Consider the following 72,089-nt stretch of genomic DNA (forward strand, 5'->3'; position numbering starts at 1 on the left):
ACGTAATTTCAAACTGAGAATACGTGCAGAGAGTCAGAATTTGGCTCCAAAATATGGCTCAAGCGTGAAATTTGGGAAGTTTGTGATATTTTGAAAACTGCAGGGGGGTTTGAGCAAAATGTGACCCATCGCTGCTCTCAGTAATTGGCATATTTTCGGTATAAAATCGTAGTTTCAAATTGCGAATACGTGCTGAGAGCCAGAATTTGGCTCCAAAATATGGCTCAAGCGTTGAATTTGGGATGTTTGCGATGTTTTCAAAACTGCAGGGAAATGTTGGGTCAAAATGTGATTTATCGCCTCTTTCAGTATTTGGCATATTTTCGGTATAAAAAGTCGTGATTTCAAACTGCGAATACGTGCAGAAAGCCGGAATTTGGCTTCAAAATATGGCTCAAGCGTCGAATTAGGGATGTTAGAGATATTTTGAAAACTGCAGGGAGGGGTTGGGCAAAATGTGATCCATCGCTGCTTTCAGTAATTGGCTTATTTTCGGTATAAAAGTCGTGATTTCAAACTGCGAATTCGTGCAGAGCGCCAGAATTTGGCTCCAAAATATGGCTCAAGGATCGAGTTTGGGATGTTTTGGATATATTGAAAACTGAATGGGGAGGGGTTGGGGAAAATTTGACATATCGCTGCTCTCAGTAATTGGCATATTTTCGGTGTAAAAATTCGTAATTTCATATTGCAAATACGTGCAGGGAGCTAGAATTTGGGTCAAAAATTTAGCTCGAGCGTTGAATTTGGGATGTTTAGGATATTTTGAAAACTGCAGGAAGATTTGAGAAAAATGTGACCCATCGCTGCTCTCAGTAATTGGCATATTTTCGGTGTAAAAATCGTAATTTCAAACTGCGAATACGTGCAAAGAGCCTGAATTTGGCTCTAAAATATGGCTCAAGGGTCGAATTTGGGATGTTTTTGATATTTTGAAAACTGCAGGGGGGTTTGGGCAAAATGTGACCTATCGCCGGTATCATAAATTGGCATATTTTCGGTATAAAAATCGTAATTTCAAACTGCGAATACGTGCAGAGAGCCAGAATTTGGCTCCTAAATATGGTTCAAGCATCGAAATTGGGATGTTTGGAATATTTTGAAAATTGCAGGGGGGGTTTGGGCAAAATGTGACCCATCGCTGTTCTCAGAAATCTGCATTTCTCCGGTATAAAAATCGTAATTTCAAACAGCGAACATGTGCAGAGAGCCAGAATTTGGCTCCAAAATATGGCTCTAGCGTTGAATTTGGGATGTTTGGGATATTTTGAGAACTGCAGGATGGGTTTGGGCAAAATGTGATCCATCGCTGCTTTAAGTAATGGATTTATTTTTGATATAAAAATTCGTAATTTCAAACTGCAAATACGTGCAGAGAGCTAGAATTTGGCTCCAAAATATGGCTCAAAAGTTGAATTTGGGATGTCTGGGATATTTTGAAAACTGCAGGGAGGGTTTGGTCAAAATGTGATCCATCGCTTCTCTCCGAAATTTGCATATTTCCGGTATAAAAAATCGCAGTTTCAAACGGCGAATACGTTCAGAGAGCCAGAATTTAGCTCCAAAATTATCTCAAGGGTCGAATTTGGGATGTTTGAGATATTTTGAAAATTGCAGGGGGAGAGGTTGGGCAAAATGTGACCAATCGTTGCTCTCAGTAACTGGCATATTTTCGGTTTAAAAATAGTAATTTCAAACTGCGAATACGTGCAGGGATCCAGAATTTGGGTCCAAAATATGGCTCGAGCGTCGAATTTGGGATGTTTGAGATATTTTGAAAAGTGCAGGGATGGTTTGGGCAAAATGTGATACATCGCAGCTTTCAGTAATTGGCATATTTTCGGTATAAAAGTCGTAATTTCAAACTGCGAATACGTGCTGAGAGCCAGAATTTGGCTCAAAAACATGGCTCAAGGGTAGAATTTGGGATGTATGGAATATATTGAAAACTGCAGTGGAGGGTTTGGGCAAAATGTGACCCATCGCTGCTCAGAGTAATTGGCATATTTTCAGTATAAAAAGTCGTGATTTCAAACTGCGAATACGTGCAGAAAGCCAGAATTTGGCTCCAAAATATGGCTCAAGCGTCGAATTTGGGATGTTTGAGATATTTTGAAAACTGCAGGGAGGGTTTGGGCAGTATGTGATCCATCGCTGCTCTAAGTATTTGGCATATTTTCGGTATAAAAAATCGTAATTTCAAACTGCAAATTCGTGCAGAGCGCCAGAAATTGGCTCCAAAATATAACTCAAGGGACGAATTTGGGATGTCTAGTATATTTTGAAAACTGCATGGAGGGTTTGGGCAAAATGTGATCTATCGCCGCTTTCAGTAATTAGCTTATTTTCGGTATAAAAGTCGTTATTTCAAACTGCGAATACGGGCAGAAAGCCAGAATTTTGCTCCAAAATATGACTCAAGGGTCGAATTTGGGATGTTTGGGATATTTTGAAAACTGTAGGGGGGCTCTTGCAAAATGTGACCCAATCGCTTCTCTCGGAAATTTGTATATTTCCGGTATAGAAAAGTCGCAATTTCAAACGGCGAATACGTGCAGAGAACCAGAATTTGGCTCCAAAATATAGCTCAAGGGTCGATTTTGGAATGTTTTGGATGTTTTGAAAACTGCAGGGGGGTTTGGGCAAAATGTGACCCATCGCTGCCCTCAGTAATTGGCATATTTTCGGTGTAAAAATTCGTAATTTCAAACTGCGAATTCGTGCAGAGAGCTAGAATTTGGCACCAAAATATGGCTCAAGCGTTGAATTTGCTATGTTTGGGATATTTTAAAAAACTGCAGGGAGAGTTTATGCAAAATTTGATTCATCGCCACTTTCAGTAATTGGCGTATTTTCGGTATAAAGAGTCGTATTTTCAAACTGCGAATACGTGCAGAGAGCCAGAACTTGGCTCCTAAATATAGCTCAAGCGTCGAATTTGGGATGTTTGGATATTTTGAAAAGTGCGGGGATGGTTTGTCTAAAATGTGACCCATCGCTGCTCTCAGTAATTGGCTTATTTTTGGTTTAAAAAGTCGTAATTTCAAACGGCGAATACGTGCAGAGAGCTAGAATTTGGCTCCAAAATATGGATCAAGCGTTGAATTTGGGATGTTTGGGATATTTAAAAACTGCAGGGAGGGTTTGGGCAAAATGTGATCCATCGCCGCTTTCAGTAATTGGCATATTTTCGGTATAAAATTCGTAATTTCAAACTGCGAATACGTGCAGAAAGCCAGAATTTGGCTCCAAAATATGGCTCAAGCGTCGAATTTGGGATGTTTGAGATATTTTGAAAACTGCAGGGAGGGTTTGGGCACTATGTGATCCATCGCTGCTCTAAGTATTTGGCATATTTTCGGTATAAAAAATCGTAATTTCAAACTGCAAATTCGTGCAGAGCACCAGAAATTGGCTCCAAAATATAACTCAAGGGACGAATTTCGGATGTCTAGTATATTTTGAAAACTGCATGGAGGGTTTGGGCAAAATGTGATCCATCGCCGCTTTCAGTAATTAGCTTATTTTCGGTATAAAAGTCGTTATTTCAAACTGCGAATACGGGCAGAAAGCCAGAATTTTGCTCCAAAATATGACTCAAGGGTCGAATTTGGGATGTTTGGGATATTTTGAAAACTGTAGGGGGGCTCTTGCAAAATGTGACCCATCGCTTCTCTCGGAAATTTGCATATTTCCGGTATAGAAAATTCGCAATTTCAAATGGCGAATACGTGCAGTGAATCAGAATTTGGCTCCAAAATATACCTCAAGGGTCGATTTTGGAATGTTTTGAATGTTTTGAAAACTGCAGGGGGGTTTGGGCAAAATGTGACCCATCGCTGCCCTCAGTAATTGGCATATTTTCGGTGTAAAAATTCGTAATTTCAAACTGCGAATACGTGCAGGGATCCAGAATTTGGGTCCAAAATATGGCTCGAGCGTCGAATTTGGGATGTTTGAGATATTTTGAAAAGTGCAGGGATGGTTTGGGCAAAATGTGATACATCGCAGCTTTCAGTAATTGGCATATTTTCGGTATAAAAGTCGTAATTTCAAACTGCGAATACGTGCTGAGAGCCAGAATTTGGCTCAAAAACATGGCTCAAGGGTAGAATTTGGGATGTATGGAATATATTGAAAACTGCAGTGGAGGGTTTGGGCAAAATGTGATCCATCGCTGCTCAGAGTAATTGGCATATTTTCAGTATAAAAAGTCGTGATTTCAAACTGCGAATACGTGCAGAAAGCCAGAATTTGGCTCCAAAATATGGCTCAAGCGTTGAATTTGGGATGTTTGAGATATTTTGAAAACTGCAGGGAGGGTTTGGGCACTATGTGATCCATCGCTGCTCTAAGTATTTGGCATATTTTCGGTATAAAAAATCGTAATTTCAAACTGCAAATTCGTGCAGAGCGCCAGAAATTGGCTCCAAAATATAACTCAAGGGACGAATTTGGGATGTCTAGTATATTTTGAAAACTGCATGGAGGGTTTGGGCAAAATGTGATCTATCGCCGCTTTCAGTAATTAGCTTATTTTCGGTATAAAAGTCGTTATTTCAAACTGCGTATACGGGCAGAAAGCCAGAATTTTGCTCCAAAATATGACTCAAGGGTCGAATTTGGGATGTTTGGGATATTTTGAAAACTGTAGGGGGGCTCTTGCAAAATGTGACCCAATCGCTTCTCTCGGAAATTTGTATATTTCCGGTATAGAAAAGTCGCAATTTCAAACGGCGAATACGTGCAGAGAACCAGAATTTGGCTCCAAAATATAGCTCAAGGGTCGATTTTGGAATGTTTTGGATGTTTTGAAAACTGCAGGGGGGTTTGGGCAAAATGTGACCCATCGCTGCCCTCAGTAATTGGCATATTTTCGGTGTAAAAATTCGTAATTTCAAACTGCGAATTCGTGCAGAGAGCTAGAATTTGGCACCAAAATATGGCTCAAGCGTTGAATTTGATATGTTTGGGATATTTTAAAAAACTGCAGGGAGAGTTTATGCAAAATTTGATTCATCGCCACTTTCAGTAATTGGCGTATTTTCGGTATAAAGAGTCGTATTTTCAAACTGCGAATACGTGCAGAGAGCCAGAACTTGGCTCCTAAATATAGCTCAAGCGTCGAATTTGGGATGTTTGGATATTTTGAAAAGTGCGGGGATGGTTTGTCTAAAATGTGACCCATCGCTGCTCTCAGTAATTGGCTTATTTTTGGTTTAAAAAGTCGTAATTTCAAACGGCGAATACGTGCAGAGAGCTAGAATTTGGCTCCAAAATATGGATCAAGCGTTGAATTTGGGATGTTTGGGATATTTAAAAACTGCAGGGAGGGTTTGGGCAAAATGTGATCCATCGCCGCTTTCAGTAATTGGCATATTTTCGGTATAAAATTCGTAATTTCAAACTGCGAATACGTGCAGAAAGCCAGAATTTGGCTCCAAAATATGGCTCAAGCGTCGAATTTGGGATGTTTGAGATATTTTGAAAACTGCAGGGAGGGTTTGGGCACTATGTGATCCATCGCTGCTCTAAGTATTTGGCATATTTTCGGTATAAAAAATCGTAATTTCAAACTGCAAATTCGTGCAGAGCACCAGAAATTGGCTCCAAAATATAACTCAAGGGACGAATTTCGGATGTCTAGTATATTTTGAAAACTGCATGGAGGGTTTGGGCAAAATGTGATCCATCGCCGCTTTCAGTAATTAGCATATTTTCGGTATAAAAGTCGTTATTTCAAACTGCGAATACGGGCAGAAAGGCAGAATTTTGCTCCAAAATATGACTCAAGGGTCGAATTTGGGATGTTTGGGATATTTTGAAAACTGTAGGGGGGCTCTTGCAAAATGTGACCCATCGCTTCTCTCGGAAATTTGTATATTTCCGGTATAGAAAAGTCGCAATTTCAAACGGCGAATACGTGCAGAGAACCAGAATTTGGCTCCAAAATATAGCTCAACGGTCGATTTTGGAATGTTTTGGATGTTTCGAAAACTGCAGGGGGGTTTGGGCAAAATGTGACCCATCGCTGCCCTCAGTAATTGGCATATTTTCGGTGTAAAAATTCGTAATTTCAAACTGCGAATTCGTGCAGAGAGCTAGAATTTGGCACCAAAATATGGCTCAAGCGTTGAATTTGATATGTTTGGGATATTTTAAAAAACTGCAGGGAGAGTTTATGCAAAATTTGATTCATCGCCACTTTCAGTAATTGGCGTATTTTCGGTATAAAGAGTCGTATTTTCAAACTGCGAATACGTGCAGAGAGCCAGAACTTGGCTCCTAAATATAGCTCAAGCGTCGAATTTGGGATGTTTGGATATTTTGAAAAGTGCGGGGATGGTTTGTCTAAAATGTGACCCATCGCTGCTCTCAGTAATTGGCTTATTTTTGGTTTAAAAAGTCGTAATTTCAAACGGCGAATACGTGCAGAGAGCTAGAATTTGGCTCCAAAATATGGATCAAGCGTTGAATTTGGGATGTTTGGGATATTTAAAAACTGCAGGGAGGGTTTGGGCAAAATGTGATCCATCGCCGCTTTCAGTAATTGGCATATTTTCGGTATAAAATTCGTAATTTCAAACTGCGAATACGTGCAGAAAGCCAGAATTTGGCTCCAAAATATGGCTCAAGCGTCGAATTTGGGATGTTTGAGATATTTTGAAAACTGCAGGGAGGGTTTGGGCACTATGTGATCCATCGCTGCTCTAAGTATTTGGCATATTTTCGGTAGAAAAAATCGTAATTTCAAACTGCAAATTCGTGCAGAGCACCAGAAATTGGCTCCAAAATATAACTCAAGGGACGAATTTCGGATGTCTAGTATATTTTGAAAACTGCAGAGGGGTTTAGTCAAAATGTGACCCATCGCCGCTGTCAGTAATTGGCATATTTTCGGTATAAAAAGACGTAATTTCAAACTGAGAATACGTGCAGAGAGTCAGAATTTGGCTCCAAAATATGGCTCAAGCGTGAAATTTGGGAAGTTTGTGATATTTTGAAAACTGCAGGGGGGTTTGAGCAAAATGTGACCCATCGCTGCTCTCAGTAATTGGCATATTTTCGGTATAAAATCGTAGTTTCAAATTGCGAATACGTGCTGAGAGCCAGAATTTGGCTCCAAAATATGGCTCAAGCGTTGAATTTGGGATGTTTGCGATGTTTTCAAAACTGCAGGGAAATGTTGGGTCAAAATGTGATTTATCGCCTCTTTCAGTATTTGGCATATTTTCGGTATAAAAAGTCGTGATTTCAAACTGCGAATACGTGCAGAAAGCCGGAATTTGGCTTCAAAATATGGCTCAAGCGTCGAATTAGGGATGTTAGAGATATTTTGAAAACTGCAGGGAGGGGTTGGGCAAAATGTGATCCATCGCTGCTTTCAGTAATTGGCTTATTTTCGGTATAAAAGTCGTGATTTCAAACTGCGAATTCGTGCAGAGCGCCAGAATTTGGCTCCAAAATATGGCTCAAGGATCGAGTTTGGGATGTTTTGGATATATTGAAAACTGAATGGGGAGGGGTTGGGGAAAATTTGACATATCGCTGCTCTCAGTAATTGGCATATTTTCGGTGTAAAAATTCGTAATTTCATATTGCAAATACGTGCAGGGAGCTAGAATTTGGGTCAAAAATTTAGCTCGAGCGTTGAATTTGGGATGTTTAGGATATTTTGAAAACTGCAGGAAGATTTGAGAAAAATGTGACCCATCGCTGCTCTCAGTAATTGGCATATTTTCGGTGTAAAAATCGTAATTTCAAACTGCGAATACGTGCAAAGAGCCTGAATTTGGCTCTAAAATATGGCTCAAGGGTCGAATTTGGGATGTTTTTGATATTTTGAAAACTGCAGGGGGGTTTGGGCAAAATGTGACCTATCGCCGGTATCATAAATTGGCATATTTTCGGTATAAAAATCGTAATTTCAAACTGCGAATACGTGCAGAGAGCCAGAATTTGGCTCCTAAATATGGTTCAAGCATCGAAATTGGGATGTTTGGAATATTTTGAAAATTGCAGGGGGGGTTTGGGCAAAATGTGACCCATCGCTGCTCTCAGAAATCTGCATTTCTCCGGTATAAAAATCGTAATTTCAAACAGCGAACATGTGCAGAGAGCCAGAATTTGGCTCCAAAATATGGCTCTAGCGTTGAATTTGGGATGTTTGGGATATTTTGAGAACTGCAGGATGGGTTTGGGCAAAATGTGATCCATCGCTGCTTTAAGTAATGGATTTATTTTTGATATAAAAATTCGTAATTTCAAACTGCAAATACGTGCAGAGAGCTAGAATTTGGCTCCAAAATATGGCTCAAAAGTTGAATTTGGGATGTCTGGGATATTTTGAAAACTGCAGGGAGGGTTTGGTCAAAATGTGATCCATCGCTTCTCTCAGAAATTTGCATATTTCCGGTATAAAAAATCGCAGTTTCAAACGGCGAATACGTTCAGAGAGCCAGAATTTAGCTCCAAAATTATCTCAAGGGTCGAATTTGGGATGTTTGAGATATTTTGAAAATTGCAGGGGGAGGGGTTGGGCAAAATGTGACCAATCGTTGCTCTCAGTAACTGGCATATTTTCGGTTTAAAAATAGTAATTTCAAACTGCGAATACGTGCAGGGATCCAGAATTTGGGTCCAAAATATGGCTCGAGCGTCGAATTTGGGATGTTTGAGATATTTTGAAAAGTGCAGGGATGGTTTGGGCAAAATGTGATACATCGCAGCTTTCAGTAATTGGCATATTTTCGGTATAAAAGTCGTAATTTCAAACTGCGAATACGTGCTGAGAGCCAGAATTTGGCTCAAAAACATGGCTCAAGGGTAGAATTTGGGATGTATGGAATATATTGAAAACTGCAGTGGAGGGTTTGGGCAAAATGTGACCCATCGCTGCTCAGAGTAATTGGCATATTTTCAGTATAAAAAGTCGTGATTTCAAACTGCGAATACGTGCAGAAAGCCAGAATTTGGCTCCAAAATATGGCTCAAGCGTCGAATTTGGGATGTTTGAGATATTTTGAAAACTGCAGGGAGGGTTTGGGCAGTATGTGATCCATCGCTGCTCTAAGTATTTGGCATATTTTCGGTATAAAAAATCGTAATTTCAAACTGCAAATTCGTGCAGAGCGCCAGAAATTGGCTCCAAAATATAACTCAAGGGACGAATTTGGGATGTCTAGTATATTTTGAAAACTGCATGGAGGGTTTGGGCAAAATGTGATCTATCGCCGCTTTCAGTAATTAGCTTATTTTCGGTATAAAAGTCGTTATTTCAAACTGCGAATACGGGCAGAAAGCCAGAATTTTGCTCCAAAATATGACTCAAGGGTCGAATTTGGGATGTTTGGGATATTTTGAAAACTGTAGGGGGGCTCTTGCAAAATGTGACCCAATCGCTTCTCTCGGAAATTTGTATATTTCCGGTATAGAAAAGTCGCAATTTCAAACGGCGAATACGTGCAGAGAACCAGAATTTGGCTCCAAAATATAGCTCAAGGGTCGATTTTGGAATGTTTTGGATGTTTTGAAAACTGCAGGGGGGTTTGGGCAAAATGTGACCCATCGCTGCCCTCAGTAATTGGCATATTTTCGGTGTAAAAATTCGTAATTTCAAACTGCGAATTCGTGCAGAGAGCTAGAATTTGGCACCAAAATATGGCTCAAGCGTTGAATTTGATATGTTTGGGATATTTTAAAAAACTGCAGGGAGAGTTTATGCAAAATTTGATTCATCGCCACTTTCAGTAATTGGCGTATTTTCGGTATAAAGAGTCGTATTTTCAAACTGCGAATACGTGCAGAGAGCCAGAACTTGGCTCCTAAATATAGCTCAAGCGTCGAATTTGGGATGTTTGGATATTTTGAAAAGTGCGGGGATGGTTTGTCTAAAATGTGACCCATCGCTGCTCTCAGTAATTGGCTTATTTTTGGTTTAAAAAGTCGTAATTTCAAACGGCGAATACGTGCAGAGAGCTAGAATTTGGCTCCAAAATATGGATCAAGCGTTGAATTTGGGATGTTTGGGATATTTAAAAACTGCAGGGAGGGTTTGGGCAAAATGTGATCCATCGCCGCTTTCAGTAATTGGCATATTTTCGGTATAAAATTCGTAATTTCAAACTGCGAATACGTGCAGAAAGCCAGAATTTGGCTCCAAAATATGGCTCAAGCGTCGAATTTGGGATGTTTGAGATATTTTGAAAACTGCAGGGAGGGTTTGGGCACTATGTGATCCATCGCTGCTCTAAGTATTTGGCATATTTTCGGTATAAAAAATCGTAATTTCAAACTGCAAATTCGTGCAGAGCACCAGAAATTGGCTCCAAAATATAACTCAAGGGACGAATTTCGGATGTCTAGTATATTTTGAAAACTGCATGGAGGGTTTGGGCAAAATGTGATCCATCGCCGCTTTCAGTAATTAGCTTATTTTCGGTATAAAAGTCGTTATTTCAAACTGCGAATACGGGCAGAAAGCCAGAATTTTGCTCCAAAATATGACTCAAGGGTCGAATTTGGGATGTTTGGGATATTTTGAAAACTGTAGGGGGGCTCTTGCAAAATGTGACCCATCGCTTCTCTCGGAAATTTGCATATTTCCGGTATAGAAAAGTCGCAATTTCAAATGGCGAATACGTGCAGTGAATCAGAATTTGGCTCCAAAATATACCTCAAGGGTCGATTTTGGAATGTTTTGAATGTTTTGAAAACTGCAGGTTTTGAAAACTGCAAAATGTGATCCATCGCCGCTTTAAGTAATTGGCATATTTTCGGTATAAAATTCGTAATTTCAAACTGCGAATACGTGCAGAGAGCCAGAATTTGGCTCCAAAATTTGGCTCAAGGGTTAAATTTGAGAAGTTTGGGATAATTTTCAAACTGCTGAAGGGTTTGGTCAAAATGTGACCCATCGCCGCTCTCAGAAATTGGCATATTTTCGGTATAAAAAGTCGTAATTTCAAACTGAGAATACGTGCAGAAAGCCAGAATTTGGCTCCAAAATATGGCTCAAGCGTCAAATTTGCGATGTTTGTGATTTTTTTAAAACAGCAGGGGGGGATTTGGGCAAAATGTGACCCATCGCCTAACCCAGTAATTGGCATATATTCGGATTAAAAATTCGTTATTTCATACTGCGAATACGTGCAAAGAGCGAGAATTTGTCTCCAAAATATTGCTCAAGCGCCGAATTTTGAATGTTTGGGATATTTTGTAAACTGCAGGGAGGATTTGGTCAAAATGAGATCCATCGACGCTTTTAGTAATTAGCATATTTTCGGTATAAAAAGTCGTAATTTCAAATTCCGAATACGTGCAGAGAGCCAGAATTTGGCTCCAAAATATCTCTCAAGGTTCGAATTTGGGATATTTGGGATATTTGAAACCTGCAGGGGGGTTTGGAGCAAAATGTGACCCATCGCCGCTCTCAGTAACTGGCATATTTTCGGTATAAAAAGTCGTAATTTCAAACTGCGAATACGTGCAGAGAGCTAGAATTTGGCTCCTAGATATGGTTCAAGCATTGAATTTAGGATGTTTGGAATATTTTGAAAATTGCAGGGAGGGTTTGGGCAAAATGTGACCCATCGCTGCTTTGGGATATTTGGCATATTTGGCATAGTAATTGGCATATTTTCGGTATAAAAAGTCGTAATTTCAAACTGAGAATACGTGCAGAAAGCCAGAATTTGGCTCCAAAATCTGGCTCAAGTGTCAAATTTGCGATGTTTGTGATTTTTTTAAAACAGCAGGGGGGGGGGGGGGTTGGGCAAAATGTGACCCATCGCCTCTCCCAGTAATTGGCATATATTCGGATTAAAAATTCGTAATTTCAAACTGCGAATACGTGCAAAGAGCGAGAATTTGTCTACAAAATATTGCTCAAGCGTCGAATTTGGGATGTTTGGGATATTTTGAAAACTGCAGGGAGGATTTGGTCAAAATGAGACCCATCGCTGCTTTTAGAAATTGCCATATTTTCGGTATAAAAAGTCGTATTTTCAAACTCCGAATACGTGCAGAGAGCCAGAATTTGGCTCCAAAATATCTCTCAAGGTTCGAATTTGGGATATTTGGGATATTTGAAAACTGCAGGGGGGTTTGGAGCAAAATGTGACCAATCGCCGCTTTCAGTAACTGGCATATTTTCGGTATAAAAAGTCGTAATTTCAAACTGCGAATACGTGCAGAGAGCCAGAATTTGGCTCCAAAATTTGGCTCAAGGGTTAAATTTGAGAAGTTTGGTATATTTTTAAAACTGCTGAAGGGTTTGGTCAAAATGTGACCCATCGCCTCTCTCAGAAATTGGCATATTTTCGGTATAAAAAGTCGTAATATCAAACTGAGAATACGTGCAGAAATCCAGAATTTGGCTCCAAAATATGGCTCAAGCGTCAAATTTGCGATGTTTGGGATTTTTTTAAAACAGCAGGGGGGGATTTGGGCAAAATGTGACCCATCGCCTAACCCAGTAAGTGGCATATATTCGGATTAAAAATTCGTAATTTCATACTACGAATACGTGCAAAGAGCGAGAATTTGTCTCCAAAATATTGCTCAAGCGCCGAATTTTGAATGTTTGGGATATTTTGTAAACTGCAGGGAGGATTTGGTCAAAATGAGATCCATCGACGCTTTTAGTAATTGGCATATTTTCGGTATAAAAAGTCGTAATTTCAAATTCCGAATACGTGCAGAGAGCCAGAATTTGGCTCCAAAATATCTCTCAAGGTTCGAATTTGGGATATTTGGGATATTTGAAACCTGCTGGGGTTTTTGTCAAAATGTGACCCATTGCCGCTCTCAGAAATTGGCATATTTTCGGTATAAAAAGTCGTAATTTCAAAGTGAGAATACGTGCAGAGAGCCAGAACTTGGCTCCAAAATATGACTCAACCGTCAAATTAGAGATGCTTGTGATTTTTTTTTAAACTGCAAGGGGGGGGGGGGGGGTTTGGGCAAAATGTGACCCATCGCCTCTCCCAGTAATTGGCATATGTTCGGATTAAAAATTCGTAATTTCAAACTACGAATACGTGCAGAGAGCCAGAGTTTTGCTCCAAAATATGGCTCAAGGGTCGAATTTGGGATGTTTGTGATATTTTGAAAACTGCATGGGGGTTTGGGCAAAATGTGACCCATCGCCGCTCTCAGTAATTGGCATATTTCGGTATAAAATTCGTAATTTCAAACTGCGAATAAGTGCAGAGATCCAGAATTTGGCTCCTAAATATGGTTCAAGCATCGAATTTGGCATTTTTTGAATATTTTGAAAATTGCGGGGAGGGGTTGGGCAAAATGTGGCCCATCGCTGCTCTTAGTAATTGGCATATTTTCGGTATAAAAAGTCGTAATTTTAAACGGCGAATACGTGCAGAGAGCCAGAATTTGGCTCCAAAATATGGATCAAACGTCGAATTTGGGATGTTTGGGATATTTAAAAACTGCAGGGAGGGTTTGGGCAAAATGTGATCCATCGCCGCTTTCAGTAATTAACATATTTTCGGTATGCAGGCGATGAGTCACAATAACGTGACTGAAGTATGTTGACCAGACCACACACTAGAAATTGAAGGGACGACGACGTTTCCAAAATAATCTTTCCTGCCTCTACTCTACACAGACGCCGTCTTGTAGAATCGGCTCTTATAAACAATGTACCCAACATGAACTTGAGTCCTGGCTTTGTTGCTGTGGACTCTTCCCTTTCACAGTATATACTCAAATGCTCTAATCTTTCTAACAAACGTGACTTAACATAAGCTTTCCCCCTTCCATTTATTTATTTCTCTTTCCTTTTCTTTCTCTCTTCTCCCTTTTTCTGTTCATTGTCTTCTCCTACGCTCCCTTGCTATCCTCTTCTTTTTCCTATTACTATCTCCTTCGGTGGTTATAATAGGAGCTGCCTCGTATGGGCCAATAGGCCTGCTGCAGTTCTCATTACTACTATCCCCTACACCTGACTTTCCTCCTCAGCTCTCTCTTGCCTATTTATTGCCTGTCCCTACCTCCTCATCACAATCGTCTTGAGAATGGTCCTGGACGGACCGAAACGTCGTCGTCCCTTCAATTTCTAGTGTGTGGTCTGGTCAACATACTTCAGCCACGTTATTGTGACTCATCGCCTACATATGGATACCACACGTACGCGTCTTACTCTGTTTAATTTCTTTGATGCTCTACCTTCCTTCAAACGGCCTTTTCGCGCCTTTGAATCTTCCCATCTTGCCGCCAAGCGTCGAAAGATCCAGCTCAGGTTTCTTAAAGACTGTCTTGCTGAGCAAGTTCTCCCTCATTCTTTATCTCACTTTCTCCAGTTCATCACTTCGGGATCTCCTTTCCCTGAACATGCCCGCCTTCTTCTTCAAGAACTTATTCATGCCACCTCCTTGCAAGTTGACGAGGCTTTTCTTGCTGTTCGTCAACAGCAACGCTTTCTGTCCTCTTCTCTTCCCAGTGATCTATGCAATATCATTTTTCCAATTGCATTTGGCACTGCTCACGTCTCCTCTTCCCACCACTCCTCCACACTACACAACAAACTTCAACGCCTGATCTCCAACAGTCCTTGGGCCAAATACTCTCTCTCTGACTGTGTTACCAACCTTTCGTCCTACTCTCTTTCTAAGCACCAGCAAGAACTTCTTGGTCTTGGTCTGTCTTTTGCTACTTCCCCTGGCCCACGCTGTGGCATTGATCTCATTAGTTCCTTTGACAGGTTTGTCAATTCTAACTCTAGTACTCTTTCGGACCTGTCTGCCTTTAGAGGGGCCATTATCCCCGTTCTTGACAGCTTGTTTTCTAAAAATAACCACTTTCCTCGTCGCTTCCAGCTTGCCCTTGCCTCCCTGAAATCTAACAACTCTATTCTTATCCTTCCTTCCGACAAAAGCAATTCGGTGGTTGTCCTTGACCGTGAGGACTACCTCCGAAAAGCAGATGTCTTGCTCTCTGACTCTCACACTTATGCTCCTCTGACTTCTAACCCTTTGGATCGCCTCAAAACTTCCTTTAACCGCAAACTAAGACAGCTCTCTAGTCTTTGCCCTCCTGACTTTGATTTCATTACACGTTTCCGTGTCATCTGCCCTTCTCTTCCTTATTTCTATGGTCTTCCTAAGACTCATTAACCTGGTGTTCCTCTTCGTCCTATCATTTCTTCACGGGGCTCTGTCAGCTATCCTCTTGCCTCCTGGCTCGCTAAAACCCTGACACCTTACCTTGGCACTTTTTCCCCTGCCCACCTTCGTCACTCTCAGGACTTCATAGAAAGACTGCGCCTGCAACCCTCTTGTAAGATGCTTAGTCTTGATGTCGACTCTTTGTTCACTAATGTTCCGCTCGATGACGTTCTCTCTTTCCTCAGACAGAAGGCGTCAGAGGGCCTCCTTCCTCTCCCACTTCCCACTGACGTTTTCCTCGATCTCATTAGACTCTGTGTTGAATCTAACTCTTTCTCTTTCAACGGTAAATATTACACTCAAACTTTCGGCGTCGCTATGGGTTCCCCTCTCTCCCCTGTTCTTGCTAATTTCTACATGGAATACTTCGAAACTGTTCTTCTTCCTTCTATTGATACTCGTCCCTCTCTCTGGCTTCGATATGTTGATGACATTTTTGCTTTATGGCCTCATGACCTTAATCTTTTCCAGCCTTTCCTCGCCTCTCTTAACAATCTGGCTCCTTCTATCCATTTCAAAGTTGAATGGGAATCTAATTCCCTCCTTCCTTTTCTTGATGTTCATGTTCACAGCTCTGTGTCTGGGTTCTCTTTCTCTGTCTACCGTAAACCCATGCATAGTGGCATGTACATTGACTTCTTTTCCTACCATCCTCCTTCTGGTAAGAAAAGTGTCCTCGTCTCTCTCTTCCTCCGCGCTCTACGCATCAGCGACCCTCAGTTTCTTGATTCTGAAATTGCCTTTATCTACAAATCATTCTCTCGCCTTGGTTATCCTTTGCATTTCATCAACTGTGCCCACTCTCAAGCTAAACGAAATTTCTTTCATCCTAAACCTGCTTCCAACACTAGTAGCACTGTACTATGCCTTCCCTTCATATCTGAACTCAAAACTTTTACCAATACCTTTCGTCCTCTTGACATTAAACTCGCCTTTCGACAAACTAACACACTTCGTAGCAATCTAGTTCACACTGCTCCTCCTGCTTCTAATGCTGCTGGTGTCTACTCTATTTCCTGTTCATCTTGTCCTCTCCAATACTTTGGCGAAACTGACCGTACACTGAATGACAGACTTAAAGAACACAAGAGAAGTGTTAAGTCTGCAGACACTAACAATGCTCTCTTCTGCCATGTGAGGGATTCTAATCATCCCATTGATTGGTCTTCCTCCAAAATAATCTTTCCTGCCTCTACTCTACACAGACGCCGTCTTGTAGAATCGGCTCTTATAAACAATGTACCCAACATGAACTTGAGTCCTGGCTTTGTTGCTGTGGACTCTTCCCTTTCACAGTATATACTCAAATGCTCTAATCTTTCTAACAAACGTGACTTAACATAAGCTTTCCCCCTTCCATTTCTTTCTTTATCTTTCCTTTTCTTTCTCTCTTCTCCCTTTTTCTGTTCATTGTCTTCTCCTACGCTCCCTTGCTATCCTCTTCTTTTTCCTATTACTATCTCCTTCGGTGGTTATAATAGGAGCTGCCTCGTATGGGCCAATAGGCCTGCTGCAGTTCTCATTACTACTATCCCCTACACCTGACTTTCCTCCTCAGCTCTCTCTTGCCTATTTATTGCCTGCCCCTACCTCCTCATCACAATCGACTTGAGAATGGTCCAGGACGGACCGAAACGTCAACGTCCCTTCAATTTCTAGTGTGTGGTCTGGTCAACATATTTTCGGTATAAAATTCGTAATTTCAAATTGCGAATACGTGCAGAGATCCCGAATTTGGCTCCAAAATTTGGCTCAAGGGTTGAATTTGAGATATTTTTAAAACTGCTGAGTGGTTTAGTCAAAATTTGACCCATCGCCGCTTTCAGTAATTGGCATATTTTCTTTATAAAAAGTCGTAATTTTAATTTGAAAATACATGCAGAGAGCCAGAATTTGGCTGCAAAAGCATCAAGCATCAAGCAATTTGATGCTCAAGCATCAAATTTGGGATGTTTGTGATATTTTGAAAACTGCAGGGGGGGTTTGGGCAAAATGTGATCCATCGCCGCTTTATGTACTTGGTATACTTTATGTACCAGAATTTGGCTCCTAAATATGGTTCAAGCATTGAATTTGGGATGTTTTGAATATTTTGAAAATTGCAGGGAGGGTTTGGGCAAAATGTGATCCATCGCTGCTTTAAGTAATTGATTTATTTTCGGTATAAAGATTCGTAATTTCAAACTGCAAATACGTGCAGAGAACCAAAATTTGGCTGCAAAATATGGCTCAAGGTTCGAATTTGGGATGTTTGGGATATTTTGAAAACTGTAGGGAGGGTTCTTGCAAAATGTGACCCATCGCTTCTCTCATAAATTTGCATATTTCCGGTAAAAAAAATCGTAATTTCAAACGGCGAATACGTGCAGAGAGCCAGAATTTGGCTCCAAAATTAGCTCAAGGGTCGAATTTGGGATGTTTGGGATATTTTGAAAATTGCAGGGGGAGGGGTAGGGCAAAATGTGACCCATCGCTGCTCTCAATAATTGGCATATTTTCGGTTTAAAAAGTCGTAATTTCAAACTGCGAATACGTGAAAGGAGCCAGAATTTGGGCCCTAAATATGGCTCGAGCGTTGAATTTGGGATGTTTGGGATATTTTGAAAACTGCAGGGAGGTTTGGGAAAAATGTGACCCATCGCTGCTCTCAGTAATTGGCATATTTTCGGTGTAAAATTCGTAATTTCACACTGCAAATACGTGCAGACAACCAGAATTTGGCTCCAAAATATGGCTCAAGGGTCGAATTTGGGATGTTTGGGATATTTTGAAAACTGCAGGGGAGTTCTTGCAAAATGTGGCCCATCGCTTCCCTCATAAATTTGCATATTTATGGTATAAAAAATCGTAATTTCAAACGGCGAATACGTGTAGGGAGCCAGACGTTGGGTTTAAAATATGGCTCGAGCGTTGAATTTGGGATGTTTGGGATATTTTGAAAATTACAGAGGGAGTGGTTGGGCAAAATGTGACCCATCGCTGCTCTCAGTAATTGGCATATTTTCGGTGTAAAAAGTCGTAATTTCAAACTGCGAATACGTGTAGGGAGCCAGAATTTGGGTCCAAAATATGGCTCAAGGGTCGAATTTGGGATGTTTCGGATATTTTGAAAAGTGCAGGGATGGTTTGGGCAAAATGTGGCCCATCGCTGCTCTCAGTAATTGGCATATTTTCGGTATAAAAAGTCATTATTTCAACCTGCGAATACGTGCAGAGAGCCAGAATTTGACTCCTAAATATAGCCCAAGAGTCGAATTTGGGATATTTTAAAAACTGCAGGGGGGGAGGGGTTTGGGAATATGTGACCCATTGTTGCTCTCAGTAATTGGCATGTTTTCGGTGTAAAAAGTCGTAATTTCAAACTGCGAATACGTGCAGAGAGCCAGAATTTGGCTCCACAATATGGCTCAAGCAATGAATTTGGGATGTTTGGTATATTTTGAAAACTGCAGGGAGGGTTTGGGCAAAATGTGATCCATTGCCGCTTTCAGTAATAGGCATATTTTTGGTATAAAAAGTCGTAATTTCATACTGCGATCACGAGCAGAGAGCCAGGATTTGGCTTCAAAATATGGCTCAAGCGTCGAATCTGGGATGTTTGGAATATTTTGAGAAGTGTATGGGGGGGTTTGTGCAAAATGTGACATATCGCTGCTTCCAGAAATCTGCATATTTCCGGTATAAAAAGTCGTAATTTCAAACAGCGAACACGTGCAGAGAGCCAGAATTTGGCTCCAAAACATGGCTCAAGCGTCGAATTTTGGGATGTTTAGGATATTTTGAAAACTGCAGGGCGGGTTTGGGCAAAATGTGATCCATCGCTGCTTTATGTACTTGGTATACTTTCGGTATAAAAAGTCGTAATTTCAAACTACGAATATGTGCAGAGTGCCAGAGTTTTGCTCCAAAATATGGCTCAAGGGTCGAATTTGGGATGTTTGTGATATTTTGAAAACTGCATGGGGGTTTGGGGAAAATGTGACCCATCGCCGCTCTTAGTAATTGGCATATTTTCGGTATAAAAAGTCGTAATTTCAAACTGCGAATAAGTGCAGAGATCCAGAATTTGGCTCCTAAATATGCTTCAAGCATCGAATTTGGGATGTTTAGAAGATTTTGAAAACTGCAGGGAGGGTTTGGGCAAAATGTGATCCATCGCCGCTTTCAGTAATTGGCATATTTTCGGTATAAAAATTCGTAATTTCAAACTGCGAATACTACAGAGAGCCAGAATTTGGCTCCAAAATATTGCTCAAGCGTTGAATTTGGAATGTTTGGGATATTTTGAAAACTGCAGAGAGTTAGAAACTTTTCTCACGTTTTTCATGTAGTGAGATTTTACGTAAATATATTCGTTTTTAACAATATTTCGATACTACTTAATGTTTCTCACGATACGTGACTTGGCCTTCAAATCTCAGAATTTCGCATAATATTGCATTATTTTTAACAAGATTTCTTGCATTTTGTTTTGTACTAAATATCATCGAATTTAGCAATATTTTAACGTTTATCATCCCATTTTCTTTTATGTGATGCAAACAAAATATCATCGAATTAGGCAATATTTTGCCGTTTATTCACGTTTTTGTGAATTATCAGTTCATTGTTATAATTCTATATATATACGATAAAAATGATGCAAACACATAATTGCTAAGAAATTAACCTTAAATACTTCATTTTCAATCAACTATTTGTTTCTCGTTTGGATACTGTGTAAGATATTGAAAGGGGGAGAATTTCTGCCTATATTGCATATATCGGCGTTTCAGCTGGATTAGAGCGGTTTTACGTGTACATCTTCCATTGGTAATATAAACGGAAAATCAGAAATATTTTTGTTATTTCTAATGAAAACATATTGATTTTTATCATTTGTATTCGAAACAACATTTTAATATGTCTTTTTAAGGATCTAAATAATACGAAACTTCGTTTTATGATTTTAAGTTAAAATTCTCAAATTTGGTAATATAGTGACTTTTCTCGCTTTATCATGAAGTGTGATTTTACGTAAATATATTCGTTTTTACCAACATTTCGATACTACTTAATGTTTCTCACGATATGTGATTTGGCCTTCAAATCTCAGAATTTCGCATAATATTGCATGTTTAGCAATTTTTTCTGCATTTTGTTTTAAACTAAAAATCTTCTAATTTAGCAATATTTTGACGTTTATCATCCCCTTTTCCATTATGTGATTTAAATAAAATATCAACGAATTAGGCAATATTTTGCAGTTTTTTCACGTTTTTGTGAATTTTCAGTTAATTGTTATTATTCATTATATATACCATACAAATGAGGCAAACACATAATTGCTTAGAAATTAACCTTAAATACTTCATTTTCAATCTATTATTTGTTTCTCGTTAAGATACTGTGTAAGATATTGAAAAGGGGAGAAGTTCTGTTTTTATTGCATATATCGACGTTTCAGCCGGATTAGAGCGGTTTTACGTGTACATCTTCCATTGGTAATATAAACGGAAAATCAGGAACATTTTAGTTAATTCTAATGAAAATACATTGATTTTTATTATTTGTATTGGAAACAACATTTTAATATGTCTTTTCTAGGATCTAAGTAATACGAAACTCAGCTTTATGATTTCCAGTTAAAATCCTCAAATTTGGTAATATAGTGACTTTTCTCATGTTTTTCATGTAGTGAGATTTTACGTAAATATATTCGTTTTTAACATTATTTCGATACTAATTAATGTTTCTCACGATATGTGATTTGGCCTTCAAATATCATAATTCCGCATAATATTGCATATTTAGCAAGTTTTCTTTTATTTTTTTTTTGTACTAAAAATCATTGAATTTAGCAATAATTTGACGTTTATCATCCTCTTTTCCTTTATGTCATTTAATAAAAAATATCAACGAATTAGGCAATATTTTGCCGTTTTTCCACGTTTTTGTGAATTTAAAGTTTATTGCTATTAATTCATTAAATATACGATAAAAATGATGCAAACACATAATTGATTAGAAAATAACCCTAAATATTTCATGTCCAATCAACAATTTGTTTCTCGTTAAGATACTGTGTAAGATATTGAAAAGGGGAGAAATTCTGTTTTTATTGCATATATCGACGATTCAGCCGGATTAGAGCGGTTTTTCGTTTGCATCTTCCATTGGTAATATAAACGGAAAATCAGGAACATTTTAGTTAATTCTAATGAAAACACATTGCTTTTTATCATTTGTATTGGAAACAACATTTTAATATGTCTTTTCTAGTATCTAAATAATACGAAACCTCGCATAATGATTTGAAGTTAAAATCCTCAAATTTGGTAATATAGTGACTTTTTTCACGTTTTTTATGTAGTGTGATTTTACGTAAACATATCAATTTTTACCAAAATTTCGATACTATTTCATGTTTTCTCACGATATGTGATTTGGCCTTCAAATCTCAGAATTTCGCAAAATATTGCATTTTTTTAGCAACATTTCTTGCATTTTGTTTTGTACTTAATATCATCGAATTTAGCAATATTTTGACGTTCATCATCCCATTTTCTTTTATGTGATGTAAACAAAATATCATCGAATTAGGCAATATTTTGCCGTTTTTCCACGTTTATGTGAATTTTCAGTTTATTGTTATAATTCTATATATATATACGCTAAAAATGATGCAAACACATAATTGCTTAGAAATTAACCTTAAATACTTCATTTTCAAACAACTATTTGTTTCTCGTTTGGATACTGTGTAAGATATTGAAAAGGGGAGAATTTCTGCATATATTGCATATATCGGCGTTTCAGCTGGATTAGAGCGGTTTACGTGTACATCATCCATTGGTAATATAAACGGAAAATCAGAAATATTTTTGTTAATTCTAATGAAAACACATTAATTTTAATCATTTGTATTGGAAACAACGTTTAATATGTCTTTTCTAGGATCTAAATAATGCGAAACTTCGCTTTATTATTTGAAGTTAACATCCTCATATTTGGTAATATAGTGACTTTTCTCAGGTTTTCATGTAGTTTGATTTTACGTAAATATATTTTTTTTACCACTATTTCGATTCTACTTAATGTTCCTCATGATTTTTGATTTGGCTTTCAAATCTCAGAATTTCGCATAATATTGCATTTTTTAGCAAGTTTTCTTGCATTTTGTTTAGTACTAAAAATCATCGAATTTAGCAATATTTTGACGTTTATCATCCCCTTTTCCATTATGTGATTTAAACAAAATACCATCGAATTAGGCAATATTTTGCAGTTTTTTCACGTTTTTGTGAATTTTCAGTTTATTGTTATTAATTTCTAAACAATTATGTGTTTGCAACATTTGTATCGTATATATAATGAATAATAACAATAAACTGAAAATTCACAAAAACGTGAAAAAACTGCAAAATATTGCCAAATTCGATGATATTTTGTTTAAATCACATAATGGAAAAGGGGATGATAAACGTCAAAATATTGCTAAATTCGATGATTTTTGGTACTAAACAAAATGCAAGAAAACTTTCTAAAAAATGTAATATTATGCGAAATTCTGAGATTTGAAGGCCAAATCACATATCGTGAGAAAACATGAAGTAGTATCGAAATATTGGTAAAAACTAATATGTTTATGTAAAATCACACTACATGAAAAACGTGAAAAAAAGTCACTATATTACCAAATTTGAGGATTTTAACTTCAAATCATTATGCGAGGTTTCGTATTATTTAGATCCTAGAAAAGACATATTAAATGTTGTTTCCAATACAAATGATTAAAATCAATGTGTTTTCATTAGAATTAACAAAAATGTTCCTGATTTTCCGTTTATATTACCAATGGAAGATATACACGTAAAACCTCTCTAATCCAGCTGAAACGCCGATATATGCAATAAAAGCAGAAATTCTCCCCTTTTCAATATCTTGCACAGTATCCAAACGAGAAACAAATAGTTGATTGAAAATGAAGTATTTAAGGTTAATTTCTAAGCATTTATGTGTTTGCATCATTTTCATCGTATATATATAGAATTATAAGAATAAACTGAAAATTCACAAAAACGGGAAAAAACGGCAAAATATTGCCTAATTCGATGATATTTTGTTTACATCACATAAAAGAAAATGGGATGATGAACGTCAAAATATTGCAAAATTCGATGATATTAAGTACAAAACAAAAAGCAAGAAATCTTGCTAAAAAAATGCATTATTATGCGAAATTCTGAGATATGAAGGCCAAATCACATATCGTGAGAAAACATGAAGTAGTATCGAAATATTAGTAAAAACGAATATATTTACGTAAAATCACACTAAATGAAAAACGTAAAAAAAAGTCACTATATTACTAAATTTGAGGATTTCAACTTCAAATCATAATGCGAGGTTTCGTATTATTTAGATCCTAGAAAAGACATATTAAAATGTTGTTTCCAATACAAATGATAAAAATCAATGTGTTTTCATTAGAATTAACTAAAATGTTCCTGATTTTCTGTTTATATTACCAATAGAAGATGTACACGTAAAACCACTCTAATCCGGCTGAAACGTCGATATATGCAATGAAAACTGAACTTCTACCATTCTCAATATCTTACACAGTATCTTAACGAGAAACAAATAGTTGATTGAAAATTAAGTATTTAAGGTTATTTTATAACCAATTATTTGTTTGCATCATTTTTATCGTATATTTATTGAATTAATAACAATAAACAGAAAATTCGCAAAAACCTGGAAAAACGGCAAAATATTGCCTAATTCGATGATATTTTGTTTAAATCACATAAAGGAAAAGGGGATGATAAACGTCAAAATATTGCTAAATTAGATGATTTTTAGTACAAAACAAAATGCAAGAAAACTTGCTAAACATGCTATATTTTGCGAAATTCTAAGATTTGAAGGTTAAATCGTGAGAAACATTAAGTAGTATCGAAATATTGGTAAAAACGAATTTATATACGTAAAATCACACTACATGAAAAAAGCGAGAAAAGTCACTATAGAACCAAATTTGAGAATTTTTACTTCAAATCATAAAGCGAAGTTTCGTATTATTTAGATCCTTGAAAAGACGTATTAAAATGTTGTTTCCAATACAAATGATAAAAATCAATGTGTTTTCATTAGAATTAACTAAAATGTTCCTGATTTTCCGTTTATATTACCAATGGAAGATGTACACGTAAAACCGCTCTAATCTGGCTGAAACGTCGACATATGCAATAAAAACAGAACTTCTCCCCTTTTCAATATCTTACACAGTATCTTAACGAGAAACAAATAGTTGATTGAAAATGAAGTATTTAAGGTTAATTTCTAAGAAATTATGTGTTTGCATCATTTATATCGTATATATATAATGAATAATGACAATAAACTGAAAATTCACAAAAACGTGAAAAAACTGCAAAATATTGCCTAATTCTATGATATTTTCTTTAAATCACATAATGGAAAAGAGGATGGTAAACATCAAAATATTGCTAAATTCGATGATTTTTGGTACAAAACCAAATGCAAGAAAACTTGTTAAAAAAATGTAATATGCGAAATTCTGAGATTTGAAAGCCAAATCACATATCGTGAGAAAACATGAAGTAGTATCGAAATATTGGTAAAAACTAATATGTTTATGTAAAATCACACTACATGAAAAACGTGAGAAAAGTCACTATATTACCAAATTTGAGATTTTTAACTTCAAATCATAAAGCGAAGTTTCGTATTATTTAGATCCTTGAAAAGACCTATTAAAATGTTGTTTCCATTACAAATGGGAAAAATCAATGTGTTTTCATTGGAATTAACTAAAATGTTCCTGATTTTCCGTTTATATTACAAATGGAAGATGTATACGTAAAACCGCTGTAATCCGGCTGAAACGTCGATATATGCAATAAAAACAGAAATTCTCCCCTTTTCTTACACAGTATCTTAACGAGAAACAAATAGTTGATTGAAAATGAAGTATTTAAGATTAATTTCTAACCAATTATGTGTTTGCATCATTTTTATCGTATATTAATTTATTATGTGTGAACTAGATTGCTACGAAGTGTGTTAGTTTGTCGAAAGGCGAGCTTAATATCAAGAGGACGAAAGGTATTGATAAAAGTTTTGAGTTCAGATATAAAGGGAAGGCATAGTACAGTGCTACTAGTGTTGGAAGCAGGTTTAGGATGAAAGAAATTTCGTTTAGCTTGAGAGTAGGCACAGTTGATGAAATGCAAAGGATAACCAAGGTGAGAGAATGATTTGTAGATAAGGGAAATTTATGAATCAAGAAACTGAGGGTCGCTGATGCGTAGAGCGCGGAGGAAGAGAGAGACCAGGACACTTTTCTTAACAGAAGGAGGATGGTAGGAAAAGAAGTGAATGTACATGCCACTATGATTTGCAGTAGGGTTTGCGGTAGACAGAGAAAGAGAACCCGGACACAGAGCTGTGAACATGAACGTCAAGAAAAGGAAGGACGGAATTAGATTCCCACACAATGTTCCACCACCACAACACATATCACACCACTCCAACACATGTCCTACCACTCCAACACATGTCTCACCACCCCAACCCATGTCCCACTACTCCAACCACTACAACACATGTCCCAACACTAGAACACCTGTTTAACCACTCCAACACATGTCCCAACACTTCAACACATGTCCCACCACCCCTACACATGTCACACCACTCCAACACATGTCCCACAATCCCAAGACATGTCCCACAGACCCAACACATGTCCCACCTCCCCAACACATGTCCCACCACTCCAACACATGTCCAACCACTCCAACACATGTCCCACCACCCCAATACATATCACACCACTCCAACACATGTCCCACCACCCCAAAACATATCACACCACTCCAACACATGTCCCACTACTCCATCACATGATCCACCACTCCAACACATGTCCCACCACTCCAACACATGTCCCAACACATATCACACTACTCCAACACATGTCCCACCACTCCAACACATGTCCCACCACCCCAAAACATGTCCCACCACTCCAACACATGTCACACCTCTCCAACACATGTCACACCACTCCAACACATGTCCCACAACCCCAACACATGTCCCACCACCCAAACACATGTCGTACTACTCCAACACATGTCACACCACCACAACACATTTCCCACCACTCCGACACATATCCCACCACACCAACACATGTCCCACCACTCCAACACATGTCCCACAACCCCAAAACATGTCCTACTACTCCAACACATGTCCCACCACTCCTACACATGTCCACCCATTCCAACACATGTCCAACCACTCCAACACACGCTCCACCACTCTAACACATGTCCCAACACTCCAACACATGTCCCACCACCCCAACACTATTCACACCATTCCAATTCATGTCCCACCACCCCAACACTATTCACACCATTCCAACACATGTCTAACCACCCCAAAAGATGTTCCTCCACTCCAACACTTGTCCCACCACTCCATCACATGTCCCACCACTCCATCACATTTCCCTCCATTCCAATACATGTCACACCACTCCAACACATTTCCCTTTATTCCGACACATGTCCCACCATTCCAACACATGTCCCTCCACTCCTACACATGTTACACCACCCCAACACATATCACAACACTCCAACACATGTCTCACCACTCCAACACATGTTCTACCACTCCAACACATGTCCTACTACTCCAACACATGTCCAACCACTCCCACACATGTCCAACCACTCCAACACCTGTTTAACCACTCCAACACATGTCCCAACATTTCAACACATGTCCCACTACCCCAACACATGTCACACCACTCCAACACAGGTCCCACAACCCCAAGACATGTCCCACAGCCCCAACACATGTCCCACCACCCCAACACATGTCCCACCACTCCAACACATGTCCCACCACTCTATCACATGATCCACCACTCCAACACATGTCCCACCACTCCAACACATGTCCCACCACTCCAACTCATGTCCCACCACCCCAAAACATGTCCCACCACTCCAACACATGTCCCACCACCCCAACACATGTCCCACCACTCCAACACATGTTCCACCACTCCATCACATGATCCACCACTCCAACACATGTCCCACCACTCCAACACATGTCCCACCACTCCAACACATGTCCCACCACCCCAAAACATGTTCCACCACTCCAACACATGTCCAACCACTCCAACACATGTCCAATCACTCCACCACATGTCCCACCACCCCAATACATATCACACCACTCCAACACATGTCCAACCACTCCAACACATGTCCAACCACTCCAACACATGTCACACCACCCCAAAACATGTCCCACCACTCCAACAAATGTCCAACCACTCCATCACATGTCCAACCACTCCAACACTTGTCCCAACACTCCAACACATGTTCCACCACCTCAACACATGTCACACTACTCCAACACTTGTCACACCACTCCAACACATGTCCCACAACCCCAACACATGTCCCACCACCCAAACACATGTCGCACCACTCCAACACATGTCCCATCACCCCAACACATTTCCAACCACTCCAACACATATCCCACCACACCAACACATGTCCCACCACTCCAACACATGTCCCACCACCCCAAAACATGTCCCACTACTCCAACACATGTCCTACTACTCCTACACATGTCCAACCACTCCAACACCTTTCCCACCACCCCAACACATGTCATACCATTCCAACATATGTCCCACAACCCCAACACATGTCAAACAACCCCAACACATGTTCCTCCACTCCAACACATGTCCTACCACTCCATCACATGTCCCACCACTCCATCACATTTCCCTCCATTCGAACACATGTCCCACCATTCCAACATATGTCCAACCACTCCAACACATTTCCCCTTTATTCCGACACATGTCCCACCATTCAACACATGTCTTTCCACTCCTACACATGTCCCACAACTCCAACACTTGTCCCGCCACTCCAACACATGTCCCACAACTCCAACACATGTCCAACCACTCCAAGACATGTCCCACCACCCCAACACATATCACACCACTCCAACACATGTCCCACCACTCCAACACATGTCCCACCACCCCAACACATGTCCCACTACTCCAACCCATGTCCCACCACCCCAACACATGTCACACCACTCCAACACATGCCACACAACCCCAACACATGTCCCACCACCCCAACACATGTCCCACCACTCCAACACATGTCCCACCACCCCAACACATGTTCCTCCACTCCAACACATTTCCCACCACTCCATCACATGTCACACCACTCCATCACATTTCCCTCCATTCCAACACATCTCCAACCACTCCAACACATGTCCCACCACTCCAACATATGTCCCTCCACCCCAACACATGTCCCACCACTCCAACACATCTCTCACCACTCCATCTCATGTCGTACAACTCCAACACACGTCCCTTCACTCCATCACATGTTCCACCACTGCAACACATATCCAACCATTCCAAAACATGTCCCTCCACTCCAACACATGTCCCGCCACTCCAACACATGTCCCACTACTCCAACACATGTCCAACCACTCCAACACATGTTCCAAGACCCCAACACATATCACACCACTCCAACACATGCCCCACCACCCCAACACATGTCCCACTACTCCAACACATGTCCAACCACTCCAACACATGTCCAACCACTACAACACCTGTTTAACCACTCAAACACATGTCCCAACACTTCAACACATGTCCCACCACCCCAACACATGTCACACCACTCCAACACATGTCCCACAACCCCAAGACATGTCCCACAGCCCCAACACATGTCCCACCACCCCAACACATGTCCCACCACTCAAACACATGTCCAACCACTCCAACACATGTCCCACCACCCCAATACATATCACACCACTCCAACACATGTCCCACCACCCCAACACATTTCACACCACCCCAAAACATGTCCCACCACTCCAACACATGTCCAACCACTCCAACACATGTCCATCCACCCCAATACATATCACACCACTCCAACACATGGCCCACCACCCCAACACATATCACACCACCCCAACACATGTCCCACCACTCCAACATATGTCCAAACACACCAACACATGTCTAACCACTCCATCACACGCTCCACCACTCCAACACATGTCCCAACACTCCAACACATATCCCTCCACCCCAACACATGTCACACTACTCCAACACATGTCCCACCATTCCAACACACGCTCCACCACTCCAACACATGTCCCACCACCCCAACACATATCACGCCACCCCAAAACATGTCCCACCACTCCAACACATGTCCAACCACTCCAACACACGTTCCACCACTCCAACACATGTCCAACCACTCCAACACACGCTCCACCACTCCAACACATGTCCCACCACCCCAACACATATCACGCCACCCCAAAACATGTCCCACCACTCCAACACATGTCCAACCACTCCAACACACGTTCCACCACTCCAACACATGTCCCAACATTCCAACACATGTCCCACGACTCCAACACATGTCCCACCACCCTAAAACATGTCCCACTACTCCAACACATGTCCCACCACTCCTACACATGTCAAACCACTCCAACACATGTTCAACCACTCTAACACACGCTCCACCACTCCAACACATGTCCCAACACTCCAACACTTGTCCCACCACCCCAACACATGTTCCTCCACTCCAACACATGTCCTACCACTCCATCACATGTCCTACCACTCTATCACATTTCCCTCCATTCAAACACATGTCCCACCATTCCAACATATGTCCCACCACTCCAACACATTTCCCTTTATTCCGACACATGTACCACCATTCCAACATATGTCCCACCACCCCAACATATGTCCCTCCACTCCTACACATGTCCCACAACCCCAACACATGTTCCACCACCCCAACACATGTCACACCACTCCAACACATGTCCCACAACCCCAACACATGTCCCACCACCCCAACACATGTCCCACGACTCCAACACTTGTCCCACCACCCCAACACATGTTCCTCCACTCCAACACATGTCCCACCACTCCAACACATTTCCCTTTATTCCGACACATGTCCTACCACTCCAACACATGTCCCAATACTCCAACATATGTCTCTCCACTCCAACACATGTCCCGCCACTCCAACACATGTCCCACTACTCCAACCACTCCAACACATGTTCCACCACCCCAACACATATCACACCACTCCAACACATGTCCCACCACCTCAACACATGTCTCACTACTCCATCACATGTCCAACCACTCCAACACATGTCCAACCACTACAACACCTGTTTAACCACTCAAACACATGTCCCAATACTTCAACACATGTCCCACCAACCCAACACATGTCACACCACTCCAACACATGTCCCACAACCCCAAGACATGTCCCACAGCCCCAACACATGTCCCACCACCCCAACACATGTCCCACCACTCAAACACATGTCCAACCACTCCAACACATGTCCCACCACCCCAATACATATCACACCACTCCAACACATGTCCCACCACCCCAACTCATATCACAGCACCCCAAAATATGTCCCACCACTCCAACACATGTCCAACCACTCCAACACATGTCCAACTACTCCAACACACGCTACACCACTCCAACACATGTCCCAACACTCCAACACATGTCCCACCACCCCAACACATGTCACACTACTCCAACACATGTCCCACCACTCCAACACATGTCCCACCACCCCAAAACATGTGCCACCACTCCAACACATGTCCAACCACTCCAACACATGTCCAACCACTCCATCACATAATCCACCACTCCAACACATGTCCCACCACTCCAACACATGTCCCACCACCCCAACACATATCACTTACTCCAACACATGTCCCACCACTCCAACACATGTCCCACCACCCCAAAACATATCCCACCACTCCAACACATGCCCAACCACTCCAACACATGTCCCACCACCCCAACACATATCACAGCACCCCAAAACATGTCCCACCACTCCAACACATGTCCAACCACTCCAACACATGTCCAACTACTCCAACACACGCTACACCACTCCAACACATGTCCCAACACTCCAACACATGTCCCACCACCCCAACACATGTCACACTACTCCAACACATGCCCCACCACTCCAACACATGTCCCACCACCCCAAAACATGTCCCACCACTCCAACACATGTCCAACCACTCCAACACATGTCCAACCACTCCATTACATGATCCACCACTCCAACACATGACCCACCACTCCAACACATGTCCCACCACCCCAACACATATTTACTCCAACACATGTCCCACCACTCCAACACATGTCCCACCACTCCAAAACATATCCCACCACTCCAACACATATCCCACCACACCTACACATGTCCAACCACTCCAACACATGTCCAACCACTCCAACATACGCTCCACCACTCCAACACATGTCCCAACACTCCAACACATGTCCCACCACCCCAACACAATTCACACCATTCCATCACATGTCCCACAACCCCAACACATGTCCCACCACCCCAACACATGTTCCTCCATTCCAACACTTGTCCCACCACTCCATCACATGTCCCACCACTCCATCACATTTCCCTCCATTCCAACACATGTCCCACCACTCCTATACATGTTCCACCACCCCAACACATATCACACCACTTCAACACATGTCCCACCACTCGAACACATGTCCCACTACCCCAACACATTTCCCACCACTCCTACACATGTCCAACCACTCCTCTCCTCACCACTCCTCTCTCCTACTCCTCTCTCCACTCCTACATCACTCCTCTCCAACCACTCTCTCCTCTCCCCACCACTCCTACACATGCCCCTCCAACACATGTTCAACCACTCCAACACATGTCCCACCACCCCAACACATGTCACACCACTCCAACACATGTCCCACAACCCCAACACATGTCCCACCATCCCAACACATGTCCCACCACTCCAACACACGTTCCTCCACTCCAACACATGTCCCACCACTCCATCACATGTCCCACCACTCCATCACATTTCCCTCCATTCCAACACATGTCCCACCACTCCAGCACATGTCCCACCACTCCAACATATGTCCGTCCACCTCAACACATGTCCCACCACTCCAACACATGTCCAACCACTCCAACACATGTCCCACCACTCCAACACATGTCCCACCACTCCAACACATGTCCCACTACTCCAACACATGTCCCACCACCCCAACACATATCACACCACTCCAACACATGTCCCACTACTCCAACACATGTCTCACCACTCCAACACATGTCCAACCACTCCAACACACGCTCCACCACTCCAATACATGTCCCAACACTCCAACATATGTCCCACCACCCCAACACATGTCACACCACTCCAACACATGTCCCACCACCCCAACACATGTCACACCACTCCAACACATGTCCCACAACCCCAACACATGTCCCACCACCCCAACACATGTCCCACTACTCCAACACATGTCCCACCACTCCAACACATGGCCCACCACCCCACCACATGTCCCACCACTCCAACACGTGTCCCACCACACCAACACATGTCCCACCACTCCAACACATGTCCAACCACTCCAACACATGTCCAACCACTCCAACACACGCTCCACCACTCCAACACATGTCCCAACACTTCAACACATGTCCCACCACCCCAACACATGTCACACCACTCCAACACATGTCCCACTACCCCAACACATGTCCCACCACCCCAACACATGTCACACCACACTAACACATGTCCCACCACTCCAACAGACATTGGAGCTTGCGTTTTTGCCCAACAGGTGTTCCCACAATAATTGAATATTATCAATTACATCTCTACTCTGCAAGAGGCAGCAATTGAGCTTCCATGACCCTGTCCCCACTCTAAGCTGATCGTTAATAACAAGCTTCACCACAACTAAACACTGACCTGAACAGCTGAACGGAACAGTACTGCAAGAGCTAATTTTATCATGTAATGTGTGCATGTATATTCTATCAAACCTAGAACCATAATTCTGGCGATCATATGTGTACTCAGAGACACCCCCGTTAATGCTACTCGCATCCTTGAGACCAATACATTTCAAAAGTGTAATTAAACCAGAGACACACATGTGTTCGACTGAGTAATACAATCTCTCACAGAAGTTTTTTTTTTACATGCGTACATGCGTATAAATACAATAAAACAAGAACAAAACAAACAGAACACACACACAAATTACAAAATCACAAAGTACAAAAGCACATAAAATTCCGACCTGAAAGGCTAACAACAAAACCCAGACATAATGCAAAATAGTATAAAAAGAACAGTTCAATACATTTTTGTATTGAAGGAACTGTTCAAGAACAGTTTCTTCATTTTTCAGTGTACAGCCAAACATGTGTACAGGAACAACGAGAACTGACAAACAGATTACAAAAGCACAAATTACAAAGTCAAAAATGTACAAATTATCATATACACAAAACACCGGCCTGAAGCGCCGACAGCAAAAATGACATTAAGCACATCAGTACAAGTACAAAAAACCCAAACCCGCACCCAACAACCCAACCACTGAAACACAACACAAAACAAGTCTACTGGCCCCCAGAAACCACACAAAGAGGCACAAATACATAACTACAATAAAAAGAAATAAAACAAAAATAAACACAGAAACAAAGGGAAAATCACTGCGGCAATACATGACAATAAGAACAGAAACAAGCAGGGCCATACAAGCAACCCGAAGGGCTCAACACACTACACAACAAGCACAGATCATGCAAGAACCGGGAAAACAAACCCGGCCCACCCACACTCCGACACACACACGCAACTGCACCCCACATCCACGCACACAAACGGACACAACACCACAACCACATAGCACACACGAAACAAAAATCACTTAAAAGGAGGAAACACCTCAGTGGGAGGCGAATATTTCTCAGGAAACTCATGCAGAGGATATTTCTGCTTATAGGCCTCCCATATTAGATACTCCCTGTTGGTAGCACAACGATCTCCCTGTCTCAGGGGGGGCGTGCATAAACTCAGGAATCATCTGATCAGGCGGAAGCGGCAGCTCCTGGAGCTGGGCGGCAGTAGACACATAACTAGGGAAGGTAGAGCGAACCACCCCCTCCCTGGAAAGCAGAAGAAGCGGATGAAGGCCACCGAGACGGCCTCACCGCCGGATGCACAGGAGAAGACGACGAAGGCTGCCGAGCCGGCAACTCCACAACCAACACTGCAGAAGAGACGGGAGAAGCGGCAAAACCGTCGCCAATGAAACAGGGGACGAAGCTGGGGGCACGGAACCCCCAGAGCGAGCAGGTCACCAACTGTTCGCTCACCACCAGGTCACTACGCTCACCAGCAGGAGGAACACCCCCCCCCCAATGCAGAACTGAAACCATCCGATGCAGGCAACGCATCGGAAGTAAGCACCACAGGCACCTTACCAGAAGAAACACCGACACTGGCAGCCGCAGGCACATGGCCCTCCGCCACCACCGAAGAATGCAACACAACCGGAATCTCACCGCCATCGCTGGAAGACCCACCATTGTCGAATCCTCCCACATCAGCCTAATCAGAAGATCGCCGGGAACACTTGGGCACCGGCCGCACATCATCAGAGCCGGAAGCCGACCCAGAGACTCGGTCAACACAAGCTGGGCGAACCGACGCTCGTCGTAGAACGGCAGCATCCTCAACCACATGGGTTACCAAGCCAGGCACAGGAGGAGGCGCCGTATCCACCCCAGCACCCAGCACAGCCAGGACAGATGACGAGGGTGCAGGGACAGGGACAGATGCAGCACACGAAGAACTGCAAGACGGGGGAGCTGAGCTGAGGGCAGTCGAAAGTTTCACAGGAACGCCAACCGAAGCAGGACGGGCACCAGACGGTGACACAACCAACGAAGGAGAGGCGACAACAACAGGAGGCGCAACAATCGACACGGGGGGTGCAGCATCGACCAAAGAGACGTCCACACCCACCGAAGCCTCCACAGGAAGCGGCGGGAAATCCTCCTCAATGAAGAGATTCACGGGCGCAACGGCAGGCACAGAACATGCCAAGTGACCAATACGCCCACACTTGACTGTTGCCTCCACCTGGCAGGCAGCAGCCAAGTGACCAATACGCCCACACTAGAAACAAGTTTTCAGTTGTCCACTGTAGATAAATTTAGTATATTGACCTGCTACTGACACTGATGGAATATTACGGTGAAGTTCCATTTTCACTGTTCTTGTTCCATTGAAACATCTTTTCCTGTTCCTTAGGTATATTTATTGAAACGACCATTGTCCACTTTCTAATAGTAATAGTGAGTAATAGTGAGTAATAGTCCCATTCGACATTTCAAAGAGCACATCCCTCACAGAAACATATGTAAACGATTAGCTCAAATTAATCACTTTCACCGACCATTTCCCATTAGGCATACTGGTAATGTAAAATACAATAATTGCCCGTTCTAGTAATAACCTGCAGAAATAACAAACAATAATAGCCTGTTGTAATAATAACCCATAGTATTAACACACAAAAAAAAGCTGTTGTATTAATAACCAGTAGAAATTTCGCAATAAAATAATATATTATATATCATTTAAACCGCAGTTATAACTTCTGTTCTTAGTCGCTTCTAATAGTTATTGAAACCAAAGTTCTGGGGTAACTTTATGTTTCATCTGTTTATATCGGTTGCTGAGTTTATTATGTGTTTTGGGAATTCATATTATACTGATGACTTAAGGTAAAAGGAACGTTACAAATTACGTGGGGTCGACCTGAGAACCGACGTGACCCTAGCGGGTGACCCCACACACTGACCTGAGGTATGTAGTGACCCCAATGGGTGACCCCACACACTGATTTGAGGACCGTCGTGACCCCAGTGGGTGACCCTACACACTGCCCTGAGGAACGTCATGACCCCAACGGGTGACCTCACACATTGACCCGTGGACCGTCGTGACCCCAGCAGGTGACTCCACACACTGATCTGAGGACCGTCGTGACCCCGGTGGGTGACACCACACACTGACCTGAGGACCGTCGTGACCCCAGCGGGTGACCCCACACACTGACCTGAGGATCGTCGTGACCCCAGCGGGTGACCCCACACACTGACCATGACGCTTTCTTATTAATAAAGTCGTTGTTGTTGTTGTTGTTGTTTTAGATTTAGCTACTCAGAACGAAATGTCCATGTAGCACGGGCTATAGTGAGTGCGTAATTTAGTTCGGTTATTCACGATAACCTTGTTATTATGATATTTGGGTAACAGTTTTAAATAGAGGTGGGGTTTCCTCCTTTTTCCTGATTCTTTTTTCGCTTCTGTTTTAGCGCCATGGTCTTAGTCTTGTTTTAATAACATTATCTTGGTAGGGGACGTAGATGCGGAATGTTCACTAGTAAGTCCCATTCTTCAACGGTTTTTTAATCATTTTAGTTGCTCTGGAATTTGCATCTAATGCAGCTGCTGTCGTTAGATTAAAGTTGAGTTTGATGCGCAGAGTTTCAGTTACTCACATTCCAGTAAATAATGCAATAGTGGCGCCACTGCATCTATTCCACAGATATGATACTCTTGTGACAAAGTCTGAGTCTGTGTATGGCTACTGAAATGTTTCTGGATACCTTTTTGCCAGGCTTCAAAGAATAGTACCCAGTGGCTTGTTCGTACCACATCGCAGTGGATCTTCCTTCCGCTACTTTTACTTTGTGGCGACTTTTGATAGATGGGAGTATTTTCTTCTTGATATTCTCCTTAATCTATGAAAAACTTAAAGATATTTTAACCTGTACAACATGTAGCTCAGTGGTAGTTTTTGCTAGTGAGTCTGCCTTTTTATTACCATCTATGCCAATGTGACTTGGTATCTAATTTATGGTGATTGACAGCCCTAGATTGTGTGCTTGTTTTCCTATATGTTGCATTTCTGTGATGAGCTATATATTATTTCTGTGCTGGCTGGATAACAATGCCTGGAGCGAAGATTTAGAGTTGGTATGAATGATGACATCATGTAAATTATTCTCAATTGTATAGTTTATTGCCTCCTTCAGGGCATATAATTCTGTTTGCAATGTTGAGCACCCACTATTTATGCTCCAGTAAGCTTCATGGTTGGTAGTGTAAACTGCTGCCCCAGAAGAACATCTTTCATGATCAACTGATCCGTCTAAGAAGATGTGAGTCATTGTAGGTCTTGAGAGGGTTTCGATTTGTTGTTCTATGACTGCTTTGAGCCTCTGAGATTCACATGCTGATTTTTTAACTGGTAATCATTCAATGATTATCTTTAGAATCGATTCTTCCCATGAAGGAGGCTGCCGAAAGTATTGATATTGGCTATCTTCCCCTTTGTTTTTAATGGTCTGTTTCAAGTCCACTTTCCCTAGAATCTTGACCAGATTATCCGTCCATGCACTTGTTCTATATTGAAGGTTTCTGTGAAGCAATCTGTGTATGTTATTTTTGATTGACAGTCTGGCGGTGTATTCATTTTTTTTTTGAGATATATACAAGAGTTGTTACATTCTTGTACAGCCACTGGTACGCGTAGCGTTTCGGGCAGGTCCCTGGAATACGACCCCCACGAAGAATCGTTTTTATAACCAAGTACACATTTTACTGTTAAGTTAAACAGAGGCTACAGTTAAGGATTTGTGCCCAGTAAATCCTTCCCGGCCAGGATACGAACCCATGACAAAGCGCTCGCAGAACGCAAGGCGAGTGTCTTACCACTACACCACCGGGGACTATTCAACAAGTTTTGCTGTTATGGTTGCTATATTTTGTTTGATCCAGCTTTCTAAGTTGGTTTCCATTCTCTGATTCTCTCGACGCGTCCATATAGGTACTCCCAACATTGTTCTGTGGGCATCATTTTGATACACTTCCAGTTTCTACCATTGGTTATCATTGATGGATGTAAGAGCAGGAGCATCATAGTCAATGAGTGACCTAACTGCTTGAACGTAGTACATTTTGAGTACTGGTAGATACGCACCATCTCTAAGACTTGTCAGGGAGCGCAAAGCTAAGTTTCTGGCTTTACAAAGCTGCCGAAGATATTCAATTTCTGGAGTGAATTTCAACTGGTTGTCTATTATGACTCCTAGGTATTGAAAAGAGGTAACCCACTCAATTTCATGTCCTTGTATTGCGAGTCTGATGTCTTGAGTTCTCATTTTAACGGACATTGCTTTGGTTTTATTGATGTTTATTTTCACTGCTATGCGTTCCGCTTCCTTGCTGATGATGTCTAGGCATTTTTGTGCATGTTTCCTGGCGCCTTTGCCATTGATAAGGACCACAACGTCGTCTGCATTGTTAAGCAGTTTGGCTTTTGGTTACTTGAGCTCCATAAATTGTTCCATGAGACAGTTGAAGAGGAAAGGGCTTAGTATTCCTCCCTGTGGGGTCCCATTTTCCAGCCTCCTCCAGCTTCTCGGTTAAGCAGGCTTCCTTTGGCAAAGGCAAGAGCGTGTCCTTTGATTTTCTTATACACAAGGCAGCACAGTGTAGCTGGAGCAATGGATAGCTCGAACGCTTTTTATTGGTCTGGAAAAAAAAAAGATTCCTAGTATGTCATTGAAAATAGTGTCCACAACTCAGTAATTTATACACCTCAGATGAGGTGTATAAATTAAGTGTGTGTTAGGAAATTACATTAATAGTTTGAATAAAGAAAAATAACCAATTCAATTTATCAGCCGTAAGAAAATGCAGTATTATCCTGCTGTAATAACCGTTCGTAGTGATCTCATTTAATAACAAACTGGAAAAATTAGCAGCAATAAATGGAAGTAATAAACTTTTGCATAAGTTTGACATAATAACTCGCTCCTAATAATCTCCAGTAATAACACATCATAATAACCTGACGCAATAACGTGCGTATATAACATCAAAGTTACGTCTGCATGTAATATCTTACAGAACTATTAGAGTACAAAAACATGTTGTAACACCCTGCATATCAACTTCCTCATAAATCCTCGCCCTAGTAACCTGCCTTAATATCCTCGCGTAATAACTTATCCGAATTAACCTTTTCCTAATAACCTGGTGTAATTTCCAGCCACAACAACCAATCTTTGTAAATGATCAGACTTAACAACCAGTTGTTAAAACCTCATATTAACCTGTTAACCTGAGGCGAATTGTTATCAATTCGCCTCAATATTCAGCATCAGTGTTAATAAACAGCAAGCCGGAATAACAACCTGCCCTTATAACCGGCATTAAAACCCTCCAATAATAGCCTGTTTGTGATAATAACTTGCAGGAATAACCTTCAACAAAAGCCTGTTTTTGTAATAATTACCTGCAGTAATAACCTAAAATAATAGCAGGTTGTTATGTTAGCCCTTAGTAATAACCTTCAATAATATGCTGTTGTAATAATACCCAGCAGAAATTTCGAAATAAACTATTATATTAGGTATCTGTTGTTATTTGAGATTCATCTTTTCTGAACAAAAAGTTCCTAATGGCATGGGCTATGGTGAGCCCGTAGTGAACTTTATATATTAAGAATCATTTAAACCCCCAGTTATATCATTTATTCTGAGTCGGTTCTAATTATTATTGAAGCCAAACTTCTGAAGTGACTTTATGTTTCATCTGTTGTTCAGAACTTTATTCAACGTGTTCGGTTGCTGACTTTAATAAGTGTTTTTGGAAATTATATTAAAATATTGACTTAATGTAAATGGAAAAGAAACAGTTTTGTGGGGTCAAACTGAGGACCGTCGTGACCCCACACACTGACCATGACTCTTCCTCATTAGTCAAGACTCACAAACTATTATATAGCAGCCCGTCCTCCTAAGGTGTCCCAACGTCAAGAAATTGTAGTATTAAAATCCCATTATTCTAACCTACCAGAGGACCCAAAACAGAACACGGGAGAGTATGAAAATTCCGCGAGCCACTACCATTTTCTAGTACAACAATTTTTGGCCTTAGGTAGAGTATACGTCAAAATGCGACGTCTATTTGGAGGACGGGTTGTATATAGACCTTCACCACAACACTAAGTGACACTAAGAACTTTTATCTGAAGGAAGTGATAACCATTAAGGAGGGAAAACTGCCAACAAGTACTTATGAGAAAAGTCTTAATACAAGACTCCTGTTATTATAAGAATGAAAACGTTGACTCGTGTCAAGATTGTCATGACCTCTGGGTCATCAGAGGTCACCAGTGTGTTTACTTATGTTGGCATTAATCAACGGTGTCACTGTAGATATCACGAGATCATGTATACTGCTTCTTTGTTGGATCAGGGGTAACTTATCCAACAGGAAGTCATCTGTATTTTTCCAGGGGCATAGGAGTGTAACAAGAGACTACGAACTATGTACTCCTCAGGGAAGTGTGCTGTCCTGTGTGTATTTAATATCATAAATTAATAAACACGCTGTTAAACTATGAACCGAGCAAACCCAACGTCCACATCATTAGCTATGCTGATGATATAATGATACACACCACTGGGTATGCTAACACGAAGAACACTCTTAACTCTGTATTAGACTCATGTCAGGACCTAGATTTAGTCATCTCAGCGGAGAAAACAAAGATACTAAGTCGGCGCTCACCCAGGCAAGAAGGAGTTGTTCGCAAGATGCAACTGTCTGATGGCTCCCAGCTTGACTATGTAAACAGATTCAAATACCTTGACCTTGAGGTGCCACTGTATGGTCCTGTTGTATTCAGACTCTGTCGTCAGTATAAAGAGAGGCTCCGAGCTCTCAAGCCTGTTGCAGGTTATCACTCAGGCTATGGTGCCAATGTCAGAATTGTCAAAATGATGTACCTTACACACACCAGATCTTTAGTGGATTATGCTGCACCTCTGCTTGTTTTGATGCCTGAAAGAAAGCTTGGAGGGCTTGAAAAATTGCAGAACGAAGCCTTGAGGATAATTCTTGGGTGCCCTCGTACCTCAAAGATATTTAACACATGAGAATGAAACTTAATATTCCGAGCGTTGATGATCGTGATACTGAAATTAACTGTCAAATTGCTTAGGCTAACCCTTGCACAGAAGCCCTCCAGAATTTTTTTATTGTAGGTCAGCATTGTTCCAGATGGATAATTAAAACTGGAACTGAACTCAAAATGTATCATGTTTATAATTTGTACCAAGAGAAACAACAACGGCACTTTCCTGCACCGTGCGAGATTACACGCTTTCCAATTTTAATCCCTTCCTTTCCACCCAAGAAAAAAAATTAGAGATCAGCCCAAGCTTCTTCTTGAGGCAAAGCTCCACGCCCTAAGCCATATTGATGCCCTCTCCACAGAGCATTCTCTCTCTCAAATCATACACACTGATGGTTCCCTACACCGCCCCACGGGTGTAGCTGGAAGTGCAGATGTCTTGTCAATGGGTGATGGCTTTTATTTTGAGTAGGGAGTCCGTATAAACAACTGGGCCTCTACCCTTCAGACCGAACTATTTGCCTTTCTTCTTGCACTGAAATGTGTACAAATCTCCAAACTTGATACATTAATTGTAAGTGATTATTTATCCTCCTTAAATGTTCTCAACTCTTTAAGACATAACTGTAACATGCTCGTGTCCGAAGCTCGACACAAATACAACAAAATTATTATTGATGGTTCCTGAGTCCATTTCATGTGGTCTCCATCTCATGTTGGTCTCCGAATGCATGATAGAGCTGATGGGTTAGCCAAAGAATCTGCCTTTAAAGGAGACGTTGATTGTAACCTTGGATTGTCAATGAACAATCTGAGAGCAGCAGTACACCAAGAACTTTAACAAAATCTTGTAGATCTGAGGCAAAGTGAATTCGACACCAGTAATTCCATCTATCATCATACTATCATGCAAGAGGAGCCACACATCTATGGTTCATCCAATAAAATCAGCAGACTTCTAGATGTTACTACTGCTCGGCTTAGACTCGGTTACAAGTATCTCTGGGTATTCTTATTATCTGCTGATATAGACCTGACCAAATGTAAACTGTGTCAACAAAATTATTCGCACACCCTCCGTCTCTATGTGATGGAGTGCGAAATGGTACGTGAATTTAGAGACAATTCTATAATCAATATTCCAACGGTGTGTAAATATTTCATTCAAAATTATCTGTTACCAAAAATTTTAGCCAACTATCCCTAGTTTGCTAACTGTAGGTAGTAACTAAGTGATTGTAATCAATCTTCCGCTGCCCACTGGATGGGGGGCGGTGTTCAGGACAAACATATAAATTGTGACACTAGCTCTCCACATATGTCAGTTGCTTAATTTAGAAACTGTACTTGTGGTAGGTCTCGAACCCATTGTTGATGTGACGACTTATACTGATTTTTGTAACTAGCTCATGAAGACTGTAACTTGCTTAGGTAAATGAATTGTGGGGTTCAGTCCCTGAGCCCATTATGTGCCTCTGTAACCCTTTCCACTACCGCCCACATGATGGATATGGGGTGCATAATAAATGAACTAAACTAACTCACGTATACTTTGTAGCTCGCTTACAGTTATGTATACTGTAAAGCTGACCTGACAGCCACGTAGTCATGTATACTGTAGAGCTGACCTGACAGCCACGTGGTCATGAGAAGCTGCTGGTCTTGCAATCAAAAGATCATATATTTTGTGGAATTGGCTTGTTTGGCAACGAGGTGGTCATGTATACTCTGGAGATGTTAACCTAGTGACGACGTTGCCATGTATACTCTGGGGATGTTAACCTAGTAACGATGTTGTCATGTATACTACAAAGCTGCTTGTCTGAAAACTGCATTGTTTTGTACACAGCGAAGCTGGCATGTCCGGCAACCACGACGTTCTCAATATTGTGGAACTGCTTGTCTGGTAAACCAAGAGGCCAGGAACACTGTGATGTTGGTTTACCTGGCAACCACATGTTCATGTAACCTGTAGAAGTCCTCGTCTGTCAGTCACTGTTACGACCCTGGGTTCCTCAGTCGAAACCCGAGGTCAAAACTGAGCTAAATAAACTGCCTTATAGTAGGGAAACGCATCATGAGGTGCACTTGTTTGTATCTTCCCTGCCAGACGTAAGACGATTCTTGTTTCTCAAAGAGCATTTAAGACTGAGCTTGGGGTTGATTATTAAATAATAAAATAGGCACCAACTATGTTTACTAATACTTTCTAATCAATTGTAGAGTAAATCTGAGTAAACTTGGGATAGGACTGCTGTATGATTAGTTGAGTAGTCTGCTGGCAGCGAGTGAGCTAGTGAAGGAGAAGGAGACGATCTCTCTTCTCTGCTGGCTGGCTGTGGTGAAAGGATCCTCCTCTCCCTCTTCTCGTTTCTATATTTCTGTGTCGCTGATACCCAGCTAAGTATACTGTGTAACGTTCTCATTGTCTGGCATAGGCGTGTTCTAATGTGTAGAGTATTATACTTTGTATGAATTAGGTGTTCCTAGTGTTTGTATTACTAGTTATTCTAAAAGGGGTCCCAGTGGAACCACGTGGTCTCCCTACCCTAAGCTGACTCAAGCTTCTAGCTCTTCACTAGTAGTACTTTACCCTAGCTTGGGGCGGGGCCTCGTAGCCTGGTGGATAGAGCGCAGGACTCGTAATTCTGTGGCGCGGGTTCGATTCCCGCACGAGGCTGAAACAAATGGGCAAAGTTTCTTTCACCCTGAATGTCCCTGTTACCTAGCGGTAAATAGGTACCTGGGAGTTAAGTCAGCTGTCACGGGCTGCTTCCTGGGGGTGGAGGCCTGGTCGAGGACCGGGCCGCGGGGACACTAAAGCCCCGAAATCATCTTAAGATAACCTCAAGATAGCTTGTTCTGAGTGTAAATCTTGTATCCTGCTTATGTGGACCAAGGCTTTAAACATAAGATAGTGTGTTAAAGTAATTATTATTATTGTTATTGGTGTGAATGTATATAGGGGGGTTGTTAAGGGGTTAATAAATAAGTAAGTTAGTAAAGGAGTATCCATTTTTCCTGTGTAGGAGATCCTTGATCAACCTCTTGGCTGACTATTGCTGTAATAAGCCACTACAAGGTTATTTCTATATAGTGGGGGCCGGGCCTTTGAGAGCTCCCATTTTTGTTAACCCTTAATGTTAACTACTGTCCCTACTTCCCTGTAATATTAGGTACCCCATAGCAGCACAACCAATTTTATAACAAGTGGGGGCCTGTCCGGGAGCCCCGGACATACCTGCCTTTCCCTAATGTTGATGTAATAGTTGGTAATGATTTAGCAGGGGATAAGGTAGGGAACTCCAGACTGCCTATTATGTTGCCTACCCCTAAGGTTTGCCTGGATCCACCCGCCGCAGAGGATAATGTTGTGTACCCTGCATGCGCGGTGACCAGGTCTATGGGACTTAAATGTAAGGGCAGCTCTGTGCTTGCCAAGGTGGTAAATCCCGAGGACACGAGGAACTTTCCGAGTGGTGAAAGCCAAGTGGACCTTGCGGACACATTCATGGCCCGATTCAATGACGTGGCCGAGGACATTGTGGAGAGCCTGCCACCGCCACCTACCGAGAGTAGTGGGGAGGTGGAGGAGAACACTGTTGAGCCTCAGTCAATAGCATCTGACCAAGGTCTGGATGCCTCCTTGAGTGAGTTACAGAAAGCTGACCCTAGTCTTGCAGATTGTCATGAGGCAGCCATCTCTATGGAGGAAATTGTAGACGCAGCAACTGGGTACTACTACAATGATCTGATTTTGATGAGAAAATGGAGACCACAGAATGCTCCCTTGTCAAATGAGTGGGAGGTAGTCCACCAGGATATGTTGCCGACCTGCTCTAGAGAGAGAGTTTTGGCAGCTGCTCATGATGATCCTATGGGGGGACATCAAGGTATTAATATTACGTATCACAAAATGTTAAAGTATTTTTTCTGGCCCAAGCTGAAAAGCGATGTGACAAAATTTTGTAATGCATGTATTGCTTGTTAACTTGTTGGGAAACCAAACCAGACTCCACCTAAAGCTCCTCTAAGGCCTATTGTCGTGCCGGAGGAACCATTTTCTCATGTGGTAATGGACTTTGTTGGTCCATTACCTAGAACTAAGTCTGGTAATATTTACCTGATCACGATGATGTGTATCACGACTCGTTACCCAGAGGCTTTTGCTGTACAGAACATCCGAGCAAAGACTGTTGTTGCTTGAATGTTGCAATTTTTTTCCACTTTTGGACTGCCTCGGGTCGAGCAAACTGACAATGGTACTAACTTTAAGTCTGATATTTTTGAACAATTTTGTAAGGACCATGGAATAACTCATAAGGTTTCCAGCCCAAACCATCCACAGAGTCAGGGGGTAATTGAACGTTTCCATCTAACTCTGAAGCAGATGTTGAAGACATCGTGCGAGAGTTCCCACACCTTCTGGGATGAGAATTTACCATATGTTTTGTTTGCGGCTAGAGAGGGATTACAAAGTTCACTGGGTTGTTCTCCTTTTGAGTTAGTCTTTGGCCTTAAAGTTCGTGGACCCTTGCAAATGTTATAGGAGAATCTGTTAGGGAACGTAACGTTGACCGAAGGTTCGGCTTTCTTTGCGCAACACCACCAGAGACTCAAGGACTGCAAGGCAGCGGCACTAAAGTATCTTTTGAAGGCCCAAGAAAAGATGAAAGAACGAAACGATGCTATGGCTAAGTGGCGGGTATTTCAGCCTGGCGACCCTGTCCTGGTATTAAAGCCTCGACTAGGGAACACTATGCCCCACAAGTACGAAGGCTCCTACATTGTAACAGAAAAGACTGGGGACCTCACATACAAAGTGAGGCACTCTGACAAGTGTAACCAGGTAATGCTCGTACACGTAAATCGGCTGAAAAAGTTCCAGGGCCCCAGGCCCATTGCACTAACCAATGTTTCCATTTCCAGTGAGGGAAGGGATGATTGTTCTGGGGACCCAACTAATCTCATTCTCAATAATTCTAGTTCTGTGAATGCTGTGGAGGAGGGACTGTCCCATTTGCAGATGGCCCAACGTGAAGAGGTGCAGTTGTTGGTTGATGAATTCTCCAGTCTGTTCGGGGAGGTCCCGACCCAGACTGATGCCATTTGCCATGATGTCAAGATGACGGACTACTCCCCCATTCGCCTTCAACCCTATCGGATGAGTCCAGAAAAGAAGGCCATCGTACGGAAGGAGGTCGACTTCTTGCTCCAGCACGGCCTCATCCGGCCGAGCCAGGGCGCTTGGTGCTCGCCCTGCCTTTTGGTCCCCAAACCAGACGGCTCCTGGCGATTATGCACCGACTACCGGCAGCTCAACAAGGTGACCATTGTGAATGCCTATCCGTTGCCCCGTCTCGAGGACTGCATCGACGAAATCGGGAACGCCACGTATGTCTCGAAATTCGATCTCTCAAGGGGGTACTATCAAATCCCACTCACTGAATGTGCTAAACAACTAACTGCGTTTGTGACAGGGTGTTTTTGAGTATCAAGTGTTACCGTTCGGCTTGTGTAATGCCCCTGCCACGTTCCAGAGACTCATGAACTCTTTGCTCGCTAATGTGCCAAATTGTCGGGCATATTTACATAATATCGTGCTCTTTGATAGTAATTGGGCTGACCACATAGCTAGGTTATGCCAGTTGTTCGCAATCTTGAAAAAGGCAAATCTTACCTTAAATGCAAAAAAGTGTCATTTTGGCCAAGGCACAGTGACGTACCTCGGTTATGAAGTGGGCCAAGGAAAAGTGTTACCTCAGCAAGATAAAATCAGTGCCATTCTGGAGTACCCCGTGCTTCAGTCTAAAAAGGGCATTCAAAGATTTATCGGTATGTGTGCGTACTATCGACGCTTTTGTCAGAACTTTTCCAGTGTTGCCACTCCTCTCACAGACTTGTTGTGGAAGGCCGTTAAATTTAAGTGGTCATCAGACTGTGCAGAGGCATTTAAAAATTTTAAATTGATCTTAGCTTCCGCCCCAGTGCTTGCTAGTCCAAGGTTCGACCGACCGTTTAAAATTCATGTTGACGCGTCTGACTCGGGTGCTGGTGCAGTGTTGTTGCAAACTGGGGATGATCAGGTGGAACACCCAGTATATTATTACTCTGTGAAATTTGACAAGGCGCAAGACAATTATTCAGTGGTAGAAAAAGAGGCGTTGGCGCTAGTGTTAACATGTAAAAAGTTCGAAGTTTACCTCACAGGTAAACTAGTGGAAGTGTACACGGACCATAACCCACTAGTCTTCCTGACTCAGATGAAGGGGAAGAATAAACGCATCCTCAGGTGGGCATTGCACCTTCAGGACTTCAATCTGTCTATTATCCACCTACCGGGCTGGCTCAACATGATAGCCGACGCTCTATCTCGGTTGCCTGAATAACATTCATCTGGGCCACAGGAAGCCATTTACCAACTGTCATGCTTTAGTTATTTTTTTTTAGGTTCTCCTGTGACATTAAATATTCCGTGTCCAATTTATTTACTTCCCTATTTTTTGTGTATGTTTTTTTTTCAGAGAATTCCTTTGTACTTTTCTTGCAGAGAAATTGTTGTTTTTGATTGAATTTTTTTGTCATAAATTTTCCTTTTTATTCTCTGAATTTTATTTTTATTCTCTTCTTACAAAAAAATATGACTACTATTCTAGTAGTCACATTTTTTTTTCTCTGAAGGGGGGAGGAGTGTTACGACCCTGGGTTCCTAAGTGGAAACCAGAGGTCAAAACTGAGCTAAATAAACTGCCTTATAGTAGGGAAACGCATCACGAGGTGCACTTGTTTGTATCTTCCCTGCCAGATGTAAGACGATTCTTGTTTCTCAAAGAGCATTTAAGACTGAGCTTGGGGTTGATTATTAAATAATAAAATAGGCACCAACTATGTTTACTAATACTTTCTAATCAATTGTAGAGTAAATCTGAGTAAACTTGGGATAGGACTGCGGTACGATTACTTGAGTAGTCTGCTGGCAGCGAGTGAGCTAGTGAAGGAGAAGGAGACGATCTCTCTTCTCTGCTGGCTGGCTGTGGTGAAAGGATCCTCCTCTCCCTCTTCTCGTTTCTTTATTTCTGTGGGCTAATACCCAGCTAAGTATACTGTGTAACGTTCTCATTGTCTGGCATAGGCGTGTTCTAATGTGTAGGGTATTATACTTTATATGAATTAGGTGTTCCTAGTGTTTGTATTACTAGTTATTCTAAAAGGGGTCCCAGTGGAGCCACGTGGTCTCCCTACCCTAAGCTGACTCAAGCTTCTAGCTCTTCACTAGTAGTACTTTACCCTAGCTTGTTCTGAGTGTAAACCTTTTTATCCTGCTTATGTGGATCAAGGCTTTAAACATATGAAAGTGTGTTAAAGTAATTATTATTATTGTTATTGGTGTGAATGAATATGGGGGGGGGGTTGTTAAGGGGTTAATAAATAAGTAAGTTAGTAAAGGAGTATCCATTTTTCCTGTGTAGGAGATCCATGATCAACCTCTAGGCTGACTATTGCTGTAATAAGCCACTACAAGTTTATTTCTATATATTTCTATATAGTGGGGGCCGGGCCTTTGAGATCTCCCATATTTGATAACCCTTAATGCTAACTACTGCCCCTACTTCCATTTAATATTAGATCCCCCATAGTAGCACCACCAATTTTATAACAGTCACATTCTCAGGTATACTGTGGAGTTGTCAGTCTAACAACCTGCGAACATAACCAGACCTTATAACCTGTTTCTATAACATAACTAATAACTAGAAGTTATAACCAGCAGTAATTATCTGCCCAAATAACTTTTGCCTTTGGCAATATTTTACTGTAATAGCCTGAAGAAATTGCTCATTATAATTACTACAATAACAGCCTTTAATTATGGCTCGCATTAATAAGCTCCCGAAATAATCTTTCTCAAAAGAAATATATGTTATTGTAACCCGTTTTTATGTTTTTGAATAAGGAATAATACTCCATGTGCGATATTATAAGTACAAATTGTAACCCGACATTATGTTGAATCATGTTGCAACATGTTGCATCATGATGCAGATCTTTGTATACATTTTAAATTTATTACGTGTGTTAGGAATTTATATTAATAGTTTGAATAAAGAAAATTAATGAATCTTAATTATCAGCCGCAAGAAACTACAGTATTATCCTGCTGTAATAACCGCTCGTAGTGATCTCATGTAATTACCAACTGTAAAGAAAAGCAGCAATAACCGAAAGTAATACCATGCAAAAGTTGTCCATAATAACACATCATAATAATCTGACGCATTAACGTGCACAATAACATGGATAATTCAAGGTATTATATAGCACAAAAGCATGCTGCAACACTCTGTATAACCAGCTTTTGTAATTCCCCGTTCCACTAACCCGTCTTATATAGCCTAATAATCTTTTCATAACAGGCAGACGTAATGACTAACCACAACAATCAGATTGTGTATCAGACCAGTCAATCAGACTGGTCTATCAGTCAGACCAGACGTAACAATCAGTTGTTAAACTATCCCTAGTCACCTGTTATAATAACCCGCCTTAATACTCAATATCCTGAATAAACAGCAAGCTATAATAATGTGCAATTATAACTTGCACTAAGAACCTATGAGAAGAGCCTGTTGTAATAATATCCCGGAGTAATAACCTATATGTTGTTTCTTTTAAACTCCAATTATATCTTTTTTTCTTGGTCGCTTTTAATTGTTATTGAAGCCGAACTTCTGAGGTGACTTTATGTTTCATCTGTTTATGTCAGTTGTTGAGTTTATTACGTGTTTGGGGAATTTATATTAAACTGTTGACTTATGATGAAAGGAAGTTTGAAGATATCATGGGGTCGACCTGAGGACCGTTGTGACCCCCCACACTGACCTGAGGACCGTCGGGAACCCGGCGGGTGACCCCCCAAACTGACATGAGGACCGTCGTGACCCCACACTCTGACCTGAGAACCGTCGTAACCCCAGCAGGTGACCCCACACACTGACCTGAGGACCATTGGGACCCCGGCGGATGACCCCACACACTGACCTGAGGACAGTCGTGATCCCAACGGGTGACCCCCCACACTGACCTGAGGTCCGTCGTGACCTCAGCGGTTGACCCCACACACTGACCTGAGGACAGTCATGACCCCAGCGGGTGACCCCACACACTGCCCTGAGGAGTCATGACCCCAGCGGGTGACACCCCACACTGACCTGAGGACGGTCATGACCCCAGCGGGTGACCCCACACTGACCTGAGGACCGTAGTGACCCCAGCTGGTGACCTCACACACTGACCATGACTCTTTCTTATTAATAAAATCGTTTGTTGTTGTTATAGATTCAGCTACTTGGAACAAGTGCCAAGTAGCACGGGCTATGGTGAGCCCGTAAACTTACCTGGCACAGGAGCGGGCCAAGTAGCACGGGCTATGGTGAGCCCGTAGTTGACTTACCTGGCACAGGAGCGGTGCTGTGTCCTTATATATATGTAATAAAGTCCTGAAGCCAGTAATTTATATATTTCAGGTGAGGTGTATAAATTACTGTGTTAGGAATTTATATTAATGGATTGAATAAAGAAAAATAACCAATCTTAATTATCAGCCGTAGGAAACTGCAATATTATCCTGCTGTAATGACCGCTTGTAGTGATCTCAAGTAATAACCTGCTGTAAACAATTGCAAGAAATGCCTGCAGTAATAACCTTCTGCAAAATTTTGACATATTAACTACCGTAACAATCTCCAGTAATAACACATCATAATAACCTGGCGCAATAACCTACAGAAATAACATCAAGGTATTTTTGCACGTAATATCTTGCAGAAATAATATAATACAAAATTTTGGAGCACTCTGGTAAACAACTTCTTCATAACTTCTCACCCTAATAACCTGCATAAATATCCCCCTGATACCTGGTTGATACCTGGTTGATGGGGTTCTGGGAGTTCTTCTACTCCCCAAGCCCGGCCCGAGGCCAGGCTCGACTTGTGAGAGTTTGGTCCACCAGGCTGTTGCTTGGAGCGGCCCGCAGGCCCACATACCCACCACAGCCCGGTTGGTCCGGCACTCCTTGGAGGAATAAATCTAGTTTCCTCTTGAAAATGTCCACGGTTGTTCCGGCAATATTTCTTATGCTTGCTGGGAGGACGTTGAACAACTGCGGACCTCTGATGTTTATACAGTCTTCTCTGATTGTGCCTATGGCACCTCTGCTCTTCATTGGTTCTATTCTACATTTTCTTCCATGTCGTTCACTCCAGTACGTTGTTATTTTACTGTGTAGATTTGGTACTTGGCCCTCCAGTATCTTCCAGGTGTATATTATTTGATATCTCTCTCGTCTTCTTTCTAGTGAGTACATTTGGAGGGCTTTGAGACGATCCCAATAATTTAGGTGCTTTATTGCGTCTATGCGTGCCGTATATGTTCTCTGTATTCCCTCTATTTCAGCAATCTCTCCTGCTCTGAAGGGGGAAGTGAGTACTGAGCAGTACTCAAGACGGGACAACACAAGTGACTTGAAGAGTACAACCATTGTGATGGGATCCCTGGATTTGAAAGTTCTCGTAATCCATCCTATCATTTTTCTGGCTGTCGCAATATTTGCTTGGTTATGCTCCTTAAACGTTAGGTCGTCAGACATTATTATTCCCAAATCCTTTACATGCTGTTTTCCTACTATGGGTACATTTGATTGTGTTTTGTACTCTGTATTATGTTTAAGGTCCTCATTTTTACCGTAGCTGAGTACCTGAAATTTATCACTGTTAAACATCATGTTATTTTCTGATGCCCAGTCGAAAACTTTATTAATATCAGCTTGAAGTTTTTCAATGTCCTCAGCCGAGGTAATTTTCATACTGATTTTTGTGTCATCTGCAAAGGATGATACGAAGCTGTGACTTGTATTTTTGTCTATATCTGATATGAGAATAAGGAAAAGCAGCGGTGCAAGGACTGTACCCTGAGGTACAGAGCTTTTCACTGCACTTGGACTAGATTTTATATGGTTGACAGTTACTCGCTGAGTCCTGTTTGACAGAAAACTGAGTATCCAGCGTCCTACTTTACCGGTTATTCCCATTGACTTCATTTTGTGTGCTATCACGCCATGGTCACATTTATCGAAAGCCTTTGCGAAGTCCGTGTATATCACATCAGCATTCTGTTTCTCTTCTAATGCCTCAGTGACTTTGTCGTAGTGCTCAAGTAGCTGTGAGAGGCACGATCTTCCCGCTCGAAATCCATGTTGGACCCCTGCAATAACTTTGTCCCAATAACTTGTTGTAATAACCAGCTACAACAACCAACCTGTGTAATGGTTCAGACTTAACAACCAGTGGTTAAAACTTCCATGATAACCTGTTATAACCCATCTCACTAATCAACATCAACCTCACTAAACATCTAGCCTGAATAACAACCTGTCCTTATAACTTCATTAAAACATTACAATATTAGCGTGTTGTAATAATAACCCGCAGTTATAACCTTCAGAAATAGCTTGTTGTAATAATAACCCTTAGTTAAAACGTACAATAATAGCATGTTGTAATAAAACTCCCTTGGTAATAATCAACCATTATAGCTTGTTGTAATGAAACCTGCAGTAATAACCTATTATAAAAGTCTATTGTAGTAATAACCTAAAGAAATTTCGCAATAAAATATTATATTAAGTAGCATTTAAACCCCAATTATATCTTTTGATCTCAGTCGGTTTTAATTGTTATTGAAGCCAAACTTCTGAGGTGACTTTATGTTTCATCTGTTGTTCAGGACTCATTCAACATGTTCGGTTGTTGATTTTATTACGTGTTTTGGGAAATTATAATAAAATGTTGACTTAAGGTAAAAGGAAGAGAGTCTATGATGTGGGTTCGACCTGAGGACCGTCGTGACCCCGGCGAGTGATCACACTCACTGACCATGACTCTTCCTGAATAATAAAGTTCTCAATCTAGTATTTTATTCACCTCCTCATGTGATCCGCACGAACAACCAAATAATTCACCACCATAGCCATCTTCTTGAGGTTATCTTGAGATGATTTCGGGGCTTAGTGTCCCCGCGGCCCGGTCCTCAACCAGGCCTCCACCCCCGGGAAGCAGCCCGTGACAGCTGACTAACTCCCAGGTACCTATTAACTGCTAGGTAACAGGGGCATCAGGATGAAAGAAACTCTGCCCAATTGTTTCTCGTCGGCGCCCGGGATCGAACCCGGGACCACAGGATTATGCGTACAGTATTTTGTCCGCTCAGTCACCGGTTCATCAGTATTAAACCAGTATAAAATCCAGCAAAAATTAATCCATCACAATATCCTTACAAAATAATCTACCACAATAACCTTCTAGAATAACCCACGAGAACAATCCACCAGAATAACCCACCAAGGAATCCCTCTATAGTGATCCAACACAAAAACCCTCTGGTTTTTCCATAGTGTAATAATATTATTCCACCACAATAATCCACCACTATAATCCTTGATAATACTCCCCCCTCAATATCCATAAATATTTATCCAATACAATAACCCTCCAAAATAATCTACCACAATACCCTCTGTAGTTATCCACCACAATAACCCTCCATATTCATCAACGAAATTAATCCACTGAAATATTGACCCACGAATAACCCTGTCGTAGCTCAGTCGATTAAGGCAGTGTCTGGGATGCTCCCGGACGCCGGTTCGAATCCTCGTCACGGCCCTTGTGGATTTGTTCATTTGATGCATCACGTTAGTGTGATCTCTGTGCGTGACTAAATCTAAAATATTATTGGAGCCTCGTAGCCTGGTGGATAGCGCGCAGGACTCGTAATTCTGTGGCGCGGGTTCGATTCCCGCACGAGGCAGAAACAAATGGGCAAAGTTTCTTTCACCTGAATGCCCCTGTTACCTAGCAGTAAATAGGTACCTGGGAGTTAGTCAGCTGTCATGGGCTGCTTCCTGGGGGTGGAGGCCTGGTCGAAGACCGGGCCGCGGGGACACTAAAGACCCGAAATCATCTCAAGATAACCTCAAGATAACGATAACCCACTATAATAATCCCATAAAATATCCTTCAAAATATTCCACCTCAATAATCCTCCATAATAATCCACCACAATAACCCTTCATAATAATCAACCAAAATAACCCTACATAATAATTCACCATAATACCCTCTGTTATATAATCCACCCCAATAAATCTCTAAAATAATTTATCACTATAACTCTCCATAAAAATCCACCACAATAACATTTCATATTAATCCACCACAATAACATTTCATATTAATCCACCACAATAACATTTCATATTAATCCACCACAATAACATTTCATATTAATCCACCACAATCACATTTCATATTAATTCAAATGAATAATCCACCACGATAACCCTCTACAATAATCCAACACAATAATCTACCACAATATTCCACCACTTTAATTCATCATATTAATCCTCCAAAATAATCCACAACAATAATCCTCCATAATAATCGAACTCAATAACCCTCCAAAGTAATCCACCAAAATATCCCACCATAATAATCCAACTGAATATCCCACAATAATAATCACAATAACTCCCCAAAATAATCCACTGAAATAACCTTCCAAAATAATCAATTACAATCACCATCTGTTATAATCCATCACAATCCCCCGTCCATAATAATCCACGAAAAAGTCCATTAGAATAATCCAACACGATAACTTTTTTCAAAAAAATAATCCTCATAAAATAATTCAACACAATAACTCTCAATAATAATCCACCACAATAACCATTCATAATAATCCACCACAATAACCCTCCATGATAACCAACAGTTTACACGGCTCTCAACCAACTGTACTGACACGGTCACTGGGCCAGGAACTCTAAGTTTGGTAAAAAATGTAAAATACCGGGAAACTGGCCACCCAGCTATAGTGACAAGGCCTGGCACCATACTCAGGCACCTACATACATCTGGTTCACCCAGCTTGTTTTAGTGACAGGCCAAGCACCATACCCAGGCACTTATATACAGCTGGTCCACCTAGCATGCAATCGTGACGTATAGTATATTGTACTATAGTACTATATAATATAGTGAAGACATTGAGCAATTTCAAGAAGATATTAATAAGGTCTTCGACTGGGTATAAGTAAATAACAAGATGTTTAACAGTGATTAATTCCAGGTACTCAGGTACGGTAAAAATGAGGACCTTAAATATAATACTGGCTACAAAAGACAATCAAATGTGCCCACAGTAGGAAAACAGCATGCAAAGGATTTGGAAATAATGATGTCTGGCGACCTAACGGAGCATAGCGAAGCAAATATTGCATCAGACAGATAAATGATCGAATGGATAACGTGAACTTTCAAATCCCAGGATCCCATGGCAATAGTTGTACTATACAAATCACTTGTACTATCCCATCTTGAGTATTGCTCAGTACTCACTTTCTCCTTCAGAGCAGGAGAGATTGCTGAAATAGAAAGAATTCAGAGAACATATATACGGTATACAAAGACGCGATAAAGCACCTAAATTATTGGGATCGTCTCAAAGTTCTCCAAATGTACTCACTAGAAATGAGACGGGAGAAATATCAAATAATATAAACGTGGAAGATACTGGAGGGCCAGGTCCCAAATCTACACAGTAATACAGCAAAATACTGGAGTGAACAATATGGAAGAAAATGCAGAATAGAACCAATTAAGAGCAGGGATTCCATAGGCACAATCAGAAAACACTGTATAAACATCAATGGTCCACGGTTGTTCAACATCCTCCTAGCGAGTATAAGAAGCAACCGTGAACATCTTCAAGAGAAAACTAGATAATTTTCTCCAAGGCGTGCAGGACCAACCGGGCAGTGGTGGATATGTGGCCCTGCGGGCCGCTTTAAGCAACAGCCTAGTATACCAAGCTCTCACAAGTCAAGCCTGGCCGGGCTTGGGGAGTAGAAGATCTCCCTGAACCCCCCACCAAGCAGGAGTAGTAACAGCCTGGCACCATGCCCAGCCACCCATACACAGATTCTCCACTCAGCATGCTATAGTAACAGGCCAGTCACAATACCCAGGCACCAATTGTTAAGTCCCACTAGTCTTGCTGTGCTCACTGTATTTCCATAATCACTGTATTCACCCAAATTTATTATAATGCAAGTCTATCTAGATAAATGGGGTAAATAAGTACTATGTTAATGATATACTCAGTTTACGTAAAAGAGTTAACACAAAAAAATGTGTATAAACCAGAGCACAGGGCATCATACTGTGAGAATAATAATAATTATTAATATGTCTATTATTTATATGCCAGACCTGTTACATACAATACAGCCTAACAACAGTAAAATACAACTACTTAACTAATATATGTTGACACCAGTCCACACTCCCTGCTACTGAAGTCTCACAAGCGACGCTACTCCCTCTCAGACGCTCCTCCCCTCACCTTCCCAGTTACCAACAAGTCTACCACAACTTTTAAACTTGCACACACTACAAACGGAAGTAACCACTCCCAAACCGACACAATCACACAAGCATAATATTTCATACATTTTAAAATGATAATTAAAATCATAAACATTCTTATAAGCATACATATATCTGAATTATGAAACATCTTGGCAACACGACAATAGACAAGACTAGCCCTCCTCACACGAAAGATTCGCATCCAACACACGTTCACTCCCCAGGCAAGCCCATGACTCCTTGACCCCCTCTCTAATACCAGTTTTCATAACTATATGACTTGTAAGATAATATATGCAATATTATTAAATACCATATGCAGGTGTTAACACTACGTGCAAATTTACTCCCGTGAGAGTCAAACACATGATGATTCGTAACACACACATATACAGCTGGTCCACCGAGATTTCTATAGTGACAGGCCTGGCACCATACCCAGGCACCCATATACACAGTTTCAAATGCATATATGATAGAGCCCAATAGGCTCAATAATCAGTACACCAGTTGATTGACAGTCGAGAGGAAGGACCAAAGAGCCTAAGCTCAACCCCCGAAAGCAAAACTAGGTGAGTACAAATTGGTGAGTACAACTAGGTGAGTACTGTAGCGTTCACTAACAACAACTCGTCCTGAGAGGCAGCTCAGAGTTTTGTTGAAGGTTCAGCCTTATTTATTAGAAATTAAAAAAAAATGTTTTATATTTCTAATTCCTCGACGGAAGCCGAAATATTTAGTTTCTCTTGATTAATTAATATACAATATAAAGGTCACATATACATCAATTACCAAGGGAAATACTACATTATATATATAGTTTACGCCAATACTTGAAAGTTGCCAACTATAATTTGTTTATATGAAGGAAAAAATTTAATCATGTTAATTGAATAGCATTTGGAAAGTCATTTGAAAGTATTGATAAAGTTAATTATATGGTTTCAATATTTTAGCAGAGGATTTTTGAGGCAACATTTGTAAGAGGAAAATGTAATCATTAAAGTGTATTTCCCGAGGTTAACTGCAACATATCCGTCAGCTTTTATCCGATATGATGACAATTTTATACAATTCCCGGATCAACAATCTTTATAATTTAACAATGACATTTGTTCCTAAATCCAATTTTTATTATTAATGTCATATATTTAACGTGTGAGGTCTAGGAAGCACTCCAGTAATAAACGTGTGAAGTCAAGGAAGTACTCCAGTACTAAACTTGTGAGGTCAAGACAGTACTCCAGTACTAATCATGTGAGTTCAAGGAAGAGCTCCAGCACTTTACGTGTCAGGTCAAGAAAGTACTCGAGTACTAAACGTGTGAGGTCATGGAAGTACTGCAGTACTAAACTTAGGCGGTAAAGGAAGTACTCCAGCACTAAACGTTTGAGGTCATGGAAGTACTTCATTACTAAACGTGTGAGATCAAGGAAGTACTCCAGCAATAAACGTGTGAGGTCAAGGAAGTACTCCAGTACTGAACGTGTGAGGTCAAGGAAGTACTCCAGTACTGAACGTGTCAGGTCAAGGAAGTACTCGAGTACTAAACGTGTGAGGTACTGGAAGTACTCGAGTACTAAACGTGTGAGGTCATGGAAGTTCTGCAGTACTAAACGTGTCAGGTCAAGGAAGTACTCCAGTACTAAACGCGTCAGGTCAAGGAAGTACTCCAGTACTAAACGTGTCAGGTCAAGGAAGTACTCAGGTACTAAACGTGTGAGGTCAAGGAAGTACTGCAGTACTGAACGTGTGAAGTCAAGGAAGTACTGCAGGGTTAAACGTGTGAGGTTAAGGAAGTACTGCAGTACTAAACGTGTCAGGTCAAGGAAGTACTATAGTACTAAATGTGTGAGGGCAAGGAAGTACTCCAGTACTAAACGTGTGATGTCAAGGAAGTATTCCAGCACTTAACGTGTGTGGTCAAGGAAGTACTCCAGAAGTAAACGTGTATGATTAAGGAAGTACTGCAGTACTAAACATGTGAGGAAGTACTCCAGTGCTAAACGTGTGAGGTCATGGAAGTACTCCTACACTAAACGTGTGAGGTCAAGGAAGTATTCCTACACTAAAAGTGTGAGGTCAAGGAAGTACTCTAGTACTAAACGTGTGAGGTCATGGAAGTACTGCAGTGCTAAACGTGTGTGAGGTCAAGAAAGTACTCCAGTACTAAACGTGAGAGGTCATGAAAATACTGCAGTACTAAACGTGTGAGGTCAAGGAAGTACTCCAGCACTCTAAATGTCAGGTCAAGGAAGTACAGGAGTACTAAAGATGTGAGGTCAAGGAAGTACTGCAGTACTAAACGTGTGAGATCATGGAAGTACTGCAGTACTAATCATGTGAGGTCAAGGAAGTACTTCAGTTCTAAACGTGTGAGGTCACGGAAGTACTGCAGTACTAAATGTGTCAGGTCAAGGAAGTACTCCAGTCCTAAGCGTGTGAGGTCATAGAAGTACTGCAGTACTAAACGTGTGAGGTCATGGAAGTTCTGCAGTACTAAACGTGAGGTCATGGAAGTTCTGCAGTACTAAACGTGTGAAGTCAAGAAAATACTCCAGTAATAAACGTGTGAGATCTTGGAAGTACTGCAGTACTAAACGTGTGAAGTCAAGAAAGTACTCCAGTAATAAACGTGTGAGGTCATGGAAATATTGCAGTACTAAACGTGTGAGGTCATGGAACTACTCCAGTACTGATTGTGTGAGGTCAAGGAAGTACTCCATTACTGGTTGTGTGAGGTCAAGGAAGTACTCCAGTACTAAAGGTGTGTGGTCAAGGAAGTACTGCAGTTCTAAACATGCGAGGTCAAGGAAGTACTTCAGTACTAAACCTGTGACGTCATGGAAGTCCTGCCGGACTAAACGTGTGAGGTGACAGAAGTACTCCAGTACTGATTGTGTGAGGTTAAGGAAGTACTCCCGTACTAAACATGCGAGGTCAAGGAAGTACTTCAGTACTAAACGTGTGAGGTCATGGAAGTACTGCAGTACTAAACGTGTGAGTTCAAGGAAGTACTCCAGTACTATACTTGTGAGGTCAAGGAAGTACTGCAGTACTAAACGTGTGTGGTCATTGAAGTACTGCAGTACTAAGTAAGTAATTATCAAAAGAAAGAACCAAACCGGGAAGGCTATGTAGCACTATCAAATGTGCGGAATAATCAGAGGGCGCTAAATATCACCATCAAATGTGCGGAATAATCGGAGGGCGCTAAATATCACCAAGGATGCCAATACGAGAACAAAAATGCATAAGACAAAGGAAAATTATGATATCAAAAGTATAACCAAGTATTGAGGAGTATTGAGACACAGGTGACCGCGAGAGGCGGTCGGAAAGCAAGGACACACGCTCGTCCTGGAAGTCAGGATATTCAAGAAGGACATGCACGACCGTAAGAGGGCAATGCAATTAGGACAATAAGGAGCAGGGCGGCGCTCCATCAAGTGACCATGGGTCAAGCGAGCATAGCCAATACGCAACCTCGCCAGAGCTGTTTCCCATCGCCGGTTACTGTGGTAGGAGGACGGCCACAAGGAAACACAACATTTAAGAGTACGTAGTTTGTTACCAGTACCAAACGACCAAGAAGCCTGCCAACGGGTAAGGATGGAGGAATGGATAACTGGGTAAAAGTCAGAATATGGAATACCTTTACGAGAGATGGGACAAGAGCGGACAGCTTCCTTGGCGGCAGCATCCGCAAGCTCATTTAAAGACACACCAATATGGCTGGGAACCCAACAAAATCAACCAACTTAAATTTACTGTGAACAAGAAACAGCCAATGCTGGATCTCGACAACTACTGGATGAACCGTATTAAAGGACCCGAGAGCCATGAAGGCACTACGAGAGTCAACAACAACTACAAAGGAAAACTGACGAGAAAGCAGGAGACGAAGAGCATAGTGAATAGCATAAAGCTCCACTGTAAAGATGCTAGTCTCCAGAGGTAAGCGACACATATAATTGCGATCAGGAAAAACAACAGAGTAGCCAACACCGTCCGCAGACATAGACCCATCGGTGAAGACAGAAACGGAGCGGGAGTGAGAAGAAAAGTGCTCAAAGAAAAGGCATTTTAGATCCGTAGGAGGGGTAAAAGCTTTAGTGATGCGGGTCAAGGATGTACAAAACCACGGAAGGGGGACTCTCCACGGAGGCAAACAAGGAACACCACGAGGAGAAACATTAGAAACACGAACGGAAAAAGAATCCTGTAAGCGAGATAACCGGACAGAAAGAGGGAGGTGGTGTAGAGGAACAGGAACCGCAGTAGGAGTAAAGGTAAAACAGGAAGCCAGTGTCAACATACAAGCTAAGGACGGGAGTCGAATGAAAGGCACCAGAACTGAGGCGCAACCCAGTATGGTGCAAAGCTTCAAGACGGCGAGGAGTAGGAGAAGCAGACGAGTAAGCAGGGCACCCATAATCGAGCTTAGACAGGACGAGAGAGGAATGTAAAGCAAGGAGAGTGCGCCTATTCGCTCCCCAAGAAGTATGGGACAATACCCGAAGGAGGGTAAGGGCCTTAGAGCACTCAACACGGAGGTAAGAGATATGGGGAGACCAAGACAAACGAGTGTCAAGGAATAACCCCAAAAGCTTCGCAGAATCTTTGTACTCAAGGGGATGATCATAAAGTGACAAAGAGGGACGAAGAACGACCCGTTTCCGAGTTAAAGTCATGGCACAAGTCTTAGAAGTAGAGAACTTGAAGCCATGATCGGTGGCCCAAGACGACACGGCATCAATCGCAAGTTGAAGTTGGCGCTGAAGGAGAGGCGAATCATCACCCTGACAGCAAAGGGTAAGATCATCGACATGGAGAGCGGAGAAGACACCTGAAGGAAGAGAGGAAAGAAGACCATTGAGGACAAACAGAAAAAGAGTAGTGCTCAGAACACTACCCTGGGGCACATCTTCGTATTGCTGAAAAGAGGCAGAGAGAGCGGTACCAAGTCGCACCCGAAAGGAACGAAGAGAGAGGAAGCTGCGGAGAAAGAGAGGGAGATGACCACGAAGACCAAAAGAATGAAGCTGGGATAGAATATGATATCGCTAAGTGGTGTCGTAAGTCTTTTCCAGGTCAAAAAGGACGGCAACAACGGAGGTCTTCGCAGCAAAAGCAGTACGAATATAGACCTCCAAGTTCACCAGGACATTTGTCGTGCTGCGGCACTTGCGAAAACCAAATTGAGAAGGGGAGAGGAGGTGATGTGTTCCAGGAACCACATCAGACGAACGCTAACCATACGTTCAAAGAGTTTGCAGACAAATTGTGAGGGCAATAGGGCGAAAGTCCTTAGGGGAAGTTCCCAGAGACCCTGGTTTACGAACAGGGAGGACAACGGCATCGAGCCAGTCCTCAGGAACTGACGATGACTCCCAGATCCGATTATACAGACTCAGTAAATACTGAGACGGAGGGAGATGGCAAAGCATCTCATAATGAATGCCATCGGAGCCCGCCGCCGTAGAACCGCAGAGGGCCAGGGCAAAAGTTTAGAGAGAGAGAAGGGGTCGTTATAGGGAAGTCGAAGACGAGTGCAGAAATCTAAAGGACGAGACTCAAGGACAGGTTTACGAAGAAAGAAAGATTGGGGAAGATGAAGACCAGAGCTAACAGAAGAAAAGTGGTAACCCAGTTCGGTAGCGACCTGCAACGGGTCCGCCACAAGAGTACCATGGAGGTGAAGGACCGGTGAAACATCGGGAACAAACTTACCCACTATCTTGTGGATACGCTTCCAGATCTGTGGCAGAGGCGTTTCGGACGTAATGGTGGAGACAAAAGATGCCCAACATTCACGTTTAGCCGTACGGATGGCCCTACGGGCCACCGCACTCGCTTTCCGAAAGAAAAGAAAAGAATCGGCCGTCTGCCGATGGCGGTGCCTCTTCCAGGCTGCACGCTTACAGCGGACAGCCCAAGCACAGTCTGCATTCCACCAGGGAACGCACTACCGTGGACTCCGAGAGGAAGAGCGAGGAATAGAGCGGAGGGCAGCGTCGAAGATAGCGTCATGAAAAAGGAGGAGAGTGCAAGGGAGAAGCAGAGAGCAGCACTGAGTGTAAATAGGTTCCAGTCCGCTTTTGCAAACTGACACCTAGGAAAGAAGAGGGAAGGGCGAAAAGAGAAAAATTAAACAAGGATGGGGAAATGGTCACTGCCATGGAGGTCATCAAAAACCTGCCACGTGAAATCTAAGTAAAGAGAAGAAGAGCAAAGAGAAAGATCAAGACAGGAAAGGGTGCGAGTCCGAAAGTCCAAATGAGTGGGCTCACCAGAATTCAGAAGAGACTGGGAAGAAGAGAGGATAAACGGCTCAAGAAGGCGACATCGGGTATTCGTCAGAACATCACCCCAAAGAGAATGACGACAATTGAAATCACCCAGCAGGAGCACAGGCTCCGGCAAAGAGTCCAGTAGGCGTTTCAGATCAGGAAGAGAGAGTGGGACACTCGGGGGGAGATAAATGGAACAAACTGTGTACCATTTCCCCACAAAGATACGAGCAGCAGAACAATGGAGAGGCGAAGGAAAAAGTAGGGGGACAAAGGGAACATCAGAGCGAATCAAGAGAGCAGAAGAATTAGGAGCCCCAGCAACAGCTGGGGGGGGGGGGGGGAGAGAAAGGAATAGCCATGAAAACGACCAGGACGAGCACCAAGCATCGGCTCCTGGAGGCAGACACAAAGGGGCGAAAACCGCGAAATCAGAAGTTGGAGTTCGAGGAAATTGGCGTAATAACCTCGAACGTTCCATTGACGAATAGACATCCTCGAGAAGAGAAAGGACAACAACAGAGAACAAGGAAGAAACAAAGGCGAAAGAGCAACATAGCACGTTAAATATCAGGGTCGGGATCAGGGTCAACAAAGTCAGGGTTAGCATGGGTAAACTGAGCAAAGACGGAGGGAAGGAAGCTGGAGAACATACCAGAGGTGGGCGGGCAGGGTCCGGAGGAGGAGCAGGAGGAAGAGGAGACAACAACGGAGAGGAGCAGTCAAGGACAGCACCAGGAAGATGGGGAGTAGAAAGAGGGGAGCACACCTCAACAAGGGCAGCAACCGAGAGGGAAGCCGGGGCCAAAGAAACCTCCATAGCAGGATCAGGGGGCGCAACCACTGAAATGGAAGGGGAAGGAGCAATAGAGCCAGTAGTAGGGACCGAGGAAGAAAGCGAAGCCTTCTTACCCGCCGGGGAGGAGGAAGGAGAGGAGCCAGGCTTACGCTTCTGACTTAAAGAGACCGATGTCTCAGCAACTACGTACCGGGCAACGGATTCCAGCGTCTCAACAGAAGAAGCTGAACGAGAGCACACACGATGGTCGTTAGGAGAACGGTGGACATCAGCCTGCACCGACAGGCGGCGGGGAGAGTCAATAGATGGAGGAGAAGGATGGGAAGGAGGATCGGAGGGAGACGAGGAAGAAGACACAGGAGACATGACAGACCGGGTAGAAAGAAGGGGAACCCCAGACAGAGGACCAGGAGGGGGACCCTTCGGGACAGACCTCAAAGGAACAGAGGCCACCACAAGGCAGTGGGCATATCAGGGTCCAAGGCCCGGAAACGTTTGTGAATCTGAGAAAGGTGGGAAGGACGAGGAGAGGAAGAGCGCAACATGCGAGCATAAGAGACGTTAGCATAAGCGGGAGCCGGCGAACCTGGCGCATCGCCTCAGGAAAAGATAAACGCTCCCGGTGCTTCAAATTGAGGACGGCTGTCTCAAGCTTGTAATGGATACAGGCACTGAAGGTAGAATGGGCCTCACTGCAGTTGAGGCAGCGAGCCTGGGGAGAAGTGCACTCCGACATAGAGTGACCTTCGCGACCACACAAAGGACAGAGAGACAGTCCCAGAGCAGCGGAGGGCACCATGCCCAAACCTCCAGCATTTGATACAAAGCCGAGGAGAAGGAATATACTCCTGGACAGAGCACCTAGCACCAGCAAGAACGACAGAGGATGGAAGGGTCCTACCATCAAAGGTTTTCTTCACAATCCGGAGGGGTTGACGGCGACGACCACGAGGGGGATGAGTATGCAAGTCTTCCTGGAGGACAGAATGGCCTTGGGTATCAAGGATATGCCGAATGTCATCGTGGCAGTCCTGCAGATTCCGAACACCAGTCGCAACATGGGGCGGAAGGAGAATAGTGCCAACAATGGCATTCAACCGAGCGTTCTTTGAGACCCGAACAGGGATCTCGCCAAGGCAGGATAAGGCAGCCAAGCGGGAAGCTGCATCCTGAGAAGGAGCAGCAACGACACGTGTACCGAGACGAGTGGGGTTGAAGGTAACAGACGCATCTACGGAATCAACAAGACGCCGATGGAGGGAGAAATCGTCAGGAGGCACAGAATCAAGAGGGAGGAGATCAAAGTATTTGGCCCATGAAGCGGGACCAAACAAGGCCTGATATGCATCAGTACGGGAAGGAATCGAGCGAGTGCGGCCGTGGCGCGGACGGCGTTCAGAACCCAGAGAGAGAGAGAGGGGTCAAAAGGCACAGTAGTCACAACGAGAGACTTAGCCGCACCAGGGGACGAAGTGGTCACCACTGGGGGGCTTGAGGCTCGACCCAACCACAGAGGAGGGAGGGGAGCTGGGGGAAGAAGTCAGGAGAGTCAAAGGAGGAGCAAGGTCGGGGCCCAACGCAGCGGAGGCTACAGAGCCCGGTCTTCCAATACAGGCCAACTCGGGGGCTTGGTCGCCCACCCCACGAGCCCGAGAGGGTACAACAGAAACATTTAACGACATACAGAAGAAGAGTGATAAATTCATCCACGAATGTGCCCCCCATATCCACCATGGAGCCACAATTAGAGGCAGGACACTCAACAGGAAGCTATCGCCGATCATGCCGGGGCCCCCTAGGGGTGCGTCTTGAGTCTCGCCCCACAAACGCCACCATAAGAACCGTCAGTCCGTCGAGATCGGGTTCAGCGACGAAAGGGGGATTGACAATAAAAGGTTCCCCTCGCTCTCGACGTTGGGTACTACAGTTATACGGGTGCAAGAGTGTGCCTCCTCAAGCACCCAGGCGTCAAAACAGAAGAAGTCCAAAGGAATAACCAAAACAAGCAAAAGGTCGGCAGGAAACGACAAGCAGATAGGAGAAGAGGGTCAAGGTCATGGAAGTACTTCCATGACCTGTGAGGGCATGGAAGTACTCCAGTAATAAACGTGTGATGTCAAGGAAGTACTCCAGTACTTAACGTGTGAGGTCACGGAAGTACTGCAGTACTCAACATGTGAGGTCAAGAAAATATTCCAGTACTAAACGTGTGAGATCATGGAAGTACTGCAGTACTACACGTGTGATGTCAAGAAAGTGCTCCAGCACTTTACGTGTCAGGTCAAGGAAGAACTCCCGAAATAATCGTGTATGGTAAAGGAGGTACTCTAGTACTAGACGTGTGACGTCATGGAAGTACTCCAGTACTGGTTGTGTGAGGTCAATTAAGTAATCCCGTACTAAACGTTTGATGTCAAGGAAATACTGCAGAACTAAACGTGTGAGGTTATGGAAGTACTCCAGTACTAAACTTGTGAGGTCTAGGAAGTACTCCAGTACTAATCGTGTGAGGTGAAGGAAGTATTGCAGTACTAAATGTTTGAGGTCAAGGAAGTACTCCAGTACTGATTGTTTAAGGTCAAGGAAGTACTCCAGTACTAAACGTGTGAAGTCATGGAAGTACTGCTGTACTAAACGTGTGAGGTCAAGGAAGTACTCCTGAAGTAAACGTGTGAGGTCAGGGAAGTTCTCCAGTACTAAACGTGCGAGGTCAAGGAAGTACTTCAGAACTAAACGTGTGTGGTCATGGAAGTACAGCAGTACTAAACGTGTGATGTTATGGAAGTACTGCAGTACTAAACGTGTGAGGTCAGGGACGTACTGCAGTACTAAACATGTGTTGTCAAGGAAGTACTCCAGTACTAAACGTGTAATGTCATTGAGGTAGTCCAGTACTATGCGTGTGAGGTCATGGAAGTACTCCAGTACTGATTGTGTGAGGTGATAGAAGTACTGAAGTAATTAATAATATATGTCTACAGGAAAGACTGGTAACAAAATATACTAATATATATATATACATATATATATGCGAACAAGCCTGAATGGTCCCCAGGACTATATGCGAATGAAAACTCACACCCCAGAAGTGACTCGAACCCATACTCCCAGAAGCAACGCAACTGGTAACTACAGGGCGCCTTAATCCGCTTGACCATCACGGCCGTCAAAAGGAAGTGATAGCCGAGGCTATTTGAGCCACTTCCCCGACGGCAACTCGGATGGTAATCTTGGGCATAGCATTTCACCAAATCACCTCATTCTTTGGGGCACACGTGAGGAACACAAATGCGAACAAGCCTGAATGGTCCCCAGGACTATATGCGAATGAAAACTCACACCCCAGAAGTGACTCGAACCCATACTCCCAGAAGCAACGCAACTGGTAACTACAGGGCGCCTTAATCCGCTTGACCATCACGGCCGTCAAAAGGAAGTGATAGCCGAGGCTATTTGAGCCACTTCCCCGACGGCAACTCGGATGGTAATCTTGGGCATAGCATTTCACCAAATCACCTCATTCTTTGGGGCACACGTGAGGAACACAAATGCGAACAAGCCTGAATGGTCCCCAGGACTATATGCGAATGAAAACTCACACCCCAGAAGTGACTCGAACCCATACTCCCAGAAGCAACGCAACTGGTAACTACAGGGCGCCTTAATCCGCTTGACCATCACGGCCGTCAAAAGGAAGTGATAGCCGAGGCTATTTGAGCCACTTCCCCGACGGCAACTCGGATGGTAATCTTGGGCATAGCATTTCACCAAATCACCTCATTCTTTGGGGCACACGTGAGGAACACAAATGCGAACAAGCCTGAATGGTCCCCAGGACTATATGCGAATGAAAACTCACACCCCAGAAGTGACTCGAACCCATACTCCCAGAAGCAACGCAACTGGTAACTACAGGGCGCCTTAATCCGCTTGACCACTTAATCCCTGTAGTTACCAGTTGCGTTGCTTCTGGGAGTATGGGTTCGAGTCACTTCTGGGGTGTGAGTTTTCATTCGCATATAGTCCTGGGGACCATTCAGGCTTGTTCGCATTTGTGTTCCTCACGTGTGCCCCAAAGAATGAGGTGATTTGGTGAAATGCTATGCCCAAGATTACCATCCGAGTTGCCGTCGGGGAAGTGGCTCAAATAGCCTCGGCTATCACTTCCTTTTGACGGCCGTGATGGTCAAGCGGATTAAGGCGCCCTGTAGTTACCAGTTGCGTTGCTTCTGGGAGTATGGGTTCGAGTCACTTCTGGGGTGTGAGTTTTCATTCGCATATAGTCCTGGGGACCATTCAGGCTTGTTCGCATTTGTGTTCCTCACGTGTGCCCCAAAGAATGAGGTGATTTGGTGAAATGCTATGCCCAAGATTACCATCCGAGTTGCCGTCGGGGAAGTGGCTCAAATAGCCTCGGCTATCACTTCCTTTTGACGGCCGTGATGGTCAAGCGGATTAAGGCGCCCTGTAGTTACCAGTTGCGTTGCTTCTGGGAGTATGGGTTCGAGTCACTTCTGGGGTGTGAGTTTTCATTCACATATATATATATATATATATATATATATATATATATATATATATATATATATATATATATATATATATATATATATATATATATATATATATATTGTTGGGGAGTGCGAGGGGGTAGGCAATAGTGTACACAAGATCTTTATCCCGGACACCTGGCAAGATCGCCAACGTCGGGGTTTACCTTAGTTGCAAGTATAAGTATAAATGACTGTACTTAATATCCTGTCATCGGTCGCCAACGTCGGGGTGTCTCTCTCTCTTCATAGACTCCACCCGGTAGTATTGGCGATAACTGTTACTCACCGTAGCCCTGCGGGTCTTTACTCAATCCTCGCGGCGCCACTGTTCGCCAGGAAAGTATCCCAGTCAATCTCTAGACGGCCTTTAGAGCCAAAGATGAGTGAGAACACAGCTGCTCTAAGCTGCAAATAAGAGTCATATCTGGTTAGTGTACACGGGACAGGGCATCCGCTACTACGATGTCCTTCCCTCTGATGTGCTTGATGTCCAGCCAGTTTTCCTGCATATAAAAATGGGTGGCCCTCTCGGGCCCAACACGTCTTCCTTTGGCCTCATGAATCAATTCGGGAAACTCTATCTGCTGCAACTCCCCCAGACGAGTGCGGTCTACTCCAAAAGAACTGGCGAGGGTCACCTGTAACTCACCATCCGGGCTGCCTTCGCCCTCCACTCGTCCTCCGGGTTCCACGAAAAGGTGATCGACTCCCAGGCTGTCGGACGTCTCCTCTTCAGCCCTATCAGATTCACTCCCTCCGTGTCCGTTGCACCGCCTTGGGATAACAGTGCATACAGGGAACGCCACCGCGGCGATTTCCTTCTCGTCCCCACAGGCGTCTAACACTCCGCCTCTCTCCTTATAGTGACTAATAGAACAAGAACCCAGCAATGTGATGTTATAGTGGCCAGAATACGCCTGGGATATAGACGTATCTGGCAGTTTTCTCAAAACCCAAATGTCGAGTACACAATGTGTCAACTTTGTGAAAGAGAAAACATGCACTCTCTTGAACATTATATTGTAGAATGTCCCAAACTGACTGACTTTCGCCCTCCTGGGCTAAGGTATGCTGAACTCTGTAATTACTATATGAGTACTGGAACACTTGATGATATATTGGACTTGTATCCAAGATTGACCATGTAATATATCAATCATACTATGTATATATATGATGTAACTATATAACCTGAGCTTGTAAAAGCACCTTCATCACCTTCAGTGATTAAGTGCTTAATTGCATACTAGTTTCTTTATCAGCTATCTCACCCTGTCAGAGTAAATGAGACAAATGTATGTGAATGCATGTGTGTGTGTATATATGTATGTATATGTGTGTGTGTGTATGTATATGTATGGGTATAAAGTATATATAGAAGCTGATCAGAATTACATTTCACCTTTGTGAATGTACATTAATGACACTATGTAAAAGACACATCTAACACTTCATGTAGGGCATACGTAAATCTGTGTATCTATGTATTTACGTATGTAGGTTAGCTTAGCATTTTAAAAGCACCGAATCACCTTCTGTGGTTGAGTGTTCAATAAACCCTTGAACTATATGTTTAACACTTCTCTAACCCTGTCCATGGAGGACAGAAGAAAATGTATATATGCTGGTTAGTATTGTAAATGTATGGCCACGTCTGTGGTAGAAAAAAAAAAAATGCTCCAAGCACTTTTCGCCCTTCACGAGGTTAGGGAGGACACATCCTCCACATGCGTCATTTCCAAGGATGACTTGTGCATCCATCTTGGGCATTGATGCACAGACCCCCACCACTAGGGTCTGGCAGCCATAATCAGAATTCAGAGTCACCTGGTGTAGGGGCATCCTCACTGGGCCTCCCACAGTGGTCACAACTGCCACCCCCACACTGGTACTCGCGTAATACTCGGGAACAGGGTTTTACTCATCAGAGTAAAATCTGCCCCAGTGTCTCTCAGTATCTTCACCGAAATGGGGTCTGCCTCCCCCATCCTTACGGTTCCCTCACACACGAATGGGTGAACTCTTTTCTCCCCACTCAGTACGGGTTCATCCCGCACCCTCTCGGCCATCTGGTCCTCGACCCTCACGAAAGCAACGTTCCCCCGCTGCTTAGGGCGTTTGCATTCCCGCGAGAAGTGTCCAAATCCCCCACAATTGTAGCAGCGGAACTTCCCCGGCGGTGACCATCCACCACCGCCCGCCCTGGCAACGCCTCCAGAGGCTGTCGCTCCGTGGGTCTTCCTCGCGCCTTACGTTGTCTCCTTCGTCTCAGCAACAGCTCCTGAACTCTCAGCTAGGGACTTCTTTACCGGCTCCACAGCACTCTTTGATCCTCTACTGTCTCCACTCGAGAGGTGGAACTTGGGAGAACTCGCTCCTGTCCTCCATCCGTCCGTTCTTCTATAACTTCTCCCATATCCGGAGTATACTGGCGGTCGGTGCTGTCTCTCTCGGCGTGGTCGCAAAGCTTCTTCCAGCATGTCAGCTCTGTCGGCCGCGGACCTCAGGTCCTTTATGTCCGCCTCCTTTACTCTAACCCTGATCTCAGGAGAGAGCACGGACATAAACTTCTCCATGACCATTAGCCTCTTGACATCTTCAGCCGACTTCGCTCCTTCAGACTCCAGCCACTTCAGGAATTTTCTCTCCATGTCCCTCGCCGTCTCTGCATAAGATTTTCCTGGCAAACGTGTACATTCCCTAAAACGTTTCCTGTAACATTCCGGCTTCAGTTTGAAAGAGCAAAGCACAGCTCTCTTCACAGCATCGTAGTTGGTAGACTCCCTGAGGTCGAGCATGTTGTAGGCTTCGCGAGCTTCACCGGTGAGCCTACTCTGAACCAGCTCCGCCCACTCTGCTCTCGGCCACTTCTTCAATGTAGCGACCCTCTCGAAGTGGTCAAAGAAACCTTCAGCTTCGTTTGGTACAAAGACCGGCAAATCTCACTCTCTCACTCGGCGGTCTTCCTGCTGTGGCGGGGCAGGTGGGGCTAGCCCTAGCTCAGCTCGCTTCAGCTCAATCTCTTTGTTTGTTTCGACCTCTTGCTGTTTCAGCTTAGCTTCTAGCTCCCGCTCCTCCCGTCTCAGCTGTGCCTCGTGCTCACGCTCTTCCTTGCGCAGCTGTGCCTCTCGCTCTTCCCGTTTCAGCTGTGCCTCTCGCTCCTGCTCTTCATGTTTCAGTTGTGCCTCTCGCTCCTGCTCTTCAAGTTTCAGTTGTGCCTCTCGCTCCTGCTCTTCACGTTTCAGTTGTGCCTCTCGCTCCTGCTCCTTACGTTTCAGTTGTGCTTCTGCTTCTCGCTCTTCCCCGCGCAGCTGTTCCTCTCGCTCTTCCCGGTGCAGCTGTGCCTCCAGCTGCAGCTTCAATATCTCCAGTTTGACGCTGCGCCTGCTGCCGCTGGATCCCCTGCTGCTTCCACCAATGCTCAAATGTTCTCCCAAACTGGCAGGTGTCTGTGGCCGTTCCTCCCCCAAAGCCTCATCTCTTGTCCTGAGCTGTGCCATGATCTCAAGCCTTCTCTCTCCCACTTTGGAAGATCTCAATTTTATCCCACAGTGGTCGGCTATCGATTGCAGCTGTGCCTTGGTGCAATCCTCCAGCATCTGCTCATCTCTAGTGTCAATGACCCTTGCTACCTTATCATCCTCCATCTTGTGCTACGAGTGATAGCCTGTACCTGATACCTAATACCAC

The 72,089-nt window shown here is 42.8% G+C and overlaps 4 protein-coding genes across 4 annotated transcripts; 3 read left to right on the plus strand and 1 right to left on the minus strand.

Moving 5' to 3' along the window:
* Nucleotides 1–25,749: 25,749 nt before the first annotated feature.
* On the plus strand, nucleotides 25,750–26,958 carry LOC138373063 (mucin-6-like). Its single transcript, XM_069339088.1, has one exon. It carries the CDS (start codon nucleotides 25,750–25,752, stop codon nucleotides 26,956–26,958), a length of 1,209 nt encoding a protein of 402 aa, XP_069195189.1.
* Nucleotides 26,959–27,390: 432 nt separating this feature from the next.
* LOC138373064 (mucin-6-like) lies at nucleotides 27,391–29,847 on the plus strand. Its single transcript, XM_069339089.1, has one exon. It carries the CDS (start codon nucleotides 27,391–27,393, stop codon nucleotides 29,845–29,847), a length of 2,457 nt encoding a protein of 818 aa, XP_069195190.1.
* A 243-nt stretch (nucleotides 29,848–30,090) lies between these two features.
* Nucleotides 30,091–31,482, plus strand: LOC138373065 (uncharacterized). The gene has a single exon (XM_069339090.1). The coding sequence runs from the start codon at nucleotides 30,091–30,093 to the stop codon at nucleotides 31,480–31,482; it is 1,392 nt and encodes a 463-aa protein (XP_069195191.1).
* A 39,859-nt stretch (nucleotides 31,483–71,341) lies between these two features.
* On the minus strand, nucleotides 71,342–72,046 carry LOC138373066 (trichohyalin-like). Its single transcript, XM_069339091.1, has one exon. The coding sequence runs from the start codon at nucleotides 72,044–72,046 to the stop codon at nucleotides 71,342–71,344; it is 705 nt and encodes a 234-aa protein (XP_069195192.1).
* Between the last annotated feature and the right edge of the window lie 43 nt (nucleotides 72,047–72,089).

This window comes from Procambarus clarkii, chromosome 41, assembly GCF_040958095.1.
Source record: "Procambarus clarkii isolate CNS0578487 chromosome 41, FALCON_Pclarkii_2.0, whole genome shotgun sequence".
Taxonomy (NCBI): Eukaryota; Metazoa; Arthropoda; class Malacostraca; order Decapoda; family Cambaridae; genus Procambarus; species Procambarus clarkii.

Coding starts and splice junctions, on each gene's coding strand:
- LOC138373063 (XM_069339088.1), top strand. CDS start 25,750: ATGTCTCACCACCCCAACCCATGTCCCACTACTCCAACCACTACAACA.
- LOC138373064 (XM_069339089.1), top strand. CDS start 27,391: ATGTCCAACCACTCCAACACATGTCCAATCACTCCACCACATGTCCCA.
- LOC138373065 (XM_069339090.1), top strand. CDS start 30,091: ATGTCCCTCCACTCCTACACATGTCCCACAACCCCAACACATGTTCCA.
- LOC138373066 (XM_069339091.1), bottom strand. CDS start 72,046: ATGGAGGATGATAAGGTAGCAAGGGTCATTGACACTAGAGATGAGCAG.